This window comes from Temnothorax nylanderi, unplaced genomic scaffold (genome assembly GCF_030848795.1).
Source record: "Temnothorax nylanderi isolate EJ_2023f unplaced genomic scaffold, tnyl_v1.0 TNYL_tig0634_pilon, whole genome shotgun sequence".
NCBI lineage: Eukaryota > Metazoa > Arthropoda > Insecta > Hymenoptera > Formicidae > Temnothorax > Temnothorax nylanderi.
Genome location: NW_027249696.1, coordinates 245 through 72,333, shown reverse-complemented (window position 1 = coordinate 72,333; position 72,089 = coordinate 245). Strand labels below are relative to the sequence as shown.

At 40.0% G+C, this 72,089-nt stretch overlaps 1 protein-coding gene, 1 long non-coding RNA gene and 1 pseudogene across 3 annotated transcripts; all 3 read left to right on the top strand.

The window, feature by feature from the left end:
• The first annotated feature begins 15,680 nt into the window (after positions 1-15,680).
• On the top strand, positions 15,681-16,421 carry LOC139784481 (uncharacterized; annotated as a pseudogene).
• Positions 16,422-27,714: 11,293 nt separating this feature from the next.
• On the top strand, positions 27,715-28,480 carry LOC139784479 (uncharacterized). The gene is made up of 2 exons (XM_071723662.1): positions 27,715-27,806; positions 27,901-28,480. The coding sequence occupies exons 1-2, from the start codon at positions 27,715-27,717 to the stop codon at positions 28,478-28,480; spliced, it is 672 nt and encodes a 223-aa protein (XP_071579763.1).
• Positions 28,481-41,507: 13,027 nt separating this feature from the next.
• LOC139784477 (uncharacterized) lies at positions 41,508-46,841 on the top strand. 2 transcript variants are annotated; one of them, XR_011721571.1, is made up of 6 exons: positions 41,508-41,978; positions 42,241-42,449; positions 42,544-42,747; positions 42,872-43,033; positions 43,120-46,438; positions 46,649-46,841. It is a non-coding gene; the product is annotated as an uncharacterized lncRNA (long non-coding RNA). The 2 variants fall into 2 exon arrangements; XR_011721572.1 differs by lacking the exon at positions 46,649-46,841 and having other exon boundaries at positions 41,510-41,761; positions 41,856-41,978; positions 43,120-46,198.
• The last annotated feature ends 25,248 nt before the right edge of the window (positions 46,842-72,089 follow it).

Sequence of the window (72,089 nt, the reverse complement as noted above, 5' to 3'; positions counted from 1 at the left end):
GGTGAAGAAATTGGATATAAATAAAGGACTTAATTTTTTAAATTACAGGTGCTTTCCAGCAACGACACTGTGTAACACAGAGTATTATATTTCATTTTTTAACAACAAACAACAAAGATGAAACGATTCAGGCTACGTTCAGATACATTACCCGGGTACACTAGGATATACTTTCCTCTCTTTCTGACTCACTGAGATAGAAAGGGAGGCAAGTATATCCGAGTGTACCCGGGTGACGTTTCTGAACGCACCCTCACTGTGTTTCACAGTGTCGTTTCTGTAAAGCACCTATGTAATTAAAAATTTAACACTTACATTTAATTGAAAAACGTCTGTTGCTGCTGGCGTTGCTGCTGTCATCAACGCCGTAGACGCGGTCGTCGTCGTTGCCGTCGGCGCCGTGGTCGTCGTCGTTGCCGTCGACGCCGCGGTCGTCGTCGTTGCCGTCGGCGCCGTGGTCGTCGTCGTTGCCGTCGACGCCGCGGTCGTCGTTGTTGCCGTCGGCGCCGTGGTCGTCGTCGTTGCCGTCGACGCCGCGGTCGTCGTCGTTGCCGTCGGCGCCGTGGTCGTCGTCCTTGCCGTCGACGCCGCGGTCGTCGTCGTTGCCGTCGGCGCCGTGGTCGTCGTCCTTGCCGTCGACGCCGCGGTCGTCGTCGTTGCCGTCGGCGCCGTGGTCGTCGTCCTTGCCGTCGACGCCGCGGTCGTCGTCGTCGACGCCGCGCTTGGCGTCGACGCCGTCGTCGTTGTCGACATCGTCGTCTTCTTCGGCGTCTTGGAAATATAACTGAAAGAGAAAAATTATTGAAAATTAATACATATTAATTAGAGCTTATTACAGTAATGATGTAATACATAATTATTTACTTACGGCTTCATAAAATGCGGACCTGCGGAGACGATATTGGCACATACGACGTGGCGAACAATATGACGAACTGCGACTCACTTGTTGATGTCGCGAGTCACGACGCGCTGCCGCGGCGCCACTCCTTCCTCTTACCCCCTTCTGAGGGAGCTATGCGATTCGCTTAAAAACGCTTTCTTTATTGTTTTGAAAAGATTCTCTCTCTTTTTAACGAAGCGATAGACAACAGTGAAGTCTTTCCATTCGAAGCATTTGCTAGAGCTGGTACTATTTGCTGCGATCAGTATATTTTATTCGTACACTAGTCGAAATATTAAATTGATTTTTCATTATCTAAGACGCTGTCTCGAGTGAATTCAGTTGACATTAATTGTTCACACAACAATTAATAGATTATCGGCTAGGTTACGTTAATTTTGTGCATATTTTGTGCGCAACAAATTAAGTTTATTTTTATTTTTTAATATTTTATTCTTTGAAGCGTACGTATTAATATTTTGTTTCCCTTTTTCGCTTTATTTTACTTTTTATTTTTTTATTTTTTTATTTTTCTACATCTTAAAACGTGTAGTAATTTTAATACAGAAAAGTACAGAATAAGTTATTTCTTATTAAGGACTCTTTTACGAGTACGAGCATAAATTAATTAATTGCAAAATGAGTGATCAGTATATAGAAAGTGTATATAAAAAATGTGCGTTTAAAAATTGTCGCAATGGTGTTTTTTCCACGGGGTCGCATTTATTTCGATTTCCATCAAGTACAGATGCAAGACAGAAATTATGGATACGTAATAGTGGTAAGTTTTTTACATATATATATTTTTACATTTTCTTGTATTAGACGTACATGCATACATAAATATACGTAATACATACATACGTACGTACATACATATACATATACATACACACACATATATATATATATATATATATATAGATATTGACAAAATTATAGACATCCTAATTTTCATCGAAATTTTACTCAATTCTAAATTAGCGTAACTCCGCGAAAAATGGTCATATTGAAAAAAATTTTCTATTTTAAAGGGTAAAGTCTGTACTTGAAGGAACATATGACAGAAATTGAATTTATCCTTTCCCCATTCCAGTATCTTTTCTAAAGTAAGAACGTATTTAATCTCCCAAAAAATGCAATTTTTGATGCACTCTACGGGGTGAAATAAATTTTTTGCGCAATTGCCATCATAACTATCGTCAACTTTGAACTTTTCCCTGTAAATAAAAAAAAATAAAGTCCGTACGATTTATTTTCGCGGCGTTACGCTTATTTGAAATTGTGTAACATTTCGATAAAAATTAGAATGCCTAATAATTTTTTCAATGACTGTATATGTACATATGTTTATATATTTTTTATTGATATATTTGGAAAAATAAATCAACATATCCAATGTGTGACAATGGCTGTATTACTGCTTTTGAGAAAAGGTTTATTATTTAATTATGTAATTATTTAATGCAGTTACTACTGGCAGAGAGAAGAATTCTCTCTGCTACTGGTCACAACCATCTTATATGTCTGACGTATCTTTATGGCGCATCACTGCAAGTAGTATAGTTCAGTTACTGTGCGTCATGCCGCAATGGCATTAATAACTTACTTTTAATTTTATTTACTGTCGTGTTTACAATTAACTTAATATGTTTCGGTATTTTCAAAAAACGAATATAATACATTGCATTTGCAAGTAAAAATAAGAAATGTTTGCGTTGAAAAAATGTTATAAATGTAGAAACGCACATAAAGTTGCGGTAGTGAAAAATCTTTAAAATGCTAATACTAATTGCTAGTTTACATGGTTTCCAATACCGCGGAACTTTGTGCGTATTTGTATATCTCTTATAGTAGGTTCTCTCCTCTGAAGAATTAAATATTCCGAAAGATTTCTTAAGAGAAAATTTACTAGTATAATTTTGCATTTATTCTATTTCAGGAAATACTCGTTTGGAAAAGTGGTCTGCCAGTTCTATCCGTCGTGCCGGTTTGTGTGCAGATCACTTCAGTGAAAATTCTTTTAAGGGAGAAGGTAAGAAAAAATTAAAACGCGGCGCAGTTCCTCTTTCTTTCAGGAATATAACTTTACCTGAAGAAAGCAATGATGGAGACAATGATATGACAATGATGGACACAAACATGATGGAGAGCATGCCTATACCAGTAAATGAAACAGAAACAAGAGAAAATAATGAAAACGCTACAAGGCCAACAACATCAGCGAATGTTGAAAAAGATAAGGAACTTACAGAAAAGGAAAAAAAAGATAAGGACAATAATGCACAAATAATAATTAAATCTTTAACAAATGAAAATATGCGTCTACGCCAGACAGTAAAAACGTTAAAATTACGTTTACAAAGATGCAATCGACGAATGCCTGTAAAACGTACAAATAAGAAAAGCCAAAATAAAATCATACAAGAAGTGATGGCAAAGAAAAAATTGCATCCCGTTGCGAAAACAATGATAAATTTGCAATTACATACGCCAAACGCGCCATATACAGAAAAAGAAAAAAATATTTCAAAGCAACTGTATTATTATTCAGCTTCTGCACTGCGTGGTTTACGAAAGGCAGGCTGCAATTTTCCTGCGGAAAGAACTATTCAAAGATGGAACGAAGAATATAATATGATATCAGGATTTTGCGATTTTATATTTCGTAAATTGGAGGAGAAAATTTCCAAGATACCTGTAGAAGAAAGAGTATGTGCTTTGAAGTGGGATGAAATGTCCATAAAATCGTTTCAAGAATATTCACCCTATTTAGATCAAATAGAAGGACTTAAAGACCTAGGGCCTTTAGGAAGAACACATGAGGATGCAAAACACGTATTTGTATTTTGTTTGGACAGCATAAACGCACGTCATCCATGGCGTCAACCATTAGCATATTTTCTTCCTGGTACAGGTATAAAAGCCGAAGAAATAATATCATTATTAAAAGAATGTTTAGATAAACTGATTAAAACGGGTGCTGATGTGCAACTCGTTACATGCGATCAAGGTTCAAGTAATCAGAGTGCTTATGTAAAACTTGGCGTAAACTCGGATAAACCATTTCTTATTCATAATGGAAAAAAATATTACGCACTGTTTGATCCACATTTAGTAAAAAGATTGGCGAGCTATCTGAGGAAACACAAGTATTTGTATCGCGATGGAAAAGTAATCGCATCATTCGATGATTTCGAAATTACATGGACCATTGATAATGCCAATAAGGGAGGTTCCAATTTATTGTCTCATATCACAAAAGCACATATTCGCCCCAATTCTTTTGAAACAATGAATGTGAAAAGAGCCTTTCAATTATTCAGTCATACGTTTGCATCCGCAATAAAAACTGCTGGTAATGCTAAATTATTACGGACAAATACGTGGGATGCAACGGCTAATTTTACAGAAAATCTGAATAAAGTAATAGATGCTTGCAATTCTTACAGTCTAAAAGTTACACATGGCGGAAAACGACCATTGTCTCCCAAAAATCCTGACGTTGAATTGTTATTAACAGACTTTCTGAAATGTTGCTCAACATGGTCTACATCGCTGGACAAAGTATCAAAAATTCCTTGTTTAAAAGGCTTTATTTTAACAGTACAAGCTATACTTGAAGTATATAAAGAACTCACAAGGCGATATGAAAAATTTGAACTTGCAACAGGATTATGTAACCAAGACTCGGTTGAACATTTATTCTCTAAATTAAGACAACGCGGAGGATTAAATCCCAACCCCACAGCAAGAATGATCCGACTTTCTCTGAGACATATAATATCTACGGGATATATTCCAACAACTGATAAAGGTAATGTTCAATGCCTTGAAGCTGAGTCTCTTATTAACTCACCGAGTCATCTTGTTAAAACGTTAGAAAATTCATTGAATGCAAATCATACTGTCATACAATGTGACGGTAGTTCTGAAGATGAAACATTTATGGAAGATTTGCAACTTCTTGCAGAATACGATAATGTGGAAAATGCAGAAAACGTTGAGGCACTAAATATATATGATCAAAATGCTGTTGCTTTTTTTGCTGGATATATAGCGCGACGAAGCGTAGGAAAAACGAAGTGCGATAATTGTCGTCATTGCATGATGAAAACGCCAATGGAAAACGCAACTGAAAATGAGATGTACATAGAATTTCAAGAATATCCAAATGCAGACGAAGATGCTCCTGCAGTAACGAAATTGGTACGACCGACAGATCTTTTTACAGAAGTGGTCCAAACGCAATTAATGACATTCAATCGTGTATGGCTACATTATTGGCCATCAAAGCAAATTCTAGAAAAGATAACGAATGAATGTATAAATGCAACAAATGAAAAACACTGTGAATGGCTAGACAAAAATAATGCGTGCTACAATCATCGACTGCAAGCGTTGCGATTTATGACGAAGGTAAAATTGTACTCTCGCACGAGATATAACAATCGTGCTATAAAAAAAGGCAATACCCGCAGAAAAATGAGTAATTTGTTAAACAAATAAGAAATAATTACAAGATTGTAGCAAGATAGAATAAAAAAAAACTGCAATACATAAGCGTAAAAAAATAAGCAATAAAATAACATAGAACGCAGAATCATTTTAAAATATAATGTAAATAATGCTTTTTACATATTAATTTTGTACAAAATATGAAATACAATACTTTTTTAAATCTATTATTGTTTTATTGCATCTTATCGTTCCGTCATTATGGACAGAAATACTTTCAACATTGTATCATGACATTGCATCCATTATGTCTCAATAGAGGCATATACGTATGTTTGCAAGTTATGTTACGTTGCAACGAGTATGAATTTCCAGTAATGAGAAAAATAAGCATAAATTTTTCAATTTTATATAGAAGACCGCAATCACAATTGAAATAATTGCATAAATCGTAGACTAGCAGGTCTTGTCACGGAATATATAAAAAGTTGTAATATGTGATCATGCTACAAAATTGTAAAATCATGCATTTTCTTGTTATCAATGATGCGTAATAAGATGCAAATTATAATAAAGATTTAAAAAAGTACATTTAGATTTATTATATGCTGCTATTAACATAAGCATATTAAGTGTTGCGTACGTTATTCTACAACTATAATAACTAAACTATTAAAAGTATTACTATACTAAAAGTACTACTAAAACTAAAAACGTACACACGTACTATACGCATATCAATGATTTTCATAAATCATTCGCAATAACAAACGTCGTAAAATATAAATATGAGAAAAAAAGACGTCAAAAATACAACTGATATTTTTATTAAAGGAAACCTACATTTATGTATATTTCCCCGTGATAAAACCTGTTAGTCGAAGATTTATGCAATTATTTCAACTGTGACTATGGTCTTTACGTCATGCTCATTAACAGCAACACAAAGTATTGAAATAAAACTTCTAAGTTTAAATCTTTTTTCTGCGTTTTCTGATAAATTTTTTTAAAAATGCGTTCTATGTTTAAATTGCACATCAGCTAAATATAAATAGTTTATATAGCATAGCCTTAAAAAATTAGTTATTTCCAAATAATATACATATATATATTTTTTTTTCAAAGATATTAATGTATTGACTATTTATATTGTTAGAAATCTTAATATTGTAGAATGAAGAGGAGGGGTTTTTAGTGGGTGCAAGCCCCACACTACCCCGCCGGACGGCCGACGCGGGTGTGCGTCAGGCATTTTCCCCTCCCTAATAAAAAAAAAAAAAAAAAAAAAAAAAACGCGTGTACATACATCGTCGCGTTAGATGCAACATATATATTGAAACAGTATAATATATATGTGTCACAGTAGTACTATAAGTAATAATGAGTAACAGTTATAGCGAGTTGCATTGAATAAAATTATTCTCGATTCGTTGTCGTAAATCGTTTATTATAATATATTTTATATGATGTAATACAAACATATACATATTTGTCATTCTAAACCTTTCAGACATAATCCTAATCCTAATCTATATATAAAATTCCCTTTAGTATACGTGAGCGAGCGAGAAGGTATAAGAGCAAGCGAGTCGTCAATAAGAGCGAGTAGGACAGTAACAGGAGTGAGCGAGATAAGAACAACGGCGCGCAAGGAGAAGACTCGATGCTCGATCCTCGATCAGATCCCCACCCCCGAGCCTTCTGCATGTGTTATTCTCATCTCGCTCACTCCAATTACTGTCTCGCTCGCTCTTATTGTTATCTCGCTCACTCTTATACCTTCTCGCTCGCTCACATAACGAAAAATCAATAACTTTGCGTTACCGACATTAGCACGGAACGCAACCTAAATCGTGCACGTATGGGTTACCCCGCGGCCCAAACGTCGATATTGGCTACGTAGTTCATGTGCACGTTTTACGTCGTTCCCAGAGGGCGTATCGCGTTCGCGGATCACCTAAAACCGGGCCGTGTCGTCTCTCATTCTTCTCTCTGGCAGCGCTCTCGCTGTCACGTCGCGACGCTAGCGCGAACCGACAATACTAACAGACGATTGGTACCGTGCCTCGTCTCCACGGTTGCCACGCCTAATTCGCTTTCTACCCGTTTTTTAGAGCGCTCTTTTCAAACACAATGGCCCCTCAAAAGTCGAGACCAGCATTTCCGTGCTTTGATTACCGACACACTTTGCCCCTTACCGACAGACTTTGCCCCTAGGATTGAGTCCGGACTAAATCACATTACAGACTTTGCCCCTGGTGCGAGTCCGGACTAAATATACAGTGATGCCAGATTTCAGCAGTGATGTCAGATGCTCGACGCTCGGTCAGCCGCGAGCCGGCGTCGCCGGCGAGAATCGTGCTGGGCTTCTTTATAATTATCTCGGCGCTCGCGCTCGCGCGCGCGCGCACACCTAGGTCTTGTCGTACTTATTAATTAATTACTTATGATATATATATGATATATATATATATATTTATTGTATATATATATATATATATGAAGCTGAGACCGAGGATTAATAAACAATACTATTGTTATTATATAATAATAAAGAAAACTTATTTTGTAATTTGAAAATAATTTCTTATTTTTTTATGAGCAAATCGTTAACTTTTCTAAAGTTGTTAGAAAATATGCGAATAATGTTAATGATTCCCTTATAGAAAAATACACTCAACCCATAGAAAAACCTTTAAAGTTGGGTGTGATTTCGGACCGCCAATAGAACGTTAACCATTTAAATGATGGTTAACCTTCTATTGGCGGTCCAAAATCACACCCAACTTTAAAGGTTTTTCTATGGGTTGAGTGTATTTTTCTATAAGGGTTGTCAAATAATTTTCCTAGTTTATATGTATTACATAACAATTCATTTGCCTAAAAAAATAAAAATGCAAAAAAAGTTAGAAAAAAACCAGGACTCGAACTTGAGACCTTCAGCATTCTAGCCGATCGTCTTACTCGCTCGTCCACGTTTACTATTAGAAAATTGCTTCTACCGGCTTGATAGATTACGCACATGGAAACTTTAAGCAATTTTATTTCATTAATTATTTGACATTGGCACAAGTTACTATGTCTTGTAAAATACATATAGTAAAATTAAAGGACAAACTTTTGCAATAACAGTTCTGTGTATTTCACTTTTACGAATAGATTACGTACATATTGTTGCTCAACGGAAACCGCGAGAAGGTGGTGCTCTTCCGTCATGAGATAATGTAAAAAATTAGTTTTTTTAACATTGCAATAATTTTAATATGTATAAATTAAAAAATATATAAGTAGATAAAGCTCGTATGTCTTAGATAAAACAAGGACAAGAGCCAATAACCGAACAACAGGATTCTAAATAATATAGTTTAATATTCCGTCAAAATAACTGGGACGTTTCGTGCTTTACAAAGACTTTTTCAAACAATCAAATAAATCCCTCTAATTAACTGTAATACATCATAATAATCCCGTTACATAAAAAATCCGTCGAGAGATGAAATAAATTAAAAGGAAGTTTAACATCATAAGATTAACATTAATTAATAATTATAGCATTTTTATTATGGAATTTATTCTCTCTATTGATTTAAATCATAGCGGTCGTTTTTTTACTTTCTTAATATTAATAATTATAGTATACAAATTACATGGAGTTATTAAGAAGCCACATCAAGTTGAAAGCTCAAAAAACCTTCCCCCGAATATTACTGTAAAGAATTTATTGCGAAAAAACCCTGACTGAGATAATATTTTTTCGCAATAAATTCTTTACAGTAATATTCGGGGAAAGGGGGGGATGTTAGATACGATTTGTATCAGCATCAAAAATTAAATCGATTTGCGATTTATTTAAGTGAATTTACTGTTCTAACGAAAAACTGTGTTTCAAGACCGACAATTCGTTGGCGCGCAGTTTAGTTGGAAATAGTATTAGAAATTCACACGGAAATTATTTGCTACTTAGATCCTAGCTCGGACTTGATGGCGTTCTTATATTATAATTAATTTAATGTCAAATATACAGTCTTAATAACTAATTTTTGAAGGAAATTTATAGTTTTCAAAGGAAGAAAATTCTCGAAATTATCGATGATTATACGTGTTATAAAGTGAAGAAAAAGTTTCTTGAAATTTGTATAAAACACGTCCAGCATGCAGATGAACATTGGTTTGACCAGAACAACGAGTGTTATCCACATAGAATCCAAATGTTAGACTTCATGTTAAGAGTTAAAATATATGCAATTGCAAAAAAAATAACACTGGAGGAAGAGAAGGAATAAATACAGCATCTAGAAGATCAAAAGAAATTAAGACAAAATGTCAAAAACTGAGAAATATAAAACATATGTAAAATCGTCTATTATGGCCCAATTTATTATGACTCAAAGTTTTCCACTTAAATTAATTTTTACATTTTAAGCATAAAGTCGACCGTCGTAATAAGTAATGTTAAAATGCATTCTGCGCTCGCCGCAGTGACTACTGTCAAAATGCCATGCATTCTGCGCTCGCCGCAGTAAAATGCATTCTGCGCTTAGCGCTGTTTATAATGTGCAAATAAAATATACGCTCGCTCATCTATCTGCATTAGTGTCATCTTGTGCACTGTGTTCATACAAGAATTCGTGCAAATGGAGTAAATTGCTACCTATATGTGCACATGGGTATCTTACCGTTTAGAGTACAAAATATCTATAATCTAATGGGTAGATATGATTGCAACCCGTCTGTAATACAGCAGCGTGTTTATAATCCAGTAAGTAAATTAATAGCAAATTGTTGCCAATTTGGCATTAAACTCACTTACAAAGAACTTTGCCCATTTTTATAAAGGTTTTAGGCCCCTCGCGTCTAGTAACGAGACTTAAAATGAAAGATTATTGTTAGAGGATCGAAATATTTCTGTATAAACATAATCCTTTATTGTAAGTTAATACCGTTCAGAGATACACTCTTTGAAAGATTAGAAAAATGTACAAAATGGCTTTGTTTCATTCGATTTTTCGACGCCCCAGGCATCTCCTTGTGATGACGGATAATAAATTATTTTAATATATCAATTGAAGTACTTTATACAAATAAATTTGTTACTACTGATCTAGCTAATTGCAAGTTTCTGGATGTGAGTCAGGGATATTCAAAATAATTGATTGTAGCCATTACCTACCACTATCACCACGGAGAAATGTCCTGGATGCCGAGAAATCGAATGAAAGAATGCTATAAAGTATATATTTTTAATGTTTCAGAGAGTGTATCTCTAACCATCAATGTCGACTTAGAGGATTATGTCTGTAGAATATTCTGATCCTCTAACAATAATTTTTTATTTTAGCAAAGTCTCGTTGTTAGACGCGAGGGTTCTAAAATAGACAGGGTTCTTTGGGGCAAATCCAATTATCAATAAAGTAAAATGTGATATAAAATAATGTAAAATCTCATAAAGTGAGAGAATGTAAATGTAATGTTTTATTATAAAATAACAATAAATATTTTAAAATTGAAAAATCTTCCTATACTTATCTTCCCGATAAACCATGTAATGGTCTTCACCTGCGATGATGTTTAAAACTTTCAAAGAACTTTGTTCCCAATTGCAAATAACACTTAATATAATACTAAAAAGCAACGTACATTAAAATAATGTTTAACGCATTACATTTGTTTTGCTTTTTCACTTAACTTTTGCATATACTTACAATAGATTGGGCAGTAAAAATAAAATCAATAACTCAATAACATAAATGTTTTGTCGTTTATAGATCTTCACAAGTTCGAATTCCATTTCAACGATGACAAAATCTTTTCTTGTTCATATTTTTTATTGTTTCTATCGTATATCGACTGATATCTTTCAGGAGATCGTATCTCAAAAACTGTCACTTTACAGGATTCGTAAATTTTTGTTTTGTTGATAAGCAACAAACAAGATAGTTTGCTTTACTGTTCAAAAGTATAGTGATTTGGAATTAAAATACAGCTTTATTGTTTAATTTGATATTATTCGTGGGAAACAAACGCAAAAACGCAATTTTTATAGATACGACGCACTTCAAAATTGTAATCAAAGGAACAAGATACGACATATTTATTTTTAAATAACATTTATTATTGTCATTTAAAAATAAATATGTCGTATCTTGTTCATTTGATTATAATTTTGAAGTGCAAATTTGTCGTATCTACAAATACGAGAAAATGTGAGAAAATTTCGACAACTATAATTCATTTTTGGTAATCTATTTCAAGATAGGATGTAGACGTGTGTGTGAAGCTAGCGTCTCATTTTGTGAAAACTCACAAATTATTGAGAGTTTTGACTTCCTTTTCAATAGTTCTAGAGTTCCTGATAGTTTAAACAAATAGTTCTGGCCATTAAAGCCAAAAAACGCGTCAGTACAAACTGAGACGCTAGGTTCACGCACCGTCTCACTTTGTCCTACACAAGTTCCACTCCTGTATCTCATCAGATTTTGCGAGATCTATAGTTCTGTAACAGTTCTATAAAGAGTTCTGCCATATAAAAGCAAAAAAATTAATTATAAGGTACTAAAAAAAATTACAATGTAACGAGTGTACCGAGTTGAGACGCCAGTTGAAATCTCGGAGTTCCGGTTTATGTAAAATATTTTTCGAGTAGTTCTGAGCATATTGAAGCATTTTCTAAAGAGTTCCGAGCGTTAGAATCTTTGTGTTATATTTTAAAAAATTAATATTAACCGAAAAGTACTCATGACGGAAAACGATGAGACGCTGTGCGAAATCTCGGAGTTCCGGTTCATATAAAATATTTTTCGAGTAGTTCTGAGCATATAGAAGCATTTTCTAAAGAGTTCCCGGCACTAGCAATGTTGTATAATTTTAAATAAATTAATAACGCTCGAAAGTCAGGAATTTATTGAAAATGGGTGAGACGCTGGCCGTATTTCGACAGTTCTGCGAGTTCTATTACAATTTTCGTGTAGTTCTGAACGTGTTTTAACGTTTTCTAAAGAGTTCTGGCGATAAGCGTTATTTAATCATTTTTTAAATAATTTTTATCGCCCGAGAAAGACGCATTTACGGGTATATGGGTGAGAAGTAGGGAGATAGTGAGACTTCTAGGCCGTGGTGCTCGAGGGGGGAGCGGGGCGGGGGGGGGGACTCTAGCGCCGCGGTCCGGCCGAGGGGTCTGCGGGGGGGGGGACCTGCGTTCCCAGCATAGGGTTCGCGGGGGGGGGGGGGATAAGGGCCTCGAGATCGCGGAAGTCCTTGGGAAGGGGGGGGAGGGGGGATCAGGCGAGCGCGTCGGGGCATGTTCGATAAACAAATGCCGCCTCGCGTCGATGTTCGGCCGATAGTATTTATAAACAGATGTCATTTCACACCTCAGATGCGAGCGAGCGCCTATGGCAGGCGGCTATAATTTATGACCTGCGACTAGCGTGACGCCGCGGTCCTTTTCACCTTTCTTCGTAGGAAGAGCCGCTTATCGGGGTTTCGCGGCGCCATTCGGTTATGGCGTCGCGCGTTACAAAGGCGAGCGCTGATGACAGGCAGCTAGATTTTATAAACACTAGACGGCATAAGCGCAGCAACGCGACTCAATTTCTATGGCTATCGACGAACGTTGATGACAGAATTTATAAACGAATATCATCTCGCACTGCAGATGGTCGAGCATCAATGGTCGACGTAGGTACTCGATCAAAAATTTTAGGCGACTTAACCGTCTCACGCAGCAACGCGACTCAATTTCTATGGGTATCGACGAACGTCGATGACAGAATTTATAAACGAATATCATCTCGCACTGCAGATGGTCAAGCATCGATGGTCGACATAGGTACTTGACCAAAAAATTTTAGGCGACTTAACCGTCGCGGTCTCTCCTCTTTATTTTTCTTTCTAGGAAGAGTCGCTTATCGGGGTTTCGCGGCGCCATTCGGTTATGGCGTCGCGCGTTACAAAGGCGAGCGCCGATGACAGGCAGCTAGATTTTATAAACACTAGACGGCATAAGCGCAGCAACGCGACTCAATTTCTCTGGGTATCGACGAACGTCGATGACAGAATTTATAAACGAATATCATCTCGCACTGCAGATGGTCGAGCATCGATGGTCGACGTAGATACTCGACCATAAATTTTAGGCGACTTAACCGCCTCGCGCAGCAACGCGACTCAATTTCTATGGGTGATATTGTTTCTCTGCAGTGTATGCACACCATGCACTAAAACAGAAGAAACGATACGCGATGCTCTAGTTGAAACGAGAGGAAAAGGCAATAGAAAAAGTATATAAGGAAGAATAAAGCGAGTCAAAATCACAGTCTGTGATTTGAAAGTCTACGCGTCGGTACATCGATTGGAAAAAAGTATAGCGGTTATTTTGCATTTTTTGTGCCGAGTATTCAATACAGAGGAATATTTTTCACGATAAAGAAGATGACAATAATTTCGATATGGATGTAGACGAGGATCGCGCGTTAACGGACGACAGTGACTATTTCAGTGATGAAGACGACCATCATGAAGAAGTCGTCGATAGAATGGTGCTGCCTTGGGAAATCGTTGCACAAAATTTACGTAGGAAACGTTGCGTAATATATTTTTATTATTCAACGGGTGGTGCACTTGCACTATGTGCTCCGTGCATGGATGTTCTATCGGACCTTGGCGATTACATGTACGCTCGTCGAAAACACTTCGTTGAGTTTCGCGGAATGATGGATACCCGGTGTTGTTCAAGATGTCATGAAACATTGTACATGATATTTCCACGTAATATGTGCCCAATTTGCACACGAGATGGACAATAATTTCGATATGGATGTAAACGAGGATCGCGCGTTAACGGACGACAGTGATTATTTGAGTGATGAAGACGACGATCATAAAGAAGTCGTCAATAAATTAGTGCCACGTCCCGAATTTTTAGCGGTGGATGGATATACGAAGTGTTGCGCGATTTATTTTTATTTTATATATGGTTCAGATAACCTGTGTTATTCGTGCATGATCACTGTACCAGACACTGGTGAGCACATACGTGAATATCGAGAGCATGTAACCGAACCGTACAACGTAATGAACGGCCGATTTTGCGGAGATTGTCGCACTCCATTGTTCCAAATATATCCATGCAAAATGTGCCCGATTTGCATGAAGTGATAAAAAAACATTATCGCGAGTGGGGCATTATAAATGTGCGCAACATGGAATGGCCAAGTGAAGAAGAGAAATCTGACGATGATTTAATAAACGATGTCGCCAATGTTCTGCGTGAAGAAGATCGAGGAGTGAAATTGACGGATGTGACATCACCGGTGCAGTTTCTTCGCGATCGCGAACTAGGTATACGCGGAACTGATCGACGCAGCGTTAAACAAAGAGTCGCTATCGACTATATTAATTATCCTTATGAATGGGATTCGGATAACGTGAGACGGAAATTGTATCGGCGGCTGCGGGACGAGGCAAAAGAACGTGAAGCTCGTGAAGCTCGTGAAAATTCTTATTTTTATGATTTTTACTTTAAACCTGACTTTGATTCGGAGTATCAGGAGTATCGCTATTGGGCGAATAAAGTTATTACTGATATGCTCATGCTCACTGATACTATGCTCATTCAAATTCGCACAGGCATTGGGAAGTGCGTCGAATTGGCGGTGATGAAAAACATGAACAGACAGAGATCAATTTTACATATCTTTAATAAGATAATAGGTCCTAATCATACATCGATTCAAAGAGCTCTTGACCGTGAACTTAATGATTTTAATGATTGGCACTTTGATGTCCCCTTCTTCAGTCTTTATAATCTTATGCTTAAACATTATTCCATTCTATATTTCTGTCGACGTTGTCCAACGTGTAAGCGAGTCACGTGCAAGTGCTCCATCGAAGAATGTGACGTGATCTAAAAAATAGTGTGAAAAAGACAGTATTAAAAAACATGGAACATATCGATAAAACGGAACGCAACCTGTTGGAACAATCCGACCAAATCGCTACCTTGAGCGAATATCTTGCATGGGCACAGCGATGCGAGGAGTTTATCGAGCAGCTCGAAGAAGACTGTCGTTCCAAGCGTCCGCGGCTCTCAATCCGCGAAACAGACAATCTTTAGTGGCAAGAATCGCGCGACTCGAAGGTGTGAAGACTCTATTACAGAGACAGTTCGTACATATCGGTGGTGAGTACGCGGCGGGCAGTAGTAGCGGTAACGAAAACGTGGAAAGACTCGTCTGGCGAGAGATCGATGCCGCGTTCGAAAGCCGTGTATTGACCGGTGCAGTGATAAATACCAATTACATCGAACCGCAAAAATTTCTCGAAGATGCTGAGGTCATCGTGCTCGATCATGTGCAAAACGTTATGCAAAGACACGCAAAGATAAACACTGTGTTCAACGGCGAGTTTGTGACGGGTGAGAAACGTGCGAACAAAAGTATCAACACGAGAAACAGTGAACTCTTTCGTTCGTCCGATCGGTCCAATCTGCGCGAGTGGTACAAGCTACACGTTATCGAGCCCACATTAGCGAAACTCGAGGAGTTTCAGGAACGCGACAGCGGGTGGGCGTGTGTTATCGCGTATACTCAATTTAACAGTGAACGTGAACAAGTACAATCCTTTGCGCGCGGGATGTTACATCAATTTACCGCAAGAAATTAAATCGAAAAAAGCTGTGTTCAACGTGCAATCTATGGACAATGCGTGCTTCGCGTGGTCAGTGGTCGCCGCGCTGTATCCTGCCAAGGATCATACATATCGGGAATCCTCGTACCCTCATTACGCAAAAATATTAAAATTACAAGACATTGAGTTTCCAATGACTTTGAAACAGATTAAACAGTTTGAACAACGCAACAATATATCCGTCAATGTGTATACCATCGAGGGAGAGAAGACGCCAACCGTTCTCCCGATACGGCTCACCGACCGGAAGAGAGAAAAGCACGTAAATCTGCTGTACGCGCAGGACCCGCGAGACGACAACGTGGGACATTTCGCGTGGATAAAAAATCTATCCCGCCTCGTGAGCACGCAATTGAGCAGGCACCGTGGTCGGAAATACTTTTGCGATCGGTGAGTACCTATACTTCTTTTAATAAAAATTATAGAATATTTTATTTTTTATTTAATAATTTACAAAAATTGTGTTTTTCTTTTTGCAGCTGTTTATATTATTTCTACACGAGCGAGAAATTGGAAGCCCACACCGTCGACTGTCAGCAGATAAACGACTGCGCGATCAAGTTACCGAGTGATAACGACAAGTGGTTGGCCTTTAAGAATCACAGCAGGAAGGAACGACTTCCATATGTCGTATACGCCGACCTGGAATGTACCCTCGAGAAGACGGATGCGGATCCGACAACGTCCACGTTCAAGTCTCAACATCATCAGGTATTTAGCATAGGATACTACGTGCGGTGCTCGTACGACGACTCGTTATCCGCGTATCGATTTCGTCGCGATAAGGATTGCGTCGCGTGGTTCGCCGAGGAACTAAGACGTTTAGCACACGACGTAAAGAACATCTTGTCCGCTAATATACCCATGGCGGATTTCACGCGAGACGAGTGGGAAAAGTTTAACAGCGCAACGCACTGTCACGTGTGCGAAAAACCGTTCGAGCCAGACGACGTGCGAGTACGCGATCACTGTCACTTGACCGGCAATTATCGAGGTCCCGCGCATTCTAATTGTAACTTGAATTATAAAAATTCTCACTTTATCCCAGTAATATTTCATAATTTATCGGGTTATGATTCTCATTTTATAATAAAGACAATAGCTACCGCGTACGAAGGACGTATAGACTTACTCCCAATTACCAAAGAAAAATACATTTCGTTTACGAAGAACGTTAAAAGCACTGAGGATAAAGACAAAAAAAATTGCATCAAATTAAGATTCATTGACTCATACAAATTTCTCACCGCAAGTCTCGAAAAATTAGCATCATATCTCAGCAAGGATAAACTGCAAATATTACAACGCGAATTTTGTGAATTAGCCACAGAAAATTTTGATTTGCTGACGCGAAAAGGTGTATTTCCATACGAGTACATTGACTGCGTCGAAAAGTTGGAGGACTCGTGTTTACCATCGCGCGACTCGTTTTACAGTTCATTGACAGGTGACACCGTATCCGAGAGCGATTACAAGCACGCCGTTAACGTCTGGCAGCGGTTCTCCGTTCGAACCTTGGGCGAATACAGCGATTTATATCTAAAGATCGATGTCTTGTTATTGGCCGACGTGTTTGAAAATTTTCGCGATAGCTGCGTCGCGAGTTATGGACTCGATCCGGCGTATTATTACACTCTACCAGGTTTTACGTGGGACGCTATGTTGAAACATACGCGTATCAATTTCGAACTGCTCACGGACATTGATATGGTCATGTTCATCGAACGTGGTATACGCGGCGGTTTGAGTCAATGTTCAAACAGATACGCACAAGCCAATAACAGGTACATGCAATCTTATGATTCGTCGAAACCAACGTCATACCTGATGTATTTCGATGTAAACAACTTGTACGGCTGGGCGATGTGTCGACCATTGCCCTATGCAGATTTTCAATGGGTCGAAAACGTAACCGATTTTAATGTTATGGATGTCGCGTTGGATTCGCCCACGGGTTACATTCTCGAAGTCGACATAGAGTATCCGCAGAATAAACACGACGCGCACGCCGACCTACCGTTCTGTCCAACGCGCGATAAACCGCCCGGCAAACGACAGGAAAAACTTCTCGCAACATTATACGATAAGAAGCGTTATGTAATACACTACCGCAACCTACAGCAGTGCACGCGCCACGGCCTTCGCGTCACAAAAATTCATCGCGTATTACAATTCTCTTAATCTCCATGGCTCCGCGAATACATCGAACTTAATACAAAATTTAGAACACTGGCCAAAAACGATTTCGAGAAAAATTTATATAAATTGATGAACAACGCGGTTTTCGGTAAAACTATGGAGAATGTTCGAAATCACGTTAATGTAAAATTATTAACAAAGTGGAGCGGTAGATACGGCGCGGAGGCACTGATCTCGAAACCAAATTTTCACAGTAGGACCGTTTTTTCGGAAAATCTGATAGCCGTCGAACTGCGAAAACTCGAGGTTAAATTTGACAAACCTATTTACGTCGACATGTGCATTCTCGATATATCCAAGACGTGTTTGTACGAATTTCATCACGAGTACATGTCTCCCCTGTATGAGGACATGTGTAGAATTATGTACACCGATACGGACAGTCTGATATATCACGTAAAATGCGAGGATGTGTACAAGAACATGAAACGCGATATCGCTAAATTCGACACGAGCGATTACGCGATCGACAACGCGTACGGTATACCGCTCGAGAACAAGAAGGTGCCGGGCTTGATGAAAGACGAAAACAACGGTGCGATCATGACCGAATTCGTCGGGCTTAGAGCAAAGATGTACGCCTTGCGAGTGGACGGTAAGAAAGATACGAAAAAGGCTAAAGGTGTTAAGAGTAATGTCGTAGCCAGGTCGATAACGTTCGACGATTACACGCGGTGTCTGCGAGACGAAATTGAAATGACGCGACAGCAGGCTTGCATAAGATCGGAAAAGCACGAGGTGTACAGTGTACACTGTACACCGTGAACGAAACGAAAATCGCTCTGAGTCCGTATGACGATAAGCGATACATTATACCCGATTCGACCGATACGTTACCGTGGGGACATTATCAAATACCCCCTCCGAAAACGTAGTGTATTGTATGTATAAAATGTAATAGTATAACGTATGTAATAGTATAATGTATGTAATAGTATAACGTATGTAATAGTATAACGTATGTAGTAGTATATGTATGTAATAGTATAACGTATGTATGTCGAATAACGTATGTAATAGTATAACGTATGTAGTAGTATATGTATGTCGTACGTATGTATGTAGTATAACGTATGTAATACTATAACGTATGAATGTATGAATGTATGTAGTATAACGTAACGTATTGTGAGTATTATATTACAGTATTGGAAAGAATATTAATAAATATATTGCACATGTGTGTATTTCACATACTTTATTTGTATTTCATATATCAAACACTTTACATATGTATTACATATTGCATATTTTTTATGTTAAAAAATAAAAAAAGTTTGCACGTATTAAATAATATTTTCCTTATGTATCCATGAGTTGTGCGATCCATCGAATCCTAGCCATTTAACGTAAACCTCGTCGCCCCTCCTGCGCAGTACTTTCTCCACGAGATACACGTCCGGATAAGTCGCGCGATGCAACTCGTGTTCGTAGAACCCTCCAGCGACGGATTTTCCACGATAGTCCTCGAGTAGATAGGTTACGGGATTGGTATGCTGCACTTTAACGATCTTAAACACCTCGGTGGTTCAATTCGGCGTGTAACCCTTTTCGAAAATCGTCTTGTATTTGCTAACGCGTACCGAGTCGCCCGCTTTGAACTTTGCCAGACCTGCGATTTTTATCGCGCTGTATACGGTAGCCAAGAGTTTTTCAGCGATCGCGGGGGTAACGTCGACGGGTCGCATGCCGATGGATCGATGCTTGCGCGCGTTGTAATCCGATACGAGTCGCGGCAAGGCGCCGACCCATTTGTAACTTCCATTGAGCGTAAACATCTTCCACATGTCGTTCTTGAGCGTGCGATTGAATCGCTCGACGACCGACGCCTTCAATACCGAATATGTGGAATAATGATTGATACCGTGTTTCCTCACGAGACGTTGCACGTCGGTGTTGTAAAATTCCTTCCCCATATCGGTTTGTAGGTTACTAGGGCACCTCCCGCTGCGTCGAATGATCTCAGCGACAGCGTTAGCTGTTTCGCTTCCGCCTTTACCCTTGAGTTACACGGCCCACGCGTGCTTGCTCAATACATCGATGACGGTAAGTATGTAGTGGTAGCCTCCGTTGAAACGTGAGTACGGACGCATCTCGACGATGTCAGCCTGCCACAGGTCATCGTACCCTCGCACTATGACGTGTCTTCGGGGAAAATTTCTTCTCGCCGGAGCGTGCAGTTCCTCAACGAGTCGTTGTTTCTCGATATTTTTACGTCCGTCGGATTTTAGTGATGTCATGTTTTTGTTGCCGTTTATAACTGCTCGTTAGCCGTTTTTTAGCCGTTCCTGAGTCGTTTATTTCCGTTTGTTAACCGTTTATTTCCATTCGTCGTCGTCGTCGTCGACGTTCTTTAACCGTTTGTAGCCTTTCCTGTCTCCGCGTAGTTCGCAGCTGTTTCTAAACCGCTCGTAATCGTTTTTAAGCTGTTTTTGAACCGTTCGACAACCGTCCGACAACCGTTCTTGAACCGCTAGACAGCCGTCCGACAACCGTTCTCGAATCGTTCGTTTTCGTTCGTCGCCGTCGTCAATTAACCGTTGCCTCTCTTCACTCGCCGCCTTTCGATAGTCGTTTCTGCTGAACCGTTTGTCCATTGTTGTTCGTTGTCGCGTCTGATTCAACGATAGTCGAATGGCGAAGCTCGTTTATCGTAGTCCGTAACGCTTGCAGATCCTTCTCGAACGTAGTCAGCTTCTCGTCTGATTCTTTTCGTTGATTGCACAACATTTTAAAGAATTGATCAACGTATAGTTTATTAACCACGTCATCCTCAGCCTCCGGTTGCGCCACGCGGCGAATCTTCCGCAACCTTGCGTCAAAGTCCGTAACGGTGCGACACAGAGCGTTATCGCGCACGAAATTTTTCATTAATCCGCTCCATCGATGTTATGGTTCCGCCCCGTCTCTTCCGAGCGATATGCCAAACTTGTTGATCGGCATTTCAATGCTGATTGAATGGTTCACCGACGCATGGTTTAATTTATAATAAGTCCGGCTTCGCGAAGTTCCTCGATGATCGACATGATCTCGTTGTCGTGAGCATTGTTGCCAGCGTGGCGCGAAGCGTCGAGCAATCGGAGACGATCCACCAGCTCGTTGGGGTCGTCCCAGTGCACGTAGTCGATCTTATTGTCGGTTAGCGTCATCGCGCGAGGCATGGATAATCCCTTTCCAGATTTTTTCTTTCTGGATTCGATAGATATCAACGGTGCGATTACATATCTATACTTGTATCCCCTGTTGCCCAGTAATGGAGCATGCGCATTGTGTTTGCGTTTATGAGCACTCGTCTCCAACAGGATGCTCTTGTACGTTTGCTTATCGTCTTCCGTGTAGATGTCGTCATTGGGATGATTCTTGAAGATCAACTCGTAAAGACCAGGTGTGCCGATATATCGTACGCCGCCGATAATTATGTTATCCGCCTTGTCCACGTCAAAACGTTTATTGCCGAGCATCATTCCATCGTTGTCGAAACGAACGCCGTACACGTAGTCTATAACCTTTTGATTGTCGCTCAAAGCAGATCCGATGTACTTTTGGCACAACGGACCCAAGTGATCTCGTTTTGATTCTTCAAATATTTCTCGACCCTCCGCTGTCTGCAACTGCTTTCGAATGGACGTCTCAAGATTACTTGTGTTTATGCTTTCGAAATCATCATCATCATCATCATCATCATCATCATCATCATCATCATCATCATCGCTCGCGAGTGATTTGGAACTTGTACGATGTACGGTTCGCGTCGCCGCGGACGGTGTAGAGGTTATCAGTGCAGGTACATTTAGTGGAGCAACTTTCGATCGTTTCGATTTAAGAAAATTAAGCGGCGTCGATCCGAAGCGATTCGACCAGGAGCTATCTCGTCTCCTCTTTCTCGACATCGCATCCTCCTCTTCGCGCTGTTGATCGGGTAACGTTTCCATCCCCGCGTCAGCGACGCTTTCCGGCTCCTCCTTCACCGCGATCGAGTTGTCGACGATCTTTTGCTGCGGTCCGATGAGGGGCTTAAAGTGCGTGTCCAACTCAATGTCCTTCTCGATCTTACCGGTCTTCAAAGCGCGAAGTTTCTTGCGAATCGAATCACTCGTTTTCGCAATCTCTTTCACGATCTTCTCGCGTTCGCGAATATTCTCGCTCCCGTTGATCGCGGCCATCGCGAGGAAAACAAAGCAGAGTGTCGATGTCTCTATAACGCTAACGTTTCACCTCCGACGAGGTATCGGCAACGACTGATCGCTTTTGTGGTATCGCGAACACGTTAAATCCTTTTCTGTATCGGCCGTTCAAAAGCGCGCTGTCCTTGTCTATCACTACGAATCCGTACTTTTGTTGCCAACAATCGTGGCACAACGAGCAAAATTCGTCGTACGGCATGTCGGTATTTACGTGATCGTTGTACACGTGTTTCAAATTGGTACCATCCTGTTTGAACAGGATCAGCAGGTTCGCGTTGTCGCGTATCAGATGTTTAGGTATTCTCGCGTACGTCTGACAGAGATAGAAGGAGTCAACGCTCGAGTGCCTCCCCATTGAGAAATACTCTCTCACCGCGTCTTGCTTATCGCACGCCACGTCATCAAAGACGAAGATCGAGTTTGGACGCGCGTCGCTCGGTGGAATGACGTCACTGTTATTAGAGAACGTAAAGTAGCCGATTTCGTCGATCGATGTCAACAAATTCTCCAAATATCGATATTTCGGCTGTTGCAACGATTTCGAGTATACGTACACGTTTTCGAAACGTACGCCGTGCGGACTTTCCAACATGCTTATCAAAACGTTGGTTTTACCGCAATTCGAGGGGCCGCAAATGATCGCGCGTATAGTAGTCGGTAACATCGTACCGTGCTTGCGTTTCTCCGCGTTGCCCCCCATCGACCGTAATCTGTCGTCGCAATTGGTCACGCGAATCGCCAACGGTTGTCGCACGAATCTCATTTTTTCCACACTGCCGACTCTCTGGCTGACTCGAACGCCTATTTATAGGCGAGCGGAACCGCGAATCGCTCAGTAGCAAAGATGTTCGTCCTACTGTCGAGACCTTCCGATATTCGCGGCTTGAGCGCCGAACAGCTGCAATTTGTGCCGAAAGCCGTTCTGTTGCAAACGTGCGGTGATCACGTCCACTGCGTGTGGGACAAGCTTCCGGAACATATAAAGGCGGATTTAGAGGTTCAGACCTATCGTCGCTGTTACGAACATTACAATCAACCGTGGCAGCGAACGCACATCGACGGTCCCGCGCCAATGATAAAGGATTGCGGCGAATGTCAACGAAAAAAATTGGTAGAGGCCTGTTAAATCGCGCGATAAACGCACTTCCGATCGAATTGCATATTCCCGGCTATCAATTTTGTGGCCCGGGCACTCATTTAGAAGAACGATTGGCGAGAGGCGATCAAGGTATTAATCCATTAGACGCGGCGTGTCGCGAGCACGACATAGCTTATTCGCGTAGCAACGATATCGCCGAAAGACACGAGGCGGACGAGATACTCGCTGCGGAAGCGCGAAAACGCATTACCGCGAAAGATTCGACTCTCGGAGAGAGAGCTGCCGCTACAGCCGTCTGGGTGGCCATGAAGGCTAAGACGAAGCTCGGAATGGGCTTGAAAACAAAGAAGACGAAGAAGAAGAAGAGAGTATCGAACAGGCGAATACTTCCGACAGCGAAACGAGGTGGCGTATTGCCGATTCTACCGTTGTTGGGAGTTCTCGGCTCGTTGGTCGGCGGAGCGGCGGGAGTCGTAAAGGCCGTGAACGATAACAAAGCCACGCAGCGTCAGCTGGAAGAATTGAAACGTCACAATCGCGCCATGAAAGGTCATGGACTTTATCTCGCTCAGTACAAACGCGGGCAAGGAGTGGCATCGAAGAAGAAAAAAAAAGTCGCGGAGATACTGAAAATTCCCAAGGGCGTAACAACCAACGTACAACTACAAAAACTGGCAAAACGTATGCGCATTCCATATTTTAGAGGTATTTTCATGCGTACTGCCTTACCAACAGAGGGAGTGCGTCGAAACGAGAGTGGTATCGTGAATTTGGATAACGCCGAGGGACCGGGTACTCACTGGGTGGCGTACGCGAAGAGGGGAGATCGAGCCATATATTTCGACAGTTTTGGCAATCTTCGACCGCCGAGGGAATTGGTGCTGTATCTAAAGAACAACATGACGAAGATAGAGTACAATCACATGCCTTTTCAACGATACGATCAGAGCAATTGCGGACAACTGTGTCTACGCTTTCTACAGACAGTTGACGATCAATTTAAAGACGACCGTCGCGCTGTTTGAACTCAGTATTCATTCAAACATGTCGCTGACATTCACGCTCACCGGCAAGAGTAGCGTCCTCGCGGTAAGCTACTTTCCCGCCGTGGACTTGAGCGACGGTGATTACGAGCTCGGCCTGACAAATTTTGAAACCTATTACACGATACCGAACGTGAATTCTTCGAACAATAAATTCTACTTTGACGACAAGGAAATTACCATTCCCGAAGGATCGTACGAATTGCGTGATATAAACACGTATCTAAGACGCGTCATTTTACGGGATCAATCCAATAATGTCGCGAGAAAGAAACACGTCGGCGAAGATGAAGACTATCCGTTGATTATTCGTGCCAACAACAATACGATGAAGAGCGAGATCAAGTGCGCTTTCAGAGTAAACTTTAACAAACCGAACAACATTGGATCGCTGCTGGGATTTTCAACGAATCGCGTGCTGGAGCCGCGACAATGGTACGAATCGGACGTACCGATAAATATCATTAGCGTAAACATCATTCGCGTAGAGTGTAACGTGACCGCGGGCGCGTACAGCAACGACAAGTACGTGCACACGATACACGAGTTTTCACCGAGCGTGCCACCAGGATATAAGATATCGGAAACGCCGGCACAGATCATTTACCTGCCAATCACCGTACGGAGCATTACGGACCTAACGATTCGCGTTGTGGATCAGGACGATCGATTGATTGATTTTCGAGGAGAAGAGATCACCGTCAGATTGCACGTACGACTGCGACAGCGATAACGCGCGCGAGTGTACGGACGACATATGAAATGCTCGTACTGAACGACTCGGAGCACGCGAGAGATAAAAATATCTTTACGGCAGCGGTCGACGATATCACCCGATCAACATTCGGTGGAGCTAAAAAAGATACAAGAAAGAAGCTCACCGCATCAAACGTTGAATTTCTACGATCTTTGGGATTCGCGGTGCGAAATATCTGAGGAAGCATGGTCGATATCCTTAACATTGGAGGTGAACCGATCTTTGACGACAGTGTCGTCAAGATTGAAACACACACGTACAGTCCGTACGCCAATACGACGTTTGGACACAACGACGAGATAAGAATACCCATACAACAACAAGATTTATACACGTTGCCGTGCGAAAGCTTTCTCTACGTCGAAGGAAGATTGGTGGTAAAGAAAAGGAGTAACGAGTCTATGACAGCGTTTGTAACTAATTGCGTGGCGTTCATGTTCGATGAAATTCGATACGAGCTCAACGGCGTGGAGATTGATCGCAGCAGAAACGCTGGAATAACCAGTACTCTCAAGAACTATGTATCGATAACGTACGACAAGGCGGAGATGTTGCGGAATGCTGGATGGGACATTTCACCTACCCGCTCGGAAGGATATTTTAATTTTTGCGTTCCGCTCTACACATTGTTAGGCTTTTGCGAGGATTACAAACGCGTGATTGTTAACGCTCGTCACGAATTAATTTTGATACGAGCGCGTAACGATAACAATTGCATTATAGGAAATCCTACGACTGAGCCGGAAATCGAATTGTTCAAAGTACAATGGCGAATGCCTCACGTTACGTTAAACGAGGTCAATAAACTGTCCATGTTACGGGCCTTGGGAAGCGGACGATATCTTAGTGTCAGTTTTCGTTCGTGGGATCTGTACGAGTACCCCCTGCTGCAGAGCACGACCAAGCATCCGTGGGCCGTCAAGACTGCGACTCAGTTAGAGAAACCGCGATACGTTATCTTTGCGCTGCAGACCGGTCGCAAAAATAACATGGCTCAAAATATTGGCTATTTCAATCACTGTAACTTGACCAATATCAAGCTTTATCTAAACTCTGAATCTTATCCATACGATGACTTAAATCTAGATTTTGAAAAAAATCGATACGCCCTTCTTTATGATATGTACGCGCGTTTTCGTAAAGCTTATTACGGATACGATCGCTACGATACGTTTCTCAATTTGACTATATTCCTGACGCTTGGACCTTTCGTCATCATCGATTGCTCCCGACAAAACGAGTCCGTCAAGAGCGCCACCGTGGATGTGCGAATAGAATTTGACTGTAAAGAGAACGTGCCTGCAAATACTACCGCCTATTGTCTCATCTTGCATGACCGCGTAATCGAATACTGTCCGTTGTCAAACGTAGTGCGCAAACTCACGTAAATTGTAATGTCGGTAAAAATTTCGATATTAGAGAGACGGATGTATCGCGATGTGATACAGTACGGATCGTTCCTTCGTTGCATCATGATCGCGCCAACGTTCGTCGATCTGCAAGGATTCATCGTCGGGATGAAATTTGTCGTAAAGGAGGTAGCGGTGCTGAGAAACGGGGCTGTTCTGGCGCATCACATCTTTACATGCCCCATGCCATGGAGTCTCCTTACAAAATTCGACAAGTCATGTGCTTCCTGGTTGATTCACAATCACCATGGATTACGATGGGAAGATGGAAACGTGCCGTACAGCACGGTGAAACGTTTAATTACATCGGCCGTGCTCGGTGAGCACGAGGACGACGACGATGACGACGAGATGCCGACTCTCGTGTACGTCAAGGGATGCCAGAAACGAGAATGGCTGGTGGATCTGCTTGAGAATAAAGCGAGAAAAAACTTAACCATCGAGACTTTGGATGCGGATTACGAAGATATCGAATCTTTAAATAATCTAGATGTTACCAATACTGTGCGATGTGGAAAACATGTTAAGAATTGCGCATTGCAAAATGTATTAAAAATATTTAACTGGTGGTCGCAACGCCAGAGAGAGATGTAATTTTTTTTAAATAAAAAATATAAATTTTACAATGTTTAATTTCCTTTTCCCTTTCCCATTAGTCGATAGTGTAAAAAAATTCAATAATAAGTAGGTATACGTGACGAATTCTAACTCGAGAGCTTCGAGGGGGGGGGTATCAGGTTTAGACGAACATGTCTGAACATGTTTCACGGTTGATGTCATGCGGAGAGGGGGTATACGTCTTAATACAGAAAAAATCCTACCTTAGTCCCCTCTCCTAAATTTTAGAGCTCTGATTGCGCGTTACAGAAACATTAATTTCCCCCTCCTTTATCATAGTTTTTTGGAAATTGCCGCGTATACTCGATTAATTTTATACGATTAGTCTCGTATCGGCTGCTTGTGTGAACGGTCCGCTTCTCATAACCGAGAGAAAGAATGTATTCCGTTGAAGGAAGCAACGGCGGCAGTAGACGTATGAATTATTACGTACCGATTCCCGATGTTGAAACTCCAACGTGTGAAAACAAGTAAGTTTTGTTTAATTTATAGAGCTATATATTTTTATATCTTTTTGCGAATTGTATTATTTTGAAAGTAATCTCATTATTTTTTTTTCTACAGCATCTCGTTGGAGCGTCGCGCGGTTCGTATACTAGGCAGACGATATGCATTGACATCAACGGCTTATAAATATTTGGATATTGGAATCAGCGTGGGACCTGTGTCCTCTGTGGAACTACTTCTCGGTGATAACCGAGGAAATCAGATGGTGTTGGCTCATACGACGTGGACAGCGCTAATTGAAAGACGTGCGGATATCGAACGACTCCTGCAGTCAACCGCACCTTCATCAATGTTGATTCGAGATCTGCGTATAGAACTCGTAAAAATACGCGATGCGAATGTTGTAAAACTTACGTTGCATAATAATTCCATGTATATGAAATCATCGACCGTATTCTTCTTGTTCGAACTAGAACATTGCGTCGAGAATGTGTATTTTCAACTATGCCAAAATGTTCATGGCGTAAGTGAAAAATTTAAACAATTTGTAATCATTTTACGAAGAAATTGTATAACCGATAAATGTGATGCAGCGAGAACCTTGCGCGATGTTTTTGATAAAAATTTGATTGTTGATTGCGAATTATTAGCTTATGCTTTAGACAATATTGTATACGATGCGACACATGAGAAATAAATTAACGTTTATATGATAAAAAGTTTATTATCTTTCAATTCTCCCAATTATTTATTATAAAGAAAAGAAATGTGAACGAGAGAGAACGCGAACGAAGAGACGCGAGTGGGAGACAGTGCAAGGAGATAGGATAGGATATGAAAATTGACACTTTTAATGCATTTTTTTATATTTATTTTTATAAAAATAATTTTTTAAAGTATTATAAAAAGTTTTATAAAAATTTAATTCCAATCTTCGGGCCCTTCCTCATAAAACTCCTCATAGGGCTGGAGCCCGAAGAGACATCTTAGATAAAACACATCTTCGAAATGGTACACGGCTTCCATTTCTCGATCCTCCGGCGTGTCGTTCCACAAGTGGTCGACGTCTTCTCGCCGCCACCGCTTCTTTTGCTGTGCCCACCACTGCGAAATTTTGTTGATGTACCCTTTTATTTGTATATCGGTTGTAGTGATGTTCTGAAAAAAATAAATAAATAATTAAAAATTGCATATACTTTAAAAATTATATATGTATATATATGATATTAATACTGAATGCACGTCCGGCGGGCAAAAGACCAGGGATGTCTCCCCGATTAATTTTATCTGTTGATGATGTATCGACTGGATGTATAATCGTCCCGTGCCCGGGACGTCTATCACCCACTGAAAATTTATAAAAAATAATTTTTTAATTACACGCGCACACACACACACACACACACACACACACACACACACACACACACACATACCCTTGGCGAGAACGTGGCGGGTCTATCATCAGAATATCTGGTAATCTATAAAAATATATTATTTATGAATTACTTATTATATAATTATATTTTTAAAATAAAATATTATTTTAAAAAAACTCACCGTCGACATGCCGAAACGCACATGCATTTCGGCTGAGTTCTCCGTGTCAGCCGCAAATTTGACGAAATTTATACAGGGTGTCACTGAATGTTTGGTACTTTTCTCATATTTAGATAGAGCGAGCCAAACTGAGTCGAAAAGTCATGTACCATTTTGCAATTTTCGCGATAGTTGATGAGTTATTAATGATTAAAAATCGCCGTATTGGCCCGCCCACCGCCAAATCCAAGCGCGCGGTGAGATGCGGCCGCCCCGCGGTCGGCGCGCGGGCAGTTGTTTACTACAAGCGGCGATGATTACGCACGAGCGGCGCGTAACGCCGGGCCCCCGTCCTGAGCGATGATAGTTTCTCGCCTTTTTTAAATAGAAATAAAATTTTCTAACATAGAAAAATTTTTTGTGCGTACGTATGTACATACGTGTGTACATGCATACACAGGGAAATATCAATTGTACTGCTTAAAAAAGCGATTACTCAATTTACTTTTTTTCTTTTAGTAAGTAACGGTTGTCTTTAAGAAAGAATATTTTCTTGATAATAGTCTTAAAATGTACAAATTTTAGAAAGAGTCTTTATCATGTACTCGAAAGAAGAATTTATACTCCTTCAAAGAACATAATAAAATTTTATGAAAGAGAAGTCAAAATAATAAATAAAGTAATATGAGGACCCTCGAGATTAAAATAGGAGAAGTCAAGGCTATGAGGGTCAGAGGCAGATCACAGTGCGTAATATCAGAAATAACTGATTTATTCGTCGTTTTGATACATTACATCGATCCGTACGTTTCGGCTCAGTTTTGAGCCATCTTCAGCGGCAGTTACAGAAATTAAGTTACACGTTCTCCGTACCGTATGGTGAGTTTACCGATTCAAAGTATCAGAAACATAGACCAATTGATCCATATCTGTAAATTTGTTCAATTAATGTTGAGATATTAAAAAGATTCCTTAGGAAACTCACCATTCGGTCTGAAAAACGTGGAATACAGAGCCATGTACATAATGAATACTCTCTGCGAGAAGACTTGACGATCTTGTCGACACGACACACAATGATATGAAAGGTCTTGCAAGAAGAGGCATGTCGTAGGTCAACACACCGGCGAGGATTATAACAAAGCACGATTTGACACCGTCACAATATTGCATGTACCAATAGTAAAACCCCGATTTGCCAACGACCAAGTTCATGAGCATGGATTACAATTTGCTCAAAACCGTGACATATGCATGATGCAAAAAATCCGTGTCATTTTGAGACGGTGTCAAATCGTGCTATGTTATAATCCTCGCCGGTGTGTTGACCTACGACATGCCTCTTCTTGCAAGACCTTTCATATCATTGTGTGTCGTGTCGACAAGATCGCCAAGTCTTCTCGCAGAGAGTATTCATTATGTACATGGCTCTGTATTCCACGTTTTTCAGACTGAATGGTGAGTTTCCTAAGAGATCTTTTTAATATCTCAACATTAATTGAACAAATTTACAGATATGAATCAATTGGTCTATGTTTCTAATACTTTGAATCAGTAAACTCACCATACGGTACGGAGAACGTGTAACTTAACTTCTGTAACTACCGCTGAAGATGGCTCAAAGCTGAGCCGAAACGTACGGATCGATGTAATGTATCAAAACGACGAATAAATCAGTTATTTCTGATATTACGCACTGTGATCTGCGTCTGACCCTCATAGCCTTGACTTCTCCTATTTTAATCTCGAGGGTCCTCATATTACTTTATTTATTATTTTGACTTTTCTTTAATAAAATTTTATTATGTTCTTTGAAGGAGTATAAATTCTTCTTTCGAGTACATGATAAAGACTCTTTCTAAAATTTGTACATTTTAAGACTATTATCAAGAAAATATTCTTTCTTAAAGACAACCGTTACTTACTAACAGAAAAAAAGTAAATTGAGTAATCGCTTTTTTAAGCAGTACAATTGATGTTTTACTGTGTATGCATGTACACACGTATGTACATAAGTACGCACAAAAAATTTTTCTATGTTGTTAGAAAGTTTTATTTCTATTTAAAAAAGGGGAGAAACTATCATCGCTCAGGACGGGGGCCCGGCGTTACGCGCCGCTCGTGCCGCTTGAAGTAAACAACTGCCCGCGCGCCGACCGCGGGGCGGCCGCATCTCGCCGCGCGCTTGGATTTGGCGGTGGGCCGGGCCAATACGGCGATTTTTAATCATTAATAACTCATCAACTATTGCGAAAATTGCAAAATAGTACATGACTTTTCGACTCAGTTTGGCTCGCTCTATCTAAATATGAAAAAAGTACCAAACATTCTGATACACCCTGTATATATGTATATACCATATACGAGAATACATATATATATATATATATCTATATACATATAAATATAAATTTGTCATTAAAATCCTGCCTCATTTCGGATTCAAATTAATTTTAGTGAACTCACAAATACCCCGCCGCAAGTCCTTGGGAATTACTATTCGCAATCGAATAAATCGGAGCAGGCGGGGGCGCGCGGTAGAGAGGAAACTCCTACGTTCATATATAAACCGTCTTAGACATCCATCGCGTCTCGCCCCTCCTCCACCACTCTCTGTCCCTCTAAACTATCGAGTCCTCCCCGATACCCCTGACTCATCCCCCTTCTTAGAGCCCTCCTATTCCCCGGTTTCTTCCGTCGAACTCGAGGATTCCCCCCGGAGCCCCTTTTTCGACCCCTATTCCCCGCTCCCGTATGAATATCCCGAAGATCAACATTACCGGACATCCTCTCCCGCTATCTCCACATCATCGATCGAGATTCTCGACCCTCGATCATCTTCCCCCGCGCTCTCTACTTCTAGCGTAGAAATCGTTTACGAAGCGATTTCTTTAGATTAGAATATCTTTTAAATAATATAACTAGAAGCACAATAGTTCCTCGATATGTGTACATACTTTATATAAACGTCTAGTTTGTAATTATATTTCATTCTTATACATTACTTTTATATATTCACACATATACAGCCCGTGCTTATTCCCCACAATCTAATGTAAAATATTAATTTACTCACCAAATGTATTTTGACGGGGAGAATACCGATCTTTATAAAAATCATCCCCGACCCTCCGAATCTGTGTAACATCCGTACCGGAACAAATGTCACTCCACACCCACACACCACACTCCCACGCATTTCATATATAATAATGAATTTTAATTTGTAATAATATTTGTTCTTTTGCTTTTTGTAATAAATGTTCTAATTATTTTGATAAGATTAAACTCAATGTTTATTCGTTATAAATAAGACCTCGCCTCACCGCTACCTCTCTAAATCGCACAAGGTCCGATCCCCGGTAATAGGGATATTATATCCTTGATCGAAAACAGGACCGCGAGTGCACGAAACTTTCAGCTGGCGTAATAGCGTCCCTTCTGGACGTTGACCCACGACTAGAGTTGTCCCGAAAAGTGCATTCGACTCGAGGCACGCGCCCTTCTAGCGTGAACCCGAGAGAACATAAAGATCTCGTTACGTCTTCCCATACCCCCTCCCTTGGATAGCCTTTCCTTCGCTATCCGTCGAACCAATATACCTAAATTCCGGGGTTCTGACGTAACAAACCTTAAAATTTTGTGGGCTCGTCCGGGATGAAAAGTGCGATTTTTCGAGGGTGGTGATGAATACGAGGTCAAAATCTGATAAAGATCAAGTTGACGATCTTTATAAACAAGCCCTAGAGAATCAAGGCAAAATTAAACCCATTAGTTCTACACCATATACATCGACTCCCCTTCCAACCATTAAACCTACACCTAGACAAATTTTCACCCCAAACCTTGGGGATATTGCGGAAGACAAACAAAACATCACCGATACTTCCGATTTCACTCTTCGCTTTTCCGACGATTCCTCGAATAAAACGATTCAACCTGTACGTCAAGTCGAGTATAATTCCTTTATAAGCATCGCTGAAACAATGGCACACTCTAATCCTTTCGCTACACTAAAATACGCGGTAGAGGCCGTTCCCTTCTTTGACGGAAAAAATATTCCGTTAACATATTTTATCGAGGGATGCGAAGAAGCGAAGGCCATGCTGCCCGATGAGGCAGAACCTCAGTTCACTAAAATAATCAGAACCCGAATAGTAGGCGAAGCTCGCCGTACAATACAGGACCAAGATTTTGACACAGTAGCCTCATTAACTAAACACCTAGAACAAGTTTACGGCCTTTCTAAAAATATTTATCAATTACAAGGAGAGTTAGGTTGCATTTACCAAAAAAATGAGGAAGACGTTGTTACATACGCAAATCGAGTAAAGTTATTAGGAAAACAAATATTAGAAGCACATAAAAATTCAGGAAATGCCCTTCCCGGACAGAACATTAAAGCATCTTTAGAAAGAGATATGTGCAAATGCTTTATTAGAGGATTAAAACCGGCAATAGAGCAAAGAGTAATGAGAAATCTAGACGTCCAAGCCACCGTGGGCGACGCGTTACGGATAGAGAGAGAGCTACGCGAGATGACGGATTTACGACAAGGACCGGGTAGTATATCAAATAAACCATCAATTGTTACCCGATCTCACGAAACCTGTCAGATCTGTTTTAAAGAGGGACACATAGCCTCTAATTGTAGAAAACTGACTCCACCTCCCCAACAGTTACACAATAAAACCGGATTGGGAACTGAGATTTTGATATGTCAGATTTGCAAAAAACGTGGACATAGCGCCGACAAATGTCGCCTCCGCGATCCTCAAGTCCGACGCCCTGTTAACATAGTCCAAGAAAATCATCTTATCTGTCAATTGTGCTCTAAATCCGGCCACGACGCTAAAACATGCAGAACAAACAACAACCAGAATATTAACAATCAAAACAAAGTTTCGATAATTTGTCAATGGTGCGATAAACCGGGACATTCAGCTAACAATTGCTGGAAAAAACAGAATGAACAACGTAACGCAGAAAATAAACCGAAAATCGTTTGTCAAATTTGCAATAATTTTGGACACATTGCAAAAAATTGTCGAGCTAAAATAGAATCAAATGTAACAACCAAAAACTCATTATTCTGTCGTTATTGCAAGGGAGAAGGGCATCTCCTCGAAAATTGTGAATTACGTATTGCGAGCAACAATCGCAGACAAGTAAATAATCAGGGAAACTTAAACGGCCCCTCAAAGTCGGGTGTGCAACAGGGGTCCGAACGGATCTCACGCCCATCTACATCTCAAACTCAATAGATAACAACGCTTCTGAAATACGACCCGTGACGGTAAACTTTAATAAACATCATCGAGTGCCGACCGTCCAGACAAAGTTCAATGAACCGGCTTCCGCAGTTACTCTTATGTTAGATAGCGGCTCCGGGCCGAATTTAATTAAAGAGAAATTTTTACCTAAAGGCAAAATTGTCAATTATACGAAAATTTTACAATTAAGTGGCATAAATGAATATCCAGTTTACACCCTCGGAGAAATTATTTTGCCCCTTTTCGGAGAACAAATAACTTTTCACATAGTATCAAACGATTTGCCAATTCCACAAGCCGGGATATTAGGTAACGATTTCTTTGAACAGACTTCCTCAATGATAGATTACGCGAAAGGATGTCTAAACGTATCAGAAGTTAATATACCTTTCTTTTCACCAGAAACCATTACGGCATCTCCACGCTCAGAATCTTTGTTTTATGTGAGAATAGGAAACCCGGAAGTAAAAATAGGATATATACCGAGACTGAAGATATCTCACGGAATTTATCTGGGAGACTCTATAGTAGAAAATATTTCAGGAAAAGCATATTTAAACGTTATAAGTACGCTGGATGAAGAGGTAGAAGTTCAAGTACCAACCCTGCGCCTTAAACCACTAAATGAATTATTCGACGAGCACGAATCGAATATAGAAGCGCAAAACAACCAAGAGGGAATTACGCAAATTAGCCCTCAATTTTCAGAAAACCAAACTCATTGCAAAACATTCAATGAAACGAACGAAGAAAGAATAAAAAATAACGATCATGCAAAGTTAAATAAAGACGAGTTTATAAATGAAAATCAAAATAAAGCAAGAGAAGAAGAATTAAAGGAAAAAATTGAGATAAAAACTATGAGAGGAAATAAAAAATTAAATAAAAATCTTGATCTAGATACTCGAGAGGAAGGTTTCCAGACCTCCCCCGAAATGCTAGACTCTCAAATCCTTGGAGGGGGAAGTTACCAAACCTCTCCAGAAGATTTAAACAATCTTAGAATTACAGAGGGAAGTTTCCAGACTCCTTTAGTATATTCTACTCCGGTCGATTGCAAGGAGGTAAGTAACCAAACCTCACTATGCAATACGACAAAAAATTGTTTAAAGGAGCCAAAGAATAAGAGCTCTTCAGAAAAAATAAATTTTCCAAGGGTTGGAATACCCATAAAAAGCGATATTAATAAAAAGAATACCTCTCATGTTACTATTGGAGAACTTATAAGAAGAGTCAAATTATATAATCCTAAGATGGAAAACATTTATGAATTCAACAGGAAAAATAAACCGTCTGCAAGAACTTTAGCATACACACAAACCCGATTCCGAGAAATAATGGAAAATTTCAGGTACAGACGCAAATCAAAGCAACATCAATTAACGCCTGAAACATCAACTAACGACGTTATTTCACGAGAATGTTTCGTATCATCCGGAGAACTTAAGAAGGATAAACTTGCTGAGATTATAAAGTTATTAAGATTAGAGCATTTAAATAATGAAGAAAGAAAAAGTATTATAAAACTTATAAGTAATAGCCAAGATCGATTTCATATTCCCGGAGAAAAATTAACAGCAACTCATGTATTGCGACATCAAATACCAACAACAGATGATCGACCCATAAATACTCGACAATACAGATTTCCACAAGTCCATAAAGAAGAAATAAATAAGCAGGTAAAAGAACTGTTAGAGGCAGGGGTCATAAAACCTTCTCAGTCACCTTACAATACACCCATTTGGATCGTACCAAAAAAAGAAGACTCGAAGGGAAACAAACGTTGGAGAATGGTATTAGATTTCCGAGGAGTGAACGAAAAAACTATGGGCGATGCCTACCCATTACCAAATATTGTCGAAATTATTGATCAATTAGGCAATGCAAAGTATTTCACAGTATGTGATCTCGCCTCTGGGTTTCACCAGATAGAAATGGACCCCGCAGATAGCCATAAAACTGCATTTACGACCCCTAATGGGCATTATGAATTTGAAAGAATGCCTTTCGGGTTAAAGAATGCTCCCGCTACCTTCCAACGAGTAATGGATCTAATATTAACAGGAATAGAAGGTGTATTTATCTACATGGATGATATCATTATTTCCGCTCCTACATTAGAAGAACATGAAAGAAGATACAATTTAGTAATGGAACGACTCCGCCAAGCTAATCTAAAATTACAGCCCGACAAATGTGAATTCTTAAAAACTGAAGTAACATACTTAGGACACATAATAAGTAGTGATGGAATTAAACCCGATCCGAAAAAATTAGAAGCCGTGAGACAATTTCCTAGACCAAAAACGCCGAAAAATATTAAACAATTTCTTGGATTAGCAGGATATTACAGGAGATTCATACCAAATTTTTCAAAATTAGCTAAACCTTTAACAAACCTACTAAAAAACGATACGCCTTTTAATTGGACATCTGTTCAAGAAGAATCTTTCGAAATATTGAAGCAGAAATTATGCCAAGAACCAGTTTTGCAATATCCTGATTTTTCAAAACCCTTCATTCTAACTACCGACGCTTCTGGAATTGCCGTGGGAGGCATATTATCACAAGGAGAAATAAATAAAGATCGACCAATAGCATACGCGTCGCGAACTTTAACCGACAACGAATTAAAGTACGACACATATGAAAAGGAAGCTTTGGCAATAATATATTGCGTTAAACATTTCCGACCATATCTATACGGACGGAAATTCACTCTAGTTACAGACCATAAACCCTTGCTTTGGTTCAAAAACGCACAAGATGCAAACATGAGAATCCTCCGTTGGAGATTGAAATTAGCGGAATACGAATACGATGTAGTATATAAAGCAGGCAAGACCAACGTGAATGCCGACGCCTTATCAAGAAATCCAGCAAATTTTGAAGAAGCAAATTGCAAAATAGTTAATCGTAAAAAACTTCTAAACCCCAACAACCCGAAAGACGCAGCCATAATTTCCGAAATGTTAGAAGAATCTGACGAAGACGAAGCAGACGAAAATTTCAATTTATATCTCTCAGATGATGAAGAAATAGAAGACTTACTACCTGACGATCAACCTGACCAAAATACAGACTCAATGCCATTCACACAGGGAGAACTAAGTGAACCGCCGAAACTAGAAATTGTAGAAAAGGCATTAATCCACGAATCCCCTAGTTACAATAAAATACAAACCCGTAGCCAGACGACGAAAGATAACGCTCGACGAAAAGAGTCACCTAACGACTCACAAGCTCAGGAAGATAAAATCGAAGAGATAAAGGATAAAAACGATCCTCCAGACAAAGAAAGCGACACCGAGGACGATGAGAGAGATGACGAAGAAAATGAATTAAATGAATCAGACGAAACCAGAGATCAAAATACATCACAGATAAAACCTACCATAACCGATATTCAAATACTCAAAAGTAATATGGTAGAAACCCGCGATTTACTATTTTTACGCAAAGATAACATAGCATACTTTGTCAACACTAACGGGAAACCGTTAGACTCAGGATCACAAAAACTTTTCGAACAAAACGAGATCCCAAATTTAACTCCTCTATCTTTAGGTAAAGCAAAGGCCATAAAATACAAAAAACACTATCATATAGCCTTGCCTATCAGTGAAGGGCAACGAGAAGGCCCGACCATGACTCTCACACAAATCACTGCAGCAATAAAAGATTTACGAAGCACTGCCGACAATTTAAATTTAGAAACACTCAGTATCGCAAAAACAGACTTTGTTAATAATGTACCGTGGAGTAATATCAAATCTCTCTTACAACTGACCTTTATCAACTCAACAACCAGATTAATTATATGCAATGGATTAATAAAATATCCTCCTAAAGATCTCCGATCCACCATAATTGATGAAATGCACTGTTCACCTACCGGAGGACACCGAGGTGTTACGAAAACATATAATAGAATAAAACATAATTACTATTGGGAAAATTTAAAATCTGACATTCAAAAATATATACAACAATGTCTACAATGTCAATTAAAAAAGTTAGTCAGAGTAAAAACTAAGCAACCCATGATAATTACCGACACTCCAGGATCTTCCTTCGATAAAGTAGCCATGGATATTGTAGGACCTCTTCCCACCACCAAAAGAGGCAATGAATATATTTTAACATTACAAGATCAACTAACTAAATTCTGTATGGGAGTACCCTTGCCAAACCAAACCTCAGAAACGATAGCAGAAGCATTTGTGGACAGATTTATCTGTGTATTAGGAGCACCCAAGGCAATATTAACTGACCAAGGAAGAAATTTTATTAGCGATCTAATGAAAAGAGTCGCTAAAATATTCAGAATCCGTAAATTTCGCACTACCGCCTTCCACCCTCAATCAAACGGATCTCTAGAAAGATCACACCACGCGTTAGGCGAATACCTAAAACAATATGCAAATGAACAGAAACAATGGGATAGATGGATTGGATTAGCAATGTTTAATTACAACACCAGTGTACATGAGGCGACGAAACACACTCCATACGAATTAGTTTTCGGAAAAATTGCAAGGATTCCATCAAACGAACCTTTGACTCCAGAAGATAAATTAGCCAATTATGACGAGTACGTAATAAACCTCGCCACACAACTTCACAATATACAGACCAACGCTCGTAAAAATGTCGTTCAGGCCAAATTTAAATAAAAAAATACTATGATAGGAAAATTAATCCTCAAACCTTTAAACCTGGAGACCATGTGTTCCTATTAAAAGGGCCGAAACCTGGAAAATTTGGAGACCAATACACCGGTCCTCACAAAGTTTTAGAGATACTGAATAAAAACAACGTGAAAATCAGAATCAAGAAAAATAGCCGAGTTGTACACCCCAATCGATTGCGAACTTCCCATATTAAACCAATAAATAAATAAATAAATAAATAAATAAAAACTAAATAAACAAACAAATAAATAAGTAAATAAATAATAGGGGATACACTACAACAACAACCAATAAGGTCATATAACTTTCAGATGGACTTCCAGATCCATATAGTTATTATTAGTATTGTGATCTTAGGAAAGATCACAATACTAATAATAACTATATGGATACGGCAAGTTTATGGGATAATAGGATACGACTGTGGATCTCCAGCTACAAATTTGACGACCTTATCGCTAATAAACATTGAAGAATATGACATTCCATTACCAAAGGTCACCTCCACCCAAGTTTTTATACACTTACTCCAGCTTAACGAATTCGAATCAGTGAAAGTAATACAATGCAAGGTTGAAGTCGATCGTTCGATTAGAGTGTGTGGAATGTTTTCCCACAACTCAGACGTTCATAATGGAAAGTATTCATACATAACCGATGTCACCAGGGATGCCTGCACCCGAATGCATACCTATGGGAGTTTTGAAATATCAGGCACTCTTATAACCGGATTGAAATCAAACCAAACTGCCAGGCCGTCCAGTAACCTTAGCCGGTGTTGTGAACTCCGACGGAAAATGTACCGGAGGAGTATATTCAGACCCTTACGGATCATGGACAAATGTTCTTGTACTTGCCTCCGTTACAATCACTCTACAAGATTACACCGCCAATGTTAAACTAAGCTCCAATCGCTTATACCTTAGATCAGGAGTAGCTTGTGATTTTAGTACCACCCTATGCACTGACATAGAAGGAGGAAGTACCTATTGGAGCCCTATACCCGACCAAGCCTGTAGATTCACCACATACATCAGTTGTACAGAGGTACGCAGAAAACAGTAACCGACCTCGTAAACGAGCATTCCTCGATCATCTATACTGCTAATGCTCAAGATACCGTAATCGATATCAGACATGGACAAATAACGTTCGTTGTCACTACGTAAGCCTGCGCTCAGTGCAGATACAATCAGTCTATCCATAGTTAAACTCCTAACACCGCAAACGCACATACTTCTACCGGAAGCTTAGCCTTACCCACATCAGCCCACCGCTGTAGCAGAAAGTGTGACACGTTTGAGACTCCACCGACGCCTATAGTATTGCACCTGACATAGAAGGATCGGTACCTATGTGGATTGCCCTATACCCGAACCAAGCCTGAACATAGATTCACCACATTTATTTTCATGTGGCATGTATATAATGTTTTCAGCGAAACCTTAAATATTGTATCTTCAGAAACACACAAATGCAATAATGATTAATATAAAGCAATGTTTATTCAATATTTTGTATTGAAAACGAGTAATTTACCAGTGTTCTTCTTTTTCTTCCTCTTCAAAGGCCTCCATATCGAATAAACGACGTAATCCAAAAATATCGACGTCCCCGGAAGTTTCCCAGATTACAGCGTTGTTTCCTGGTCATCCGTCCTAAACCAACGCACCCAACGCTGGCTCGCCAAATTTACGAATCCTCGTATATTTATCATGCATGTAATCTGGCGCTGAAAACAGAATAAACAAAATTTAAAAAAATGTAAAATTTATGAATATTTTCATACGTACCGGATTGCGAGGGATCCGAATCCTCACCATATTACTATCAAGAGACACGGTAGTGTCTCGCGCCAAGTACACGCGGAGCGAGACCGACCGTGACTCTTTTACGCGACGCGACGGGTTGCGAGTACTCGAGATGTTGAGATCTCGATAAACGAGTGAACGGATCAAGTTCTAAGTAGGCTTGATCGACAGCTTGGGGTCGAAATAGGGGGGGGTTTCTCTTATAATATTCCGCTACGTGCCCTACGAGCGGAGATATTGCGACGCAAAGTCCAAATGTGAAAAATTTTATTTAAGATACTCCTCCTAACGCCGCGATATCTTGATCACGTGATCAGAGAAAATGTCCCTTTCACTTTTTCGCCACTGGCGGCGCTTTCGCGCAGTGCAGATATAGTGCGTTCATATACGTGTTTGTACTGCGCGCAGTGCAGATGTACTGCGCGCAGTGCAGATAGTTAGTGCGTTCAGCGTGCTGTCACGTCACAGTCAGTTCACTTAACCTATCGAGAGATACGGTAGTGTCGGAGCGAGACCGACCGTGTGACTCTTTATATATATTGACAGCAGAGAGCTGATACTGAGATCAAGGAGTCAAGGAGCCTGTTCACACGAGGCGTTTCTGCCGCGCGATTGCGGCCGTGCGTTAACGTTTGCACGAGCCGCACGCTGTCGCGAGGTAAGGTGCGACAACGCGCGTACGCGAAACGGTAGTAACACCGTAATCGTGCCGGCGATATACTGAATTTGAATTGCTTCGTGCTTATCTGGAGATTTCGTATCCCTACATCGTGTTACCACCGCTGCCGGAAAAGAAGGTTCTCTACGCTTGGCAGAAAGTGACGACTGACACGTTCGATCCCGACTTCGTTGATCGCAGAAGAGCTGGACTCGAGGTACGTTTCCGATTTGCAATTATAACAGTATCGTGCGATGAATGTTGTACTAACCTCAAAGTCGGAGCATCCTTGCTCACCGGGATCGACGTAAAGTTTTAGCGGATTTTAATCTTCCGAATTAGCGTCGCAACAATATTAGTCTTCCATTATCTATTGCCTCACAACTTTTCGATTTTAATATTCTGTAGCTGTATAGTTATTTGTACACAATCGTGATATTAATATACATCAGATTGTTCATGTTTTTGTGCTGTTACAGTTCTATGATTTAGAGGAACTGTTTCGTAACGGTGGCCCCGTGCCAGATACAAATTACATATTCCTGGGAGATTTTGTCGATCGGGGCTACTATAGCTTAGAAACGTTTACTCGTCTGCTCACATTTAAAGCTAAATGTCCGACAGGATAACGTTACTACGCGGTAATCACGAAACTAGACAAATCACGCACGTTTATTTGGATTTTACGGTAAGTGCGCAACGATACTTTCTTTTCTGGGCTTTTTTTACATTTGTGTATAATAAAGCTTTGATTTCATTGGTCTCTTCATTTTCTGTTCTAGATGAATGCCAAAACAAGTACGGCAATGCTAATGCGTGGAAGTACTGTTGTAGGGTATAACTCCACTTTTGATTACGCTCGAATAAAATTCTGTTTTAGTTAATTGATGAACAGGTTCTTTGTGTACACGGTGGATTGTCTCCAGCTATTAGAACACTAGATCAAATTAGAACGATTGAAAGAAATCAAGAGATTCCACACAAAGGTATTAATTGTATAAAGTGATATGTCATTGCAAAAGTTACATAATAATAAAAGTTACATGACTGGATATTTACTGTTATTGTACAATAATAATAAAATATCGTTGCTTAATTGCCATATTACAGGTGCTTTCTGTGATTTGGTCTGGTCCGATCCAGAAGATGTAGAAACATGGACAGTAAGTCCGCGTGGTGCAGGCTGGCTGTTTGGCAGCAAAGTGACTTACATGTTCATGGAAGTGAATGATCTTAAACTCATCTGTAGGGCGCACCAATTAGTTCAGGAAGGTATGTCTTTGCTCAAATATTTCTGTCGCAGATTTTTTTAAATATCTCGGAAGTATGTATTGATGACGCATATTTTTATCATGCAGGTTATAGGTACATGATTAATGACAAACTCGTCACAGTGTGGTCGGTCCCAAATTATTGTTATCGATGTGGTAACAGCTAGTATCATGCAGTTCACGACAGTGGATCAGAGATCACCAGTGCTGTTCCAGGCAGTGCCTGATTCCGAGAGAGTAATCCCACCTCTAATGCCCACTCCGTACTTTTTGTGATCTATCTTAGTGGCTCATCTGTACGGATGCGGAAGAGAAATGTCTGTGTCTAGACTCTACGGAATCACATGATTTGATTGGCCGGATCCAGGCTGGTACCATGACGGACCCACACATTCATGAGAATATATCACTGATTATATACATATTACTTTAGAAAATTTTGATTCCCTTAAAAGAAATTATTTGATGCGTTCTACGATCAAAGTACGATACTTAGAGAGGACTGAATTGTCGTGTGATTGATCTTATTCAGGGAATGTTCTTTAGATTTTTTAAGAACTTTATCAGGTTTTACATGTTGTAAAGTTAATTACATGTTGTAAAGCTAACTTTTATATATCTACATAGTATCTGCCATTGCATCAGCCTGATTTTTGTAGCTCGAGAAAAAAAAAGAAAACGATATTTTGCATCAGAGCAAATGTGAACATTCTGTGGTATAGACGCTTTTGCTGTCTACTATGTACATTCTGTAGAGCATTCATATCTCAGAGCAGCATTCTGGACTTTAATGTTCAAAAGACTAAGAGCTTTTAAATAATTTATGAGCGCGAATAACGCAAATAGTCCAGTGCTGTGTGTGAATATAAAAAGAAAAGAAATATCACGTTTAAACATTCCGGCAAAAAGTACACTCTCTGAGTACAGTAAATGCTTCTCTGACATTACAATCGTTGTGCGTAGAATTCAGATTTATTAAAGCGTGAGCATATATAGTACTGTTAAGGTCTTCCTGAACATATAAATGATCTGTTGCTGGTTTAGGTACTGTGTGTGCTGCGTACCGTTCTTTTTTCTTCTAAATGCGCAATCGGTGTTCTTAGCAAGAATCGTAAATTCGGCTCTTTTTCGCCGAAGTACAAATAGCGTGTAGCAGTAGCCAAAGTTTTCCTGCTTAGGTAAGGAAATCCGATAGCGGGATCGTTATAGCATCTGTAGAGAGTTGTCTTATTATTTTTATGCACATGACATTTTTTTACGCTTAATTTTAAGAAATTCCGAGCTCAAATATTGTCTTTAACCTTTAGAGGCCGGGAAAAGGACTTGAAGAGTTTTTTTTTTTTTTTACTATTTTTCCCTTATTCAACACACAAATTTTGCCCGAAAACATCAAATAGATTGTGTTTTTTGGGTGGTCGATATTTCGACCACCCCCGGCCTCTAAAGGTTAAACTACCTTGACACACATTAATGTTCTTTTCAAGAAAGATATCCACCGTTCGTTCGTCACACACACTTCTCTCTTTTATATATATATATATATATACATATATGCCAAATCGCTGTCGTATTGAATAATCGTAATTAACTAATTGTCATAAGTTCATTAATGTAGGGAGCAACTTGAAAAGAAAAAAAACCGAGACCCTTAGCAATGTGCCTCTAAATTAATAAGCGTTTGTGTAATATAATGATACGATATTGATATGACATAATTAATGGAAATGCACCGGCCATTGCGTATCATAAGCCTGAATTCTGACCATCGATTTTTGCTAGCTCACGATAATTCCTAACCGATCACAGACCCGACAAATATGGCATTGGCATTGTGGCACAGGCTGTCAAGTTGAGACTACTCTATTTTGAATTTTGTGATATAGACCGAAGGAGGCGTGTGCAATGGTCATGTCGATGTTTATAACGACTCTCCTTGTCGCACCATTCGAAGAGGTGTTTTGCGAAGATCCGTTATTCCAAGAAATGTAATAAACTTTTGAACAGTGCCTTCAGAACTATAACACGACGGTCTACTAGAAGTATAAATGCTTTCTTATTCTATTTCATATAAGCCTTCCGCTATTGTTTTGGAACGAGCCTTTGCTTTTTCGCGAAACTTTTCTACGATATTTACGTTTTACGATTTTACTACCTTTTAGGTCTACTCTTACAATTTTACATCACGCGCGCGCGGTATATTCTCTATTTGTACTACATATTATAACGTACAATTACAATTGCGCGATACTTTACGCGAGTAATGTATTACATAAGGTAGAGAGGAGCGCATCTAGAACGAATTGGGACACGGAGCTTGCGTTACAAACTCGACTCGCTACATTTGCAGCCTCCGAGTCGTGAAACGGTTTCGCAACGACGAGAACGCCCTACGTGCGGTACGGATATCATTAGAAATCCTTAAAAAAAAAAAAAAGAAGTATTAGCCTCTGTATCTATTGGGGTGTTCGCGGCGTTTCGTTTACCGGAATGCCTCTGTCTGTGATCGCTTTAATCTTATCGAAGTGTCCAAGCGCTTGCGGCGACTCGATATTAATAATCGGTAAGCTCGCGAGAGAGAGAACAAATAAAGACAATTTGCAAGATAAAAATAAAATAACGAAGACTAATTTAGCTTAATGTGCTCCGTGCGGGAGCTTGAACACTGCGCATAATCCTTAAAGATCTCACAGGTAGACACCATTTTAAAACGATCATCATGTACCTTGAAAGTATAGACTTTGTTATGTTAATGTAATGAAGAACGTTTGTAATAAAAATTCGCAAAAAATCGCACTTGATCGCATTGTCAATAATAGAGAAGAACACGATCGCATAGTGCAGACCAAACGCTTTGGACCAAACGCTATGGTACATGAGCATATTTACAGTTCGAAGACCAAGAGGTAGAGCCGCGGGGATACGACGACAAGAAGAAAGATGTCGTCAGCTAACCACCATTGGGGTAGACGAGGCAGAAGACCGAGACAGTAACATAATTATTTTTAAGCCGTATTTTTAAGCAGTAATATAACCCGTCAGTATTATATATTCGTACCTCTGACCATACACATATGAACACACACATACAAAGTGAATATGTGAATATGCTACGTTTCTTATACATACATGAAAACATAATTGCTAAATAAACATTTAATAAAACTATTATATTGTTATTTACTTCATACTTACCAAATCAAGTTTTATTTAATATGTAGGGTAGACCGGGGCACGTTGTCACACGGGGCACGTTGTCACATCGGCTTTATTTAAAAAACTAATAACCAGAGGGCAGCACCCGTCATTCCCAAAACGTGTTAGTGTATGCCCATCTTTGGTGTGTTTACAGTGTTGAGATTGCTCCAGCCGTGTTGACGTAAAATCAACTTGAAAGTTTTTTGCGACCGTAAGTAAAATTTTATTGTCTAACATTCAACGTACTGGACATGAAGCTTATGTTTTTTCAGAATAGACCTTTATATTATCTTAAAGTATGTACTTTTACCTACCGCGTGCAATACCTAACCTTATGAATATCTCAAACGTGTCGGCCATGAGGCTGTTTGGAGTAAAAAAATGCCCTCGGGGCACGTTGTCACGAATTTTAATGTCATAGGTGCAATTGGGATATGGTGCGCTCCTACAAACAGAAAACTGCGAGAGCCGCAGTAGTCGATCTAGAAGTAATTCGTCTTGCTGTTAACGATCAATAAGTTGCGCATTCGAGTGGAATTCTTGTATTTAGATTAAGACGAAAACTTCGTGCTTTTTGTACTTTTTTGAAATAAAATAAATGTTTCTGTGAAGGATTTTACTTTTTTACATTGCAGCGCACTATAATATATTGATATTTACGTTAAATACAGTTTGGATAACATTTTGCATGCAATTACATTTGATGTGACAACGTGCCCCGGTCACGGGGCACGTTGTCACAAGCGACCTGTCGTTATTTATTGTTATGTAACAACTGTAGAGTAACAATCACACAAAATTCGATACTGTCCAATTGAAGCTGAGGGTTCACTCGAAATTTTGGCATATCACAGTACTCTCAAATATTGAATGTAAAAAATACAAAAAATATTGAAAAAAATGTGTGACAACGTGCCCCGGTGTGAATATGTGAATATGCTACGTTTCTTATACATACATGAAAACATAATTGCTAAATAAACATTTAATAAAACTATTATATTGTTATTTACTTCATACTTACCAAATCAAGTTTTATTTAATATGTATAATCTATTGTAACTGTAAATAAATTTATTATTTACTGTATAATTAAATGCTGGTACATTCAAGAAATTTGTAATTCTGACCTGGATTTATATCCTGTCTAAACTACACATGTATGTTTAAATTGATGTTTTACCTAGTTATTGCACCAATAATGTTTAAATAAATCGTAGCTTTAGTTTTTAACGCAGGAAAAGAAAATTTAACGTTTAAGCGCTAACCAATGTTGATGCATTTTTCTGAAGAAATACTTACAGATTGATTTTGTTGCATATTCGAAATCTAAAATCCGAGCATGCTAGAAGCACTTTCATTATCTTCAATGTGTCAGGTATTTTAAAAGAACACTAAATTTATCTTTAAAAATAGGCAAATTCAAGCAGCGTAACTTTGTTAAAATGAACAAAATTTAAATTTTAAAAAAAGGATTTTAAAGCTTGAAATCTCTACTTTTGAAAGTTTTGTATCGTGGATTGAATAAGAAATGAGCATTTTGACTTTGATTGCTCATAACTTCCTTAAAAAACATCGTATTACAATTCAAAAAACAGATTCTTAAAGCTGAACTTTGCTTTATTGAACGGTATAATTGCCAAATTTTTTAAAATAACAAATAGACATGATACAAATGAATGAAAATAATGTAATTATTTTTAAATGCAGAGTACTTAAAAGTACAAAAAAACATAAAGAATAAATTTGTTTTATTTGTATCATGTCTACATGTTATTTAAAAAAATCTATTTTCTTAGAAATAATAGTCTGTAACACCTTTAGCTTTACAATCTGTACATACTGTTTGTAAGATATACTCCTTTATAAGAACTAGTTAGAAGAGGATGCGTAACACTACAAAATGCATGATATCAGTACAAAATTACCTTTTCAAAAAAGGTAAAAAAAGGGCGCCAAGTACACGCGTGGTTGTTACCTCTGAAAAAAACCAAGTGGTAGTATCATTAATTTTATCTCACAAAATTGTCTCACAAAAATTGTCTCACAAAATTGTCTCACAAAATTGTCTCACAAAAATTGTCTCACAAAATTGTCTCACAAAAATTGTCTCACAAAATTATTAAATTACAAAAATTGTTACTTTATTCAATCCAAGTGATATCTATCTTAACAAAATTATTAAAAACAGAAGTCGTTTTTGGTTCGACCCAACTGGCCTAATAATTAATATATTTAAACTCACAACGTTTCGAAAAATTATCTCACAAAATTGGTCTCACAAAAATTGTCTCACAAAATTGTCTCACAAAAATTGTCTCACAAAATTATTAAATTACAAAATTGTTACTTTATTCAATCCAAGTGATATCTATCTCGAAAAAAACCTAAATAACAAGTGGTATCTATTTAAAAAAATATGTGAAATCTTTTAATACTGCGCCAATTACAAAGAGAGAATATATATATATATATATAATAGTATATATATATACCTTATAACAAAATTATTATTATATCACGAAATTGCGTTACCAAACTCAATCCAAGTGATATATATATTTCAAAAAAATATATGAAATCTTTAAATTACGCCCAACTACAAAGAGAATATATATATTGCTTGAAAAATAATTGTAGTGCAACTACTCTTAAAAAATAAAACAAATTGTGTTTACCTAACTCAACCCAAGTGGTATGTATCTTTGTATTCCTGAGGATCTTTCTATCAACCCAAGTGGTAGTAGTTTTAATTCTCCTTGATAAATTATAATATTACAAAGAATCATTAATCATTTTAATCACAAAGAATTAAAGGAGGTAACATTATAAAATAAAAATATTTAATTAAAATAAAATAAATAAATTTTTCTTGTAAAAAACTTGGCGCTGCTTTTTTAAGGTTAATCCAGACAAACTTGCATAGGTGCATAAGCATATGCATAAAGAGATGGATTGGTCTATTTCCTTTTGCACATATATCTGAACCAATAAATTTCTTACGCTTATGTTTATGCGCGATGCAAATTTGTCTGGATAGACTTTAAAAAAGCAGCGCCAAGGTTTTTACAAGAAAAATTTATTTATTTTATTTTAATTAAATATTTTTATTTTATAATGTTACCTCTTTAATTCTTTGTGATTAAAATGATTAAATAATTCTTTGTAATATTATAATTTTATCAAGGAGAATTAAAACTACTACCACTTGGGTTGATAGAAAGATCCTCAGGAATACAAAGATACATACCACTTGGGTTGAGTTAGGTAACACAATTTTGTTTTATTTTTTAAGAGTAGTTGCCTACAATTATTTTTCAAAGCAATATATATATTCTCTTTGTAGTTGGCGTAATTTAAAGATTTCATATATTTTTTTGAAATATATATATCACTTTGGATTGAGGTTTGGTAACGCAATTTCGTGATATAATAATAATTTTGTTATAAGGTATATATATATATATATATATATTCTCTCTTGTAATTGGCGCAGTATTAAAAGATTTCACATATTTTTTTTTAAATAGATACCACTTGTTATTTAGGTTTTTTCGAGATAGATATCACTTGGATTGAATAAAGTAACAATTTTGTAATTTAATAATTTTGTGAGACAATTTTTGTGAGACAATTTTGTGAGACAATTTTGTGAGACAATTTTGTGAGATAATTTTTCGAAACGTTGTGATTTTTAAATATATTAATTATTAGGCCAGTTGGGTCGAACAAAAACGACTTCTGTTTTTTAATAATTTTGTTAAGATAGATATCACTTGGATTGAATAAAGTAACAATTTTGTAATTTAATAATTTTGTGAGACAATTTTGTGAGACAATTTTGTGAGACATTTTGTGAGACATTTTTGTGAGATTTCAATTACGGGCAAGTTGCCTACCATATCCACTGTAACAAAAAAAAGAATGATTATTTTAAATATTTAAAAATTATTAAAAATATTTATAAATATACAATTATGTAAACTTACTCCTGCAGCTGGATAAGTAATTTCGATATGGTCTTCTATTATTTCCACACGTTCGGCCATAATTGTAATTTTCAATATGCAAATAATTTAAAAATAACAACAAAACTTGTTCAAAAAGAAATCACTAACTTTTGCGAAATTTTCATGAAACACGTCCGAACTGCTCGGGGACTCGACGAGACTGAATTTAAACGAAGGATTGCAAAACGAAGCGGGGGTAAAATGTCACCAGAGAAACAATATGGTAACAGTTTAAAATCGGACAGCCCCTTACGACGAAAAGAAATAAAGATGAAATATGTCTCGCACTACAATGGCGGGCAAGAATACATAGGCGCGTTCTCTGTCGCTCGCGTCCCTTCGCTCGCGTTCTCTCTCGTTCGCATCTCTTCGTTCGCGTTCTCTCTCGCGTCTCCTCGTTCACGTTCTTTTCTTTATAATAAATAATTGGGAGAATTGAAAGATAATAAACTTTTATCATATAAACGTTAATTTATTTCTCATGTGTCGCATCGTATACAATATTGTCTAAAGCATAAGCTAATAATTCGCAATCAATAATCGAATTTTTATCAAAAACGTCGCGCAAGGTTCTTGCTGCATCACATTTATCGGTTATACAATTTCTTCGTAAAATGATTACAAATTGTTTAAATTTTCACTTACGCCATGAACATTTTGGCATAGTTGAAAATACACATTCTCGACGCAATGTTCTAGTTCGAACAAGAAGAATACGGTCGATGATTTCATATACATGGAATTATTATGCAACGTAAGTTTTACAACATTCGCATGCGTATTTTTACGAGTTCTATACGCAGATCTCGAATCAACATTGATGAAGGTGCGGTTGACTGCAGGAGTCGTTCGATATCCGCACGTCTTTCAATTAGCGCTGTCCACGTCGTATGAGCCAACACCATCTGATTCCTCCTCGGTTATCACCGAGAAGTAGTTCCACAGAGGACACAGGTCCCACGCTGATTCCAATATCCAAATATTTATAAGCCGTTGATGTCAATGCGTATCGTCTGCCTAGTATACGAACCGCGCGACGCTCCAACGAGATGCTGTAGAAAAAAATAATGAGATTATTTCAAATAATACAATTCGCAAAAAGATATAAAAATATATAGCTCTATAAATTAAACAAAACTTACTTGTTTTCACACGTTGGAGTTTCAACATCGGGAATCGGTACGTAATATTCACACGTCTACTGCCGCCGTTGCTTCTTCCTTCAACGGAATACATTATTTCTCTCGGTTATGAGAAGCGGACCGTTCACACAAGCAGCCGATACGAGACTAATCGTATAAAATTAATCGAGTATACGCGGCAACTTCCAAAAAACTATGATGAAGGAGGGGGAAATTAATGTTTCTGTAATGCGCAATCAGAGCTCTGAAATTTAGGCAGAGGGGACTAAGGTAGGATTTTTTCTGTATTAAGACGTATACCCCCTCTCCACATGACATCAACCGTGAAACATGTTTAGACATGTTCGTCTAAACCTGATACCCCCCCCTCGAAGCTCTCGAGTTAGAATTCGTCACGTATACCTACTTATTCTTAATTTTTTACACTATCGACTAATGGGAAAGGGAAAAGGAAATTAAACATTGTAAAATTTATATTTTTTTATTAAAAAAAAATTACATCTCTCTCTGGCATCGCGACCACCAGTTAAATATTTTTAATACATTTTGCAATGCGCAATTCTTAACATGTTTTCCACATCGCACAGTATTGGTAACATCTAGATTATTTAAAGATTCGATATCTTCGTAATCCGCATCCAAAGTCTCGATGGTTAAATTTTTTCTCGCTTTATTCTCAAGCAGATCCACCAGCCATTCTCGTTTCTGGCATCCCTTGACGTACACGAGAGTCGGCATCTTGTCGTCATCGTCGTCGTCCTCGTGCTCACCGAGCACGGCCGATGTAATTAAACGTTTCACCATGCTGTACGGCACGTTTCCGTCTTCCCATCTTAATCCATGGTGATTGTGAATCAACCAGGAAGCACATGACTTGTCGAATTTTGTAAGGAGACTCCATGGCATGGGGCATGTAAAGATGTGATGCGCCAGAACAGCCCCGTTTCTCAGCACCGCTACCTCCTTTACGACAAATTTCATCCCGACGATGAATCCTTGCAGATCGACGAACGTTGGCGCGATCATGATGCAACGAAGGAACGATCCGTACTGTATCACATCGCGATACATCTGTCTCTCTTATATCGAAATTTTTACCGACATTACAATTTACGTGAGTTTGCGCACTACGTTTGACAACGGACAGTATTCGATTACGCGGTCATGCAAGATGAGACAATAGGCGGTAGTATTTGCAGGCACGTTCTCTTTACAGTCAAATTCTATTCGCACATCCACGGTGGCGCTCTTGACGGACTCGTTTTGTCGGGAGCAATCGATGATGACGAAAGGTCCAAGCGTCAGGAATGTAGTCAAATTGAGAAACGTATCGTAGCGATCGTATCCGTAATAAGCTTTACGAAAACGCGCATACATATCATAAAGAAGGGCGTATCGATTTTTTTCAAAATCTAGATTTAAGTCATCGTATGGATAAGATTCAGAGTTTAGATAAAGCTTGATATTGGTCAAGTTACAGTGATTGAAATAGCCAATATTTTGAGCCATGATATTTTTGCGACCGGTCTGCAGCGCAAAGATAACGTATCGCGGTTTCTCTAACTGAGTCGCAGTCTTGACGGCCCACGAATGCTTGGTCGTGCTCTGCAGCAGGGGGTACTCGTACAGATCCCACGAACGAAAACTGACACTAAGATATCGTCCGCTTCCCAAGGCCCGTAACATGGACAGTTTATTGACCTCGTTTAACGTAACGTGAGGCATTCGCCATTGTACTTTGAACAATTCGATTTCCGGCTCAGTCGCCGGATTTCCTATAATGCAATTGTTATCGTTACGCGCTCGTATCAAAATTAATTCGTGACGAGCGTTAACAATCACGCGTTTGTAATCCTCGCAAAAGCCTAACAATGTGTAGAGCGGAACGCAAAAATTGAAATATCCTTCCGAGCGGGTAGGTGAAATGTCCCATCCAGCATTCCGCAACATCTCCGCCTTGTCGTACGTTATCGATACATAGTTCTTGAGAGTACTGGTTATTCCAGCGTTTCTGCTGCGATCAATCTCCACGCCGTTGAGCTCGTATCGAATTTCATCGAACATGAACGCCACGCAATTAGTTACGAACGCTGTCATAGACTCGTTACTCCTTTTCTTTACCACCAATCTTCCTTCGACGTAGAGAAAGCTTTCGCACGGCAACGTGTATAAATCTTGTTGTTGTATGGGTATTCTTATCTCGTCACTGTGTCCAAACGTCGTATTGGCGTACGGACTGTACGTGTGTGTTTCAATCTTGACGACACTGTCGTCAAAGATCGGTTCACCTCCAATGTTAAGGATATCGACCATGCTTCCTCAGATATTTCGCACCGCGAATCCCAAAGATCGTAGAAATTCAACGTTCGATGCGGTGAGCTTCTTTCTCGTCTCTTTTTTAGCTCCACAGAATGTTGATCGGGTGATATCGTCGACCGCTGCCGTAAAGATATTCTTATCTCTCGCGTGCTCCGAGTCGTTCAGTACGAGCATCTCATATGTCGTCCGTACACTCGCGCGCGTTATCGCTGTCGCAGTCGTACGTGCAATCTGACGGTGATCTCTTCTCCTCGAAAATCAATCAATCGATCGTCCTGATCCACAACGCGAATCGTTAGGTCCGTAATGCTCCGTACGGTGATTGGCAGGTAAATGATCTGTGCCGGCGTTTCCGATATCTTATATCCTGGTGGCACGCTCGGTGAAAACTCGTGTATCGTGTGCACGTACTTGTCGTTGCTGTACGCGCCCGCGGTCACGTTACACTCTACGCGAATGATGTTTACGCTAATGATATTTATCGGTACGTCCGATTCGTACCATTGTCGCGGCTCCAGCACGCGATTCGTTGAAAATCCCAGCAGCGATCCAATGTTGTTCGGTTTGTTAAAGTTTACTCTGAAAGCGCACTTGATCTCGCTCTTCATCGTATTGTTGTTGGCACGAATAATCAACGGATAGTCTTCATTTCGCCGACGTGTTTCTTTCTCGCGACATTATTGGATTGATCCCGTAAAATGACGCGTCTTAGATACGTGTTTATATCACGCAATTCGTACGATCCTTCGGGAATGGTAATTTCCTTGTCGTCAAAGTAGAATTTATTGTTCGAAGAATTCACGTTCGGTATCGTGTAATAGGTTTCAAAATTTGTCAGGCCGAGCTCGTAATCGCCATCGCTCAAGTCCACGGCGGGAAAGTAGCTTACCGCGAGGACGCTACTCTTGCCGGTGAGCGTGAATGTCAGCGACATGTTTGAATGAATACTGAGTTCAAACAGCGCGACGGTCGTCTTTAAATTGATCGTCAACCGTCTGTAGAAAGCGTAGACACAGTTGTCCGCAATTGCTCTGATCGTATCGTTGAAAAGGTATGTGATTGTACTCTATCTTCGTCACGTTGTTCTTTAGATACAGCACCAATTCCCTCGGCGGTCGAAGATTGCCAAAACTGTCGAAATATATGGCTCGATCTCCCCTCTTCGCGTACGCCACCCAGTGAGTACCCGCTCCCTCGGCGTTATCCAAATTCACGATACCACTCTCGTTTCGACGCACTCCCTCTGTTGGTAAGGCAGTACGCATGAAAATACCTCTAAAATATGGAATGCGCATACGTTTTGCCAGTTTTTGTAGTTGTACGTTGGTTGTTACGCCCTTGGGAATTTTCAGTATCTCCGCGACTTTTTTTTTCTTCTTCAATGCCACTCCTTGCCCGCGTTTGTACGGAGCGAGATAAGGTCCATGACCTTTCATGGCGCGATTGTGACGTTTCAATTCTTCCAGCTGACGCTGCGCGGCTTTGTTATCGTTCACGGCCTTTACGACTCCCGCCGCTCCGCCGACCAACGAGCCGAGAACTCCCAACAACGGTAGAATCGGCAATACGCCACCTCGTTTCGCCGTCGGATGTATTCGCCTGTTCGATACTCTCTTCTTCTTCTTCTTCGTCTTCTTTGTTTTCAAGCCCATTCCGAGCTTCGTCTTAGCCTTCATGGCCACCCAGATGGCTGTAGCGGCAGCTCTCTCTCCGAGAGTCGAATCTTTCGCGGTAATGCGTTTTCGCGCTTCCGCAGCGAGTATCTCGTCCGCCTCGTGTCTCTCGGCGATATCGTTGCTACGCGAATAAGCTATGTCATGCTCGCGACACGCCGCGTCTAATGGACCTTGATCGCCTCTCGCCAATCGTTCTTCTAAATGAGTGCCCGGGCCACAAAATTGATAGCCGGGAATATGCAATTCGATCGGAAGTGCGTTTATCGCGCGATTTAACAAGCCTCTACCAATTTTTTTCGTTGACATTCGCCGCAATCCTTTATCATTGGCGCGGGACCGTCGATGTGCGTTCGCTGCCACGGTTGATTGTAATGTTCGTAACAGCGACGATAGGTCTGAACCTCTAAATCCGCCTTTATATGTTCCGGAAGCTTGTCCCACACGCAGTGGACGTGATCACCGCACGTTTGCAACAGAACGGCTTTCGGCACAAATTGCAGCTGTTCGGCGCTCAAGCCGCGAATATCGGAAGGTCTCGACAGTAGGACGAACATCTTTGCTACTGAGCGATTCGCGGTTCCGCTCGCCTATAAATAGGCGTTCGAGTCAGCCAGAGAATCGGCAGTGTGGAAAAAATGAGATTCGTGCGACAACCGTTGGCGATTCGCGTGACCAATTGCGACGACAGATTACGGTCGATGGGGGGCAACGCGGAGAAACGCAAGCACGGTACGATGTTACCGACTACTATACGCGCGATCATTTGCGGCCCCTCGAATTGCGGTAAAACCAACGTTTTGATAAGCATGTTGGAAAGTCCGCACGGCGTACGTTTCGAAAACGTGTACGTATACTCGAAATCGTTGCAACAGCCGAAATATCGATATTTGGAGAATTTGTTGACATCGATCGATGAAATCGGCTACTTTACGTTCTCCAATAACAGTGACGTCATTCCACCGAGCGACGCGCGTCCAAACTCGATCTTCGTCTTCGATGACGTGGCGTGCGATAAGCAAGACGCGGTGAGAGAGTATTTCTCAATGGGCAGGCACTCGAGCGTTGACTCCTTCTATCTCTGTCAGACGTACGCGAGAATACCTAAACATCTGATACGCGACAACGCGAACCTGCTGATCCTGTTCAAACAGGATGGTACCAATTTGAAACACGTGTACAACGATCACGTAAATACCGACATGCCGTACGACGAATTTTGCTCGTTGTGCCACGATTGTTGGCAACAAAAGTACGGATTCGTAGTGATAGACAAGGACAGCGCGCTTTCGAACGGCCGATACAGAAAAGGATTTAACGTGTTCGCGATACCGCAAAAGCGATCAGTCGTTGCCGATACCTCGTCGGAGGTGAAACGTTAGCGTTATAGAGACATCGACACTCTGCTTTGTTTTCCCCGCGATAGGCCGCGATCAACGGGGGCGAGAATATTCGCGAACGCGAGAAGATCGTGAAAGAGATTGCAAAAACGAGTGATTCGATTCGCAAGAAACTTTGCGCTTTGAAGACCGGTAAGATCGAGAAGGACATTGAGTTGGACACGCACTTTAAGCCCCTCATCGGACCGCTGCAAAAGATCGTCGACAACTCGATCGCGGTGAAGGAGGAGCCGGAAAGCGTCGCTGACGCGGGGATGGAAACGTTACCCGATCAACAGCGCGAAGAGGAGGATGCGATGTCGAGAAAGAGGAGACGAGATAGCTCCTGGTCGAATCGCTTCGGATCGACGCCGCTTAATTTTCTTAAATCGAAACGATCGAAAGTTGCTCCACTAAATGTACCTGCACTGATAACCTCTACACCATCCGCGGCGACGCGAACCATACAACGTACAAGTTCCGAATCACTCGCGAGCGATGATGATGATGATGATGATGATGATGATGATGATTTCGAAAGCATGAACACAAGTAATCTTGAGACGTCCATTCGAAAGCAGTTGCAGACAGCGGAGGGTCGAGAAATATTTGAAGAATCAAAGCGAAATCACTTGGGTCCGTTGGGCCAAAAGTACATCGGAACTGCTTTGAGCGACAATCAAAAGGTTATAGACTACGTGTACGGCGTTCGTTTCGACAACGATGGAATGATGCTCGGCAATAAACGTTTTGACGTGGACAAGGCGGATAACATAATTATCGGCGGCGTACGATATATCGGCACACCTGGTCTTTACGAGTTGATCTTCAAGAATCATCCCAATGACGACATCTACACGGAGGACGATAAGCAAACGTACAAGAGCATCCTGTTGGAGACGAGTGCTCATAAACGCAAACACAATGCGCATGCTCCATTACTGGGCAACAGGGGATACAAGTATAGATATGTAATCGCACCGTTGATATCTATCGAATCCAGAAAGAAAAAATCTGGAAAGGGATTATCCATGCCTCGCGCGATGACGCTAACCGACAATAAGATCGACTACGTGCACTGGGACGATCCCAACGAGCTGGTGGATCGTCTCCGATTGCTCGACGCTTCGCGCCACGCTGGCAACAATGCTCACGACAACGAGATCATGTCGATCATCGAGGAACTTCGCGAAGCCGGACTTATTATAAATTAAACCATGCGTCGGTGAACCATTCAATCAGCATTGAAATGCCGATCAACAAGTTTGGCATATCGCTCGGAAGAGACGGGGCGGAACCATACCATCGATGGAGCGGATTAATGAGAAATTTCGTGCGCGATAACGCTCTGTGTCGCACCGTTACGGACTTTGACGCAAGGTTGCGGAAGATTCGCCGCGTGGCGCAACCGGAGGCTGACGATGACGTGGTTAATAAACTATACGTTGATCAATTCTTTAAAATGTTGAGCAATCAACGAAAAGAATCAGACGAGAAGCTGACTACGTTCGAGAAGGATCTGCAAGCGTTACGGACTACGATAAACGAGCTTCGCCATTCGACTATCGTTGAATCAGACGCGACAACGAACAACAATGGACAAACGGTTCAGCAGAAACGACTATCGAAAGGCGGCGAGTGAAGAGAGACAACGGTTAATTGACGACGGCGACGAACGAAAACGAACGATTCGAGAACGGTTGTCGGACGGCTGTCTAGCGGTTCAAGAACGGTTGTCGGACGGTTGTCGAACGGTTCAAAAACAGCTTAAAAACGATTACGAGCGGTTTAGAAACAGCTGCGAACTACGCGGAGACAGGAAAGGCTACAAACGGTTAAAGAACGTCGACGACGACGACGACGAATGGAAATAAACGGTTAACAAACGGAAATAAACGACTCAGGAACGGCTAAAAAACGGCTAACGAGCAGTTATAAACGGCAACAAAAACATGACATCGCTAAAATCCGACGGACGTAAAAATATCGAGAAGCAACGACTCGTTGAGGAACTGCACGCTCCGGCGAGAAGAAATTTTCCCCGAAGACACGTCATAGTGCGAGGGTACGATGACCTGTGGCAGGCTGACATCGTCGAGATGCGTCCGTACTCACGTTTCAACGGAGGCTATCACTACATACTTACCGTCATCGATGTATTGAGCAAGCACGCGTGGGCCCTGCCACTCAAGGGTAAAGGCGGAAGCGAAACAGCTAACGCTGTCGCTGAGATCATTCGACGCAGCGGGAGGTGCCCTAGTAACCTACAAACCGATATGGGGAAGGAATTTTACAACACCGACGTGCAACGTCTCGTGAGGAAACACGGTATCAATCATTATTCCACATATTCGGTATTGAAGGCGTCGGTCGTCGAGCGATTCAATCGCACGCTCAAGAACGACATGTGGAAGATGTTTACGCTCAATGGAAGTTACAAATGGGTCGGCGCCTTGCCGCGACTCGTATCGGATTACAACGCGCGCAAGCATCGAACCATCGGCATGCGACCCGTCGACGTTACCCCCGCGATCGCTGAAAAACTCTTGGCTACCGTATACAGCGCGTTAAAAATCGCAGGTCTGGCAAAGTTCAAAGCGGGCGACTCGGTACGCGTTAGCAAATACAAGACGATTTTCGAAAAGGGTTACACGCCGAATTGGACCACCGAGGTGTTTAAGATCGTTAAAGTGCAGCGTACCAATCCCGTAACCTATCTACTCGAGGACTATCGTGGAAAATCCGTCGCTGGAGGGTTCTACGAACACGAGTTGCATCGCGCGACTTATCCGGACGTGTATCTCGTGGAGAAAGTACTGCGCAGGAGGGGCGACGAGGTTTACGTTAAATGGCTAGGATTCAATGGATCGCACAACTCATGGATACATAAGGAAAATGTTATTTAATACGTGCAAACTTTTTTTATTTTTTAACATAAAAAATATGCAATATGTAATACATATGTAAAGTGTTTGATATATGAAATACAAATAAAGTATGTGAAATACACACATGTGCAATATATTTATTAATATTCTTTCCAATACTGTAATATAATACTCACAATACGTTACGTTATACTACATACATTCATACATTCATACGTTATACTATTACATACGTTATACGACATACATACGTACGACATACATACGTTACATACATAACTACTACATACGTTATACTATTACATACGTTATACGACATACATACGTTATACATTCATACATTCATACGTTATACGACATACGTTATACGACATACATACGTTACATACATATACTACTACATACGTTATACTATTACATACGTTATACTATTACATACGTTATACTATTACATACGTTATACTATTACATACGTTATACTACTACATACGTTATACTATTACATACGTTATACTATTACATACATATACTACTGCATACGTTATACTATTACATTTATACATACAATACACTACGTTTTTGGAGGGGGTATTTGATAATGTCCCCACGGTAACGTATCGGTCGAATCGGGTATAATGTATCGCTTATCGTCATATGGACTCAGAGCGATTTTCGTTTCGTTCACGGTGTACACCTCGTGTAGTTCGGACCTTATGCAAGCCTGCTGTCGCGTCATTTCAATTTCGTCGCGCAGACACCTCGTGTAATCGTCGAACGTTATCGACCTGGCTACGACGTTACTCTTAACACCTTTAGCCTTTTTCGTATCTTTCTTACCGTCCACTCGCAAGGCGTACATCTTTGCTCTAAGCCCGACGAATTCGGTCATGATCGCACCGTTGTTTTCGTCTTTCATCAAGCCCGGCACCTTCTTGTTCTCGAGCGGTATACCGTACGCGTTGTCGATCGCGTAATCGCTCGTGTCGAATTTAGCGATATCGCGTTTCATGTTCTTGTACACATCCTCGCACTTTACGTGATATATCAGACTGTCCGTATCGGTGTACATAATTCTACACATGTCCTCATACAGGGGAGACATGTACTCGTGATGAAATTCGTACAAACACGTCTTGGATATATCGAGAATGCACATGCCGACGTAAATAGGTTTGTCAAATTTAACCTCGAGTTTTCGCAGTTCGACGGCTATCAGATTTTCCGAAAAAACGGTCCTACTGTGAAAATTTGGTTTCGAGATCAGTGCCTCCGCGCCGTATCTACCGCTCCACTTTGTTAATAATTTTACATTAACGTGATTTCGAACATTCTCCATAGTTTTACCGAAAACCGCGTTGTTCATCAATTTATATAAATTTTTCTCGAAATCGTTTTTGGCCAGTGTTCTAAATTTTGTATTAAGTTCGATGTATTCGCGGAGCCATGGAGATTGAGAGAATTGTAATACGCGATGAATTTTTGTGACGCGAAGGCCGTGGCGCGTGCACTGCTGTAGGTTGCGGTAGTGTATTACATAACGCTTCTTATCGTATAATGTTGCGAGAAGTTTTTCCTGTCATTTGCCGGGCGGTTTATCGCGCGTTGGACAAAACGGTAGGTCGGCGTGCGCGTCGTGTTTATTCTGCGGATACTCTAGGTCGACTTCGAGAATGTAACCCGTGGGCGAATCCAACGCGACATCCATAACATTAAAATCGGTTACGTCTTCGACCCATTGAAAATCTGCATAGGGCAATGGTCGACACATCGCCCAGCCGTACAAGTTGTTTACATCGAAATACATCAGGTATGACGTTGGTTTCGACGAATCGTAAGATTGCATGTACCTGTTATTGGCTTGTGCGTATCTGTTTGAACATTGACTCAAACCGCCGCGTATACCACGTTCGATGAACATGACCATATCAATGTCCGTGAGCAGTTCGAAATTGATACGCGTATGTTTCAACATAGCGTCCCACGTAAATCCCGATAGAGTGTAATAATACGCCGGATCGAGTCCATAACTCGCGACGCAGCTATCGCGAAAATTTTCAAAGATATCGGCCAATAACAAGACATCGGTCTTTAGATACAGATCGCTGTATTCGCCCAAGGTTTGAACGGAGAACCGCTGCCAGACGTTGACGGCGTGCTCGTAATCGCTCTCGGATACGGTGTCACCTGTCAATGAACTGTAAAACGAGTCGCGCGATGGTAAACACGAGTCCTCCAACTTTTCGACGCAGTCAATGTACTCGTACGGAAATACACCTTTTCGCGTCAGCAAATCAAAATTTTCTGTGGATAATTCACAAAATTCGCGTTGTAATATTTGCAGTTTATCCTTACTGAGATATGATGCTAATTTTTCGAGACTTGCGGTGAGAAATTTGTATGAGTCGATGAATCTTAATTTGATGCAATTTTTTTTGTCTTTATCCTCAGTGCTTTTAACGTTCTTCGTAAACGAAATGTATTTTTCTTTGGTAATTGGGAGTAAGTCTACACGTCCTTTGTACGCGGTAGCTATTGTCTTTATTATAAAATGAGAATCATAACCCGATAAATTATGAAATATTACTGGGATGAAGTGAGAATTTTTATAATTCAAGTTACAATTAGAATGCGCGGGACCTCGATAATTGCCGGTCAAGTGACAGTGATTGCGTACTCGCACGTCGTCTGGCTCGAACGGTTTTTCGCACACGTGACAGTGCGTTGCGCTGTTAAACTTTTCCCACTCGTCTCGCGTGAAATCCGCCATGGGTATATTAGCGGACAAGATGTTCTTTACGTCGTGTGCTAAACGTCTTAGTTCCTCGGCGAACCACGCGACGCAATCCTTATCGCGACGAAATCGATACGCGGATAACAAGTCGTCGTACGAGCACCGCACGTAGTATCCTATGCTAAATACCTGATGATGTTGAGACTTGAACGTGGACGTTGTCGGATCCGCATCCGTCTTCTCGAGGGTACATTCCAGGTCGGCGTATACGACATATGGAAGTCGTTTCCTTCCTGCTGTGATTCTTAAAGGCCAACCACTTGTCGTCCTCGCTCGGTAGTCGGATGGCACACTTGTTCATCTGCCGACAGTCGACGGTGTGGGCTTCCAATTTCTCGCTCGTGTAAAAATAATGTAAACAGCTGCAAAAAGAAAAACACAATTTTTGTAAATTATTAAATAAAAAATAAAATATTTATAATTTTTATTAAAAGAAGTATAGGTACTCACCGATCGCAAAAGTATTTCTGACCATGGTGCCTGCTCAATTGCGTGCTCACGAGGTGGAATAGATTTTTTATCCACGCGAAATGTCCGACGTTGTCGTCTCGCGGGTCCTGCGCGTACAGCAGATTTACGTGCTTTTCTCTCTTCCGGTCGGTGAGCCGTATCGGGAGAACGGTTGGCGTCTTCTCTCCCTCTATGGTATACACATTGACGGATATATCGTTGCGTTGTTCAAACTGTTTAATCTGTTTCAAAGTCATTGGAAACTCAATGTCTTGTAATTTTAATATTTTTGCGTAATGAGGGTACGAAGATTCCCGATTATTATTGTCCTTGGCAGGATACAGCGCGGCGACCACTGACCACGCGAAGCACGCATTGTCCATAGATTGCACGTTGATCACAGCTTTTTTCGATTTAATTTCTTGCGGTAAAATGATGTAAAATCCCGCGCGCAAAGGATTGTACTTGTTCACGTTCACTGTCAAATTGAGTATACGCGATAACGCCCACCCGCTGTCGCGTTCCTGAAACTCCTCGAGTTTCGCTAATGTGGGCTCGATAACGTGTAGCTTGTACCACTCGCGCAGATCGGACCGATCGGACGAACGAAAGAGTTCACTGTTTCTCGTGTTGATACTTTTGTTCGCACGTTTCTCACCCGTCACAAACTCGCCGTTGAACACAGTGTTTATCTTTATACTTGCGTGTCTTTGCATGACGTTTTGCACATGATCGAGCACGATTACTTCAGCATCTTCGAGAAATTTTTGCGGTTCGATGTAATTGGTATTTATCACTGCACCGGTCAATACACGGCTTTCGAACGCGGCATCGATCTCTCGCCAGACGAGTCTTTCCACGTTTTCGTTACCGCTACTACTGCCCGCCGCGTACTCACCACCGATACGTACGAACCGTCTCTGTAATAGAGTCTTCGCACCTTCGAGTCGCGCGATTCTTGCCACTAAAGATTGTCTGTGTCCCGGATTGTCTGTTTCGCGGATTGAGAGCCGCGGACGCTTGGCACGACAGTCTTCTTCGAGCTGCTCGATAAACTCCTCGCATCGCTGTGCCCATGCATGATATTTGTCCGAGGTAGCGATTTGGTCGGATTGTTCCAACAGGTTGCGTTCCGTTTTATCGATATGTTCCATGTTTTTTTAATACTGTCTTTTTCACACTATTTTTTAGATCACGTCACATTCTTCGATGGAGCACTTGCACGTGACTCGATCACACGCTGAACAATATCGTTTGCAACGTTGAATTTCAAAGTGCGCAGACATAAAATTATTAAGCCTGAAGTAGGGGGCATTAAAGTGATTAAGTTCCCAATTATTAATATCAACATAATCACGTTCATAAGTTCTTTCAAGCATCAATAGATGATTGGGATCATTGATACGGCCAGGGTACATATACATACGTACCGAATTGTTCATCACCACCAATTCAACGTATTTCCCAATACTTGTGCGAATCTTAATGTATGTTGCTTCACAATCGTCGAGCTTTTCAAAAATTTTAGACGCCCAATAGCGATGGTTAACAATAGGTTTAATAGAATACGGCACAACGTCAGCACGACGAGCTGCACGTGATTTTTTCTCGCTAACGCACTCGTCCCGCAGCCGTTGATACACTTTTCAATTCACATTAGATCTCCACCAATAAGGAGAATTGGTATCGATATCAACTCCTTGTCTAACGATGCGTTCACTGGTTCCGCGTATACCTAGTTCGCGATCGCGAAGAAACTGCACCGGTGATATTCGTCGCACATCCCTCAATCTTTCGTCTCGCACATCTTCATCATTCTTCAAAGCATCGGTGACATCTATTATATCTTCCGTTGTTACAACATCCACAAATTGTGGAGACTCCGTAGAGCTCTCGCCACTTGTCCATTCCATGTTGCGCACATTATATTATGTCCCACTCGCGATAATGTTTTTTGATCAATTCTTGCAAATTGGGCACATGTTGCATGGATATATTTGGAACAATGGAGTGCGACAATCTCCGCAAAATCGGCCGTTCATTACGTTGTACGGCTTGCTAACATGCTCTCGATATTCACGTATGTGCTCACCAGTATCTGGTACAGCGATCATACACGAATAACACAGTTTATCCGAACCGTATCTAAAATAAAAATAAATCGCGCAACACTTCGTATGTCCATCCACCGCTAAAAATTCGGGACGCGGCACTAATTTATTGACGACTTCTTTATGATCGTCGTCTTCATCACTGAAATAATCACTGTCGTCCGTTAACGCGCGATCCTCGTCTACATCCATATCGAAATTATTGTCCATCTCGTGTGCAAATCGGGCACATATTACGCGGAAATATCATATACAATGCTTCATGACATCTTGAACAACACCGGGTATGCATCATTCCGCGTAACTCAACGAAGTGTTTTCGGCGAGCGTACATGTAATCGCCAAGGTCCGATAGAACAACCATGCACGGAGCACATAGTGCAAGTGCACCACCTGTTGAATAATAAAAATATATTACGCAACGTTTCCTACGTAAATTTTGTGCAACGATTTCCCAAGGCAGCACCATTCTATCGATGACTTCTTCATGATCGTCGTCTTCATCACTGAAATAATCACTGTCGTCCGTTAACGCGCGATCCTCGTCTACATCTATATCGAAATTATTGTCATCTTCTTTATCGTGAAAAATATTCCTCTGTATTGAATACTCGGCACAAAAAATGCAAAATAACCGCTATACTTTTTTTCCAATCGATATACCGACGCGTAGACTTTCAAATCACAGACTGTGATTTTGACTCGCTTCATTCTTCCTTATATACTTTTTCTATTGCCTTTTCCTCTCGTTTCAACTAGAGCATCGCGTATCGTTTCTTCTGTTTTAGTGCATGGTGTGCATACACTGCAGAGAAACAATATCACCCATAGAAATTGAGTCGCGTTGCTGCGCGAGACGGTTAAGTCGCCTAAAATTCATGGTCGAGTATCTACGTCGACCATCGATGCTCGCATCTGCAGTGTGAGATGATATTCGTTTATAAATTCTGTCATCGACGTTTGTCAATATCCATAGAAATTGAGTCGCGTTGCTGCGCTTATGCCGTCTAGTGTTTATAAAATCTAGCTGCCTGTCATCGGCGCTCGCCTTTGTAACGCGCGACGCCATAACCGAATGGCGCCGTGAAACCCCGATAAGCGACTCTTCCTAGAAAGACAAATAAAGAGGAGAGACCGCGACGGTTAAGTCGCCTAAAATTTTTGGTCAAGTACCTACGTCGACCATCGATGCTCGCATCTGCAGTGCGAGATGATATTCGTTTATAAATTCTGTCATCGACGTTCGTCGATACCCATAGAAATTGAGTCGCGTTGCTGCGCTTATGCCGTCTAGTGTTGATAAAATCTAGCTGCCTGTCATCAGCGCTCGCCTTTGTAACGCGCGACGCCATAACCGAATGGCGCCGCGAAACCCCGATAAGCGACTCTTCCTACGAAGAAAGGTGAAAAGGACCGCGGCGTCACGCTAGTCGCAGGTCATAAATTATAGCCGCCTGCCATAGGCGCTCGCTCGCATCTGAGGTGTAAAATGACATCTGTTTATAAATACTATCGGCCGAACATCGACGCGAGGCGGCATTTGTTTATCGAACATGTCCCAACGCGCTCGCCTGATCCCCCTCCCCCCTTCCCTAGGACCTCCGCGATCTCGAGGCCTTCCCCCCCCCGCGAACCCTATGCTGGGAACGCAGGTCCCCCCCCCCCGCAGACCCCTCGGCCGGACCGCGGCGCTAGAGTTTCCCCCCGCCCCGCTCCCCCCTCGGAGCACCCGATATAGGAGTCTCACTATCTTCCTACTCTTCTCTTTATTGTCAATCTTCCTTCGACGTAGAGAAAGCTTTCGCACGGCAACGTGTATAAATCTTGCTGTTGTATGGGTATTCTTATCTCATCGTGGTGTCCAAACGTCGTATTGGCGTACGGATTGTACGTGTGAGTCTCAATCTTGACGACGCTATCGTCAAAGATTGGTTCACCTCCAATGTTTAAGATATTAGCCATTTCGTACGACGAAACCCAATGATTTCAAAAATTCAACGTTCGACGCAGTGAGTTTCTTCTTCTTTGGTGATCGGATTGTCTCTCTAATTTTGTTTCTCGTCTGTCGCACCTTCTCCACTTCGTTCAATACGAGCATCTCACGTTTTACCACAGTCGTCGTCTTTGCACATGCAGTCTAACGGTGATCTCTTCTCCGCGAAAATCAATCAATCGACCGTCCTGATCGACAACGCGAATCGTTAGGTCAGTAATGCTCCGTACGGTGATCGGAAGGTAAATGATCTGTGCCGGCGTTTCCGATATCTTATATCCCGGTGGCACACTCGGCGAAAACTCGTGTATCGTGTGCACGAACTTGTCGTTGCTGTACGCGCCCGCGGTTACGTTACACTCTATGCGCAGTGATGGGCAAAAAAAAATTTTCATTATTTATTTTTTAAATGTCAAAGCAAACATTATTTTTCAAAAATAAATAATTGAATAAAAATAATTTCTAATTTTCTAAAAAATAATAATGGAAAAAAAATATTTTTTACTTTTCCAAAAAATTAGTAATTAAATAAAAATATTTTCTAATTTTTCAGAAAATTAACAATTAAATAAAAATAATTTTTTATCCTTGACTCTGAAACAAGTTGTCTTGGAAAAAACAAGCATGAACATGAGGTAACTGACAATATTACAATCAGAGATACTAGGCAAGACGAAGGGAACATCATAAAGTTCTTGATTATACTTATTTTACACATTAATGATAAAGCAAAAAATTATTTTAAGAATGCCAAAATTTTTTGAACAACTAAAAAAATAATTGTGAAGATTTGTCAGAAAATTGTGAGAAAATATATCTATTAATTAACCTAGTCGATATTTATTAGATTATATTAATGAGTATAAGCTGTTGTTCTTAAATTGTCCTTCCCTTTGAGTGTGCATATAACATACAATTTTTGTAAATATATGAATGTATTCAAAGTTTCAATTTTATATTCAGAAGTACTAAATAAAGCGAAGTCAATGATTAAAAAATTATATTTATGTTATCACACAGTTATCATTAAATCAGTCAACACGGTAATAAATGTGTACATATTTGACTTACAAGAATAATTTATTAACTATTACTTATATATTAATATTGTATAAACGTATCAGCAGATACAGCGTATTTATTCTCCAAGAAGTTTTCAATCAAGATTATTTATCATCTCTCATTGATGTAATACTCTTTAAGGCTCCTGGTCCCTGAGCCGAGAACTCCGCGTTGACGGTGGCGACGTACCGTCGCAGTAGAAATAAGAACTCTCTCCAATGGAGAATAAGCGAGAAATGTTGAGAATTGACACGTTGAGAATTCTTGCGTAGTATTTCCAAATAAAAAGATATTTGCTTAAAATAACACTATAGATCACTTCAGCACACTTCGAAAATACGCCGAGTTGAAGTTAAGTCTACCCCTTTCCCTTGACAGTTAATAAACAGCCGTAAAATAAATGTAATACAAAATCTAGTCATGCGCCTGCGCACAAGCCTGCATCATATTACATTCGTTTTGCGGCTGTTTATTAACTGTCAAGGGAAAGGGGTAGACTTAACCTCAACTCGGCATATTTTTGAAGTGTGCTGAACTGATCTGTAGTGCTATTTTAAGCAAATATCTTTTTATTTGGAAATACTACGCAAGAATTTTCAACGTGTCATTTCTCGCTTCTTTCTCACATTCCAACATGGCCGCGACGAGTACCCAGGAGCCTTAAATATGCCCAAATTATTTAAGAGAATCACGTGTTTTCTAAGTAGATAATACTTTTTTTTTTAGCGACACTCGAATTACACTTCATAATTACTCTTAATTCAAAATTCTCATCAGTTAATTTATTAAATTTAGGTAAATTAAACATTGTAGCGTAACTAAAAAGTCTTTCTACTGGTGCAGAGGATGGTAAAGGTGTATTAAATTTGAGAAAAACTTCCTTAACAATAGGATATAAATTAAGTAATTCGAGATCATTCCTACTTTCAGTACTAAATTTCTGAAATATTGCTTCTACATCAGAGGCCCCAAAAGTTTCGACTACATCAGGTGTATCATAATCACATGTAAAGTCAAAAAAATCATCCTCAGCTACACTATCATCTTTTTTCTTATCTTCAACTCTACTCGACACAGAAGTAAGTCCTTCTTTTATTGCTACCATAACATTTGCTTGCACTGAGCGACTTAAACAATTGAGCCAGTTCAATTTAAATTTAGGATGTGAAGCTGCTGCTACAGCGCTAATCCGTCCTTCATTTTCAACATCAAAAATTGGCTTAAAGCGCAACTGCAAACTTTTCAATAATCCAAACACAAACTTTTTACAAAATTGTAACTTTATTTTTTGACAAGCCAGTAATTTATTCTTGACGGATATGAGTGTGGGAAGCAGGTATCCGTAGCTAGCGACTTTTTCACCTTGTAAAATGTCAATAGCCTCAGCGAGAGGTCTATTACAATGAAGATATTCTTCCATAAATCTGTAAAATAATAATTTAACAATGCTTCAGTTTCTCAAGTAAAATTCAATTTCTTAACTCAAATTGTAAAAATTTTTAAAAACTAAATATCAACCTCCAATCAAATAAAAAAAATTAATGGACATAAATAACCTAGATATCTTTATCTTTAGAAAAAAAAGTTCACAAAAGTAAGTAACAAGAGTAAATTTGAGTAAAAATAAATATTTTTCTTACCTAAAATCGATTTCATCAAGTGGCTTATTTATACCCAACTCGTCAATATTAGTCAATATTTTCTCTTTTAAGCCAAAAATCTGCAATAATGCACGATATAGCGAGTTCCAACGGGTTATTACTGGCCTTTTCAAACTCTGACCAAAAACTTCTTTTAGTTTTTCATATTTTTTTTGGAGAAAGTTGCAAATTCCATAGCTCATTACAACGTCCAATCATCTGAGTGTAAGCTGAATTCAATTCTTTTGATGATTTTATGAGCGAAATTACGTCACTTGTAGCCAGAAGATTCAAAGTATGGCTAGCACAACGAAAATGTGCTGTGGTAATATTTCTTCTGAATAATCATTAGGTTTTTCTTTAAATAATTCGAGTTCAGCATGCTCTTCGTTTTCTAATTCTGTCTCAAAGTTAGTACCGACCTCTTCGTCATCAGAAATTTCTTCTGTAAATGTCAAAACACAAAATATTCAACTAAATGAAATAGAAAAGAAAATTATGACTCTACTAGTAGTGTATAAAAAAGAGAATAGATATATTCTTATAAAATGCATGGAAAATATTTTGTAATCAATAAATCAGTCATTGTCATTTCTTTTAATTAAAATAGAAAAATACACATTATCAATGGTCAAATTATAACCAAATAATGAGTAAATTATAAAAAAAATTTTAAATAAAATTTTTGTTCGAGAGCACGCGGTAGCGCGAGATAGCGCGAGGTAAAGACAACCACAAGAGAAGACAAAGCAAGTACAGAAAAAATAGCGTTTATAATGTCAAATATGTACAGAGTTAACAGAGGTTTCTTTTAGGCAAGTGCCGTGAGCGCGCACAGAGTTTAGCACGGCGAGAGCAGCGGAAAAGCAGTTGAGCAAGCGAGTGCGATAGAAAAGCGGTATAGAAAAGCGGTGTACTAGCGGTGATCTGCGAGCGAAATCGTTTCCGCGGCGCTGCGGCGCACAGTGGGTCCAAATCAATTTTAGCCGGCCAAAAATGAAAAAAATAAAAAATAAAATTTTAAGGAAATATGTGTTTTTCTTGTTTCCTAATAAACAAATTTAACGCAAAAATAAAAGTTTTAATAAAATTTGCCATTGTTTGAGAAGAAAATTCATGATCGAACTAAGTGTATTGCATAGCTCGCTTAAGCAATTCAAACAAATAATCCAAATATATAGCGATTATTTAAAGTTATTGTTAAAGTGACTAATAAAACATTTTTTCTTATAATTTATCAACATGTGAGCCTCTAAAAAACCACTGATATCATTCTTAAATTAATTCAGATTAATTTAGTTTTTAAATTTCTACAACCACTTTATATAATTCAAAATAGACCACATATCATGTTGTAGAAAAAAACTTCCATCGACTTCCACGATGGGGCTTTTCTTACATAAGGTGTATACTCATAAGAACTGATATACAATACGAGAACACGCGATTCCCAGCGATTCTCAAGATACAACAGATTCTGTATACGCTAAATGCGTACCGCAGGGAGCGACGAAAGCGCTATCTGGGCGGCACAATTCTACACTTTTTGGGTCTTTTCGTCGCCCCCCTGCGGTACGCATCTAGCGTATAGCGTACCGCAGGGGGGGGGCGACGAAAGCGCTATCTGGGCGGCACAATTCTATACTTTTTGGGTCTTTTCGTCGCCCCCCTGCGGTACGCATCTAGCGTATTGCTACGCGTGGCGCAAATGCCAGACGTTTACGGCTGCCTAGTATCTGTCCATAAGACGCCAAGCATAGTAACATGCACAGAAAATCTATTGCATACTACTGCATATAGTCTTTAAAATATATTAAACAATTTAAATTATAATATTGTAGAAGAGATTAAAAGGAAAAAAAGATAAAATAAAGCCGAAAACAGGTTGAATAAAATAGATATATATACACACACGCACGCACGCGCACACACACACACACACACACACACACACACACACACACACACACACACACACACACATTTATATTTATATACTTATATTATAAATTTTTTTTTGCTAAAAAAAGCGGAGACAAAAGATCGACAGATTACATTGCTATCACTCGCACTCCTCGTAACTTTATCTTTTAATGCGCGTCAATTGTTTCGTCCGTCTTCGTTTTCGACTGACAATCGATTTTCTTTTGCGCAGGTAGTTGGGTCATCGCTCATCTCGAAATCCGAGTGCCGAATAACATAATCGTTACATATTAACTCGATATGTTTTGGATTCCTACAGTACGAACAAAACATGGTTTCTCTTACGCGACTTCAAGTATATGAAGCAATGGAGAATGTCGATCTGTCTTCTCGTGTCAAATTTCTTGAAGATTTCATTTTGAATAAATTAGGTCTTTCGAAATGTTTGCTTTCTACTGATTGTGAGAAGGATTTAAATAAT

Excerpts from the sequence above, each read along its gene's own strand:
- LOC139784479 (XM_071723662.1), top strand. The coding sequence starts at position 27,715 with ATGTATTCCGTTGAAGGAAGCAACGGCGGCAGTAGACGTATGAATTAT. Across the intron at positions 27,807-27,900 it reads ACTCCAACGTGTGAAAACAA|CATCTCGTTGGAGCGTCGCG; the intron begins GTAAGTTTTGTT and ends TTTTTTCTACAG.